This window comes from Lemur catta, chromosome 16 (genome assembly GCF_020740605.2).
Source record: "Lemur catta isolate mLemCat1 chromosome 16, mLemCat1.pri, whole genome shotgun sequence".
Classification (NCBI taxonomy): domain Eukaryota; kingdom Metazoa; phylum Chordata; class Mammalia; order Primates; family Lemuridae; genus Lemur; species Lemur catta.
In genome coordinates, this window is record NC_059143.1 from 43,154,062 (window position 1) to 43,225,283 (window position 71,222).

A 71,222-nucleotide genomic window follows, 5' to 3' on the forward strand; every position below is an offset into this window, starting at 1 on the left:
ACTGCCCCCCAGCATAGCCCAGCCCCAAAGCATCCACCCTCGGAGCTCAGAGCTCGCCCCTCTCCACCCGCCGAGATCCGGCGGCCCGGGCGCCGCTGCCCCTGGCGGAAGGGGAAGGCAGCTGACGCCGGAGGTCCCTGGTGAGGCTTGGAGAGGGAGGACTTCCCCGAATTGTGTTGGAGCGAAGGCGTCGAGGAGGGAAGGAATTCATCTGATGTGGGGAAGGCCGACGGGACTGCGAGGGGAAGGGAGAGGGGCAGCGTACGCTCGCTCAGCCTTTTCATCTCTAGGCGGGGAGATGGACGGTTTTCCAGGCCGGGCGTCCCAGCGCCCCGGCTCGCCATAGGGAGACGTCAGAGCGCTCCCGTCCGCGGTGGAAGACCCCCCCGCCCCCCCCGCCCGGGCTTCCGTATAAAGTCGGGGCCCGGGCGGAGGCTGCAGCAGTGGCACCGGCGGCGGCGGCGGCGGCGGCGGAGCTCCTCCGAGGTCCCGATCCTCCCGTCGCCCCTCCGTGGGGGGAGCGCACTCCTTGCCCAGCCTCGCCGCGGCGCTCCCAGGGCTTCCCGCCGGGACCATGCGCGGCCGCGAGCTCCCGCTCATTCTGCTGGCGCTGGTCCTCTGCCAGGCGCCCCGGGGGCCAGCGGTCCCCGTGCCGGTGGGAGGAGGGACCATGCTGGCCAAGATGTACCCGCGCGGCAACCACTGGGCGGTGGGTGAGTGTCCTCAGCGGGATGTGCCACCCAGAGGGGACCTGTCTCCGCATCTCAGCGTTTCCCGGGCCCGGCTTTGGGGGCTGGGTTTGTTCCGACCTTTCTACTGAAATACCTTCCCCGTTCTCCTAAAACTCCACCCTACCATTCCCTATCCTGGGGAGCCCATCAGTCGCTTACTGGCCACAGGCTGGTCCCTTGATCCTTTCCCTCTCGCTTCCAGCCCATGTGTCTCCCCCTCTACCCCGGCGCCCGAGCCAGCGCTCAGCTCTCCAAAAACCCATCCAATGCGCAGATCACCTTCGCTCCGCACCTACCCAACACCTCCTTTTGTCCGCCTAATCTCAACCCTGTCTGGCCCGGTACTCTCCTTGGACAACTTTGGGCAGAGGGACCCCTAAGTTCATCTCCGAGCCGTGGTCCAGCTCGGTGGCCTCGACTCCGACCGGCGTGGGCTGGAATCCAGGCTGCGCCTTTGCGCCCCGCAAAGCCACAGGTGTGGGCATCTGGGGCGCAGCGCTCCTGCCCTGGGTTTCAAGTCTGTTCAGCGAGCAGTGCCTGAATCCCGCCTCTGTTCGTGGCTCTCTTGAGTTTTCTCCGTCTTTCTCTTCCCTTTGCAGCGATATTCTTTTCCCGGCCCTTTGGCCCAACCCGTCTTCCTTCCAGCCGGCAGGCTCGGCGCCTCGGGGGTCGCGCCTGCTTTCCCTGCTCACCGCGGTCTCTCTGCCTCTCTAGACCCGCGACTTCGCCCTTTCCCCAGCTCCTTTCCCTCTCCCTCTGCCAACAGGTCCTGCTCTCCACGCACCGGCTTGGCTCGGATGTTCCCTCGTCCCCGCCGTCCCTCTCCCCAGTCCCGGAACCCCCGGCGGAAAGGACGGCCGCGGGCGGGTGCGGAGGGCGCCTGCGGGGTCCGGGGTCCCCCAGCGCCGCTCCAGCCTTCGCGCGACTGGGAGGGAGGTAGCGGCCGCGGCCTCGGGCTGGCTCACCCCGGGCTCTCAGCCTCGCCAAGCAGAGCCTCTGGCGAATACAAAGTGTCCGACTTTCTCACAACTGTCTCCCCTTATATAGACAACTGGGACAACCCCAACATTCCCTAGGAAGCTGGTGGATCCCTAAAGAGATTTAAGGCGCGTGTGTGTCTGTGTGTGTATTTCCTTAGTCATCGACTTAGGAGCCAGGTCCGGGTGTGGGAAAGGTATTTGATAATGCAAATATCAATTGATTCACAGATCTCGGTGCGAAGACAAGGAAGAATTTTGGGGAAGGGGAACTGTCTCCTTGTCCTCAGCTCCTCTGGGCTGCTTGTGCTTTAGTCAGAGAAATCAAGAGCGCTGGGGTTGCAACAGAGCAGTTTTTGCTGTTGCTAAAAGAATCATTTGCCAAGTCTTGACAGTCTCGGGATGAGAGGGTTTGTGATCCTGAGGAACAGGAGAAACCCAGGAGTCTGGTGTGGAGAGGAGAGGTTGGGTGGGGGATGCTGAGAAACCCTGTGTTTCAGGAATGAAGGATATTTAGAAGGTGCTGAAGAATCCAAACTTAGAACTGACACTTCTTAAAAAGGGTTTCTGGGAGCTTAGATCAAGTGGCCTTTGTCTGGCCCAGCCACCAGCCTGGAAAGGTGGAATGAAACATGCAGATTTCCAACCTTTTTTGCTTGTCCCTATTTTGTACTAAAAATGATTATTAAGTAATCCTTGCAGGCCCAAAGGAGGACTAGGGGGTTACCTGGGAAGCCAGCAACATTTATTTCTACTGGAAGCCAAGCCAACCCCACTTTTCTGTAGTCCCGGAGCCCATCTGCCCTCAGGTATTTAGGGTGTCTGGCATTTAATCACCCTGCACAGTGGTCCTTGGGCATTCCTAACCCATAGTTATGCCAACCAGTGGCAACCTCAAATACCATTTCTTATTTATTCTCAAATACACTCTTTTTTCCCCCTTTTTTCTCCCTTTGATGGCTGTGCAGAGTATAGGAAGAGCTTGGGAATGAGGGAGGTGAAGTAGGAAATCACATTTCAGCCTAAAATTACATTGTGGTTGAGAAAAAGTTTGCTTTGGGTAGACATGCCTTCTGTTGGAATATGAGCACTGACAAGGATGAATGATAGTGTTAAAATTTAAATTTAGTTTTCAATTATCCCAAGAAAATGCCTATCCTCCATAGTCACCAAAAACACGTAGTTTAGTTTTAATTATGTAAAACTAAAGCTACATAATGCTGTCCACAAGGAAGCCGTCAGCACACATTTGCAAGCTTGTTAAGTGACTTGCTTCTTCCAGCTGAGAGAAGCATGGTGCAGCAATGGAAAACAGGTTGACCGCTTAAAAACTTAACAAATTTTTGTCTGGCTTGACGTTCATGGAAATGTTTTGTTTGTGCGATAAAAATATATGTCAACACTAACACTGGTGACCATTCCCTGTCCTTCCATGAAATGCTCCTAATTGTGGATCTAACTTTGATGTAAGGTGTATCCCAGAAAGTTAAAGTCGGAAACACCAGTATTCAGCTGCAGAATGGCTTGTCATTGTATGTAGTGCAGTCTCAGAAACTGGGAGTTTAAGTGTGGCTCCAGAAAGACAAGTTCTTAGAAGTACTCAGCACTTTAACCTATGACTTATTCATTTATGTTTCAAACCTGCCCTTTAGTGGTATCTTTAAGTGATTAAAAAGGACAAAAGGATTTTTTTCCTTTGAGCAAGGTTTTATTTTTATTTTTTCAAGTGCCTGTCTTTTGTCTATGCTGAGACCTCCATTATTATGATATGGACCCATGACAAATAATGCTGTGAGAAGAGGCAGAAGTGGGCATATCATCCCTGTTGCTATGGAGACAATGATATGGTTGACAGTAGCCAGTTCAAAAGTAAAATAGGACCCAGGGAATGTGTGCTTCCCTGGGATGTTTTAGATGGTGTGTTTTCCTTAACCGACAGTCTGTGAACTAGGGTGGGAAACTGAACACATTCACCATATATGCAAGTATTGAAATTCAGTACAATCACAGATTGGAGGGTGACTTTCTCCTCCCATGTTAGAAAAGTCCACTAAATTTTTCAGGCATGACAAAAATGAAATTCTTATTTGTAAAAATATCTCCATTATCCCTCTACTTCATTGGCAATAACGCTTTTCTCATTTCCAGCCTCCTAACTAGATGACAGGCAATTAGGAAGGCAAGAGTGACCGAGGTCATTACTGGGAGCATCAGGGTTCTAATCCTGCCTTCCAATCATCATGATCCAATTTTCTCCATGTAAATAAAGCCAAAGGCATCACTACTTCCTGGGAAGTTGTACAGCATAATCACTGCTATGGCTGAATGCAAGGTTATTGAGTGGATCTCTGGGCACCACATTGACCAAGCAGATAAGTGAGAAGCCAATGGTTCAGGATTCCAAACCTTCACTTGGGACAGTATCCCCAGTAAGGTTTTAAAATTGTATGAAGTGCCATGTTACAGGCAATTTGGCAAGTGCTCACACTGCAATGCAGTAAAACTTCATTTTAAGGCTCCCCAATAGTCACTGAATTAATTTTCTGAGTCACATAATGAGTGATGATATACCAATATATAGTCTCTATTCCTTTCTGTAACATTAGAAAGCCTTTTGTAGACCTTATCCTTATTTCCAGACCCCAGAATGATTTTTAGCTACCTTATATTCTTAGGAAGTTAAAGGACACTACGAGGCAGTACAATACAGTCTGGACTGTGAGCTGATTTTAATCCTAGAACCTTTGCTTACATCCGTATGATCTCTGGCAAGTCTCATTCTCACCAAACCTATCACAGTATGGATCAAATGAAATAATGCATTTAAACATCCTATAAACTGTACATTGCAGTGCACGTGAGAGCAATGAAGTTAGGGTGAGGGCTTCCCTGTTGGTGGATACAGCTGCTGGGAAGGGGCCTCTTTCAATTTTAAGAGACCACAGATCTTTCAAATATTCTTCCTAGGACGTTTGCCATAAATACTTCTAATGCCAGTCAACATTGGAACCATGAAGACCTTTTTCCTTGTGTGCTTTAAATCAAAAGCACCATAGTTTTATTGCTGTCGGAAATTCCAAAATGCTATAAAGCCCAATCACAGAGAGATGGGGAAAGCCAACGAAGAAAGTAGATAACACGAGTATATTTAAGCAAGGAGCTAAAATGTTAAGTATGCAGACCTTGAATTCTCTGCTCACCTCTGAGTCTATGTTATCTTCTCTTGCATGCATGAACATGTTTTTATTTATTTACATGGCAGACACACATTCCTGGAGCCACTGATAGACTTTCAGTGACCATTTCAGATACCCAAGAGTAAATTCTGATTTATGTGGCTAGGAAGTGTTACTCAGAACTTGTTTTCAACTTGTTTTTTATGACATGCTTAACAAACTGTAATTTCTAGGTAAAATTTCCTAGATTCAATATCAGCTAAAATTCTGCAAAAGTTTAAATGAAAAATTCCTTTGGTACTTTTGTATTACAGACAAAAGGAGAGCAACATTTTTTTTTGTCAACACAAAGAAAAGCAGCAAGACTTTTATTGTCAGCAGCAATTCAAAATTGACTGGGGAAGGCATTTAAACTCCATCTTCCAGTTGGGAATAGAATTCAGTGTACACAGAATTGATGATAGAATTTTAGAAATGGAAGCTTCCTTAGATTAATCTAGTCCACGCTGTTCAGTTTATAGTTGAGAAAATTGAAGACTGGGCATGCTAAATGACTTGGCAGAGGTCAACTAACTAGTTAGTAGAGGTGCTGGAACCAAACCCAGGGCTCTTGGGTTGCAGTTCTTAATTCTATCCAGCTCATTGCACATTTTGAACAGAGAGCAAAATCTGTCACTTATAAACTAACTCCCAATAATAAAATGCTATTTCTTCTGCACATAGGAGGAAGCCACATGAACATAATTGGTGTCCTTTAAATTTCTCTTTCATTCATTTCCTTTGGTACAATTTGTGGCATTCTGGGTTTTCTTTTTGTTCTGGTTTTTACAGGGCACTTAATGGGAAAAAAGAGCACAGGAGAGTCACCACCTATTTCTGAGGGAGGGAGCCTGAAGCAGCGGCTGAGAGAGTACATTCGGTGGGAAGATGCTGCAAGGAATTTGCTGGGTCTCCTAGAAGAAAAGGAGAACAGACGCCTCCAGCCACCTCCCCGGGAGCCCCTGGGCAATGGCCAGCCTACTTGGGATTCAGCAGCTTCAAAGATGTAGGTTCAAGATGCAAAGGTAAACAAACACACTAGAGAAGTGGGGTGGGAGGTATTTGGAGGGAATGCAAGGAAAGAAAGTTTAATCAGGGAAGAAGAAAATGGCTTTAAGCCTTTACAGCCACTATATTAGGCCAACACCAATACATGCTAAGCAAATCAGCAGACAATTTCCATGCTACCTTTTCTCTTTGACATCATAGTTTATTTTTCCTGTGAGTCCATGGAGAGGGTATTGATTTGAAACTCCAATTTAGGAATTTTATTAGCAATCGTGTTTAGTTTTATTCCTAATTGTGCATTGATGGCATTTTTTTTAAACTGCCTATGTCCTACCAGAATGTTTTGATAGTGAGTTCATAGACTATTTGTGTAAATCTTTCTGGGCTTACAGACTTGCTTATTTTTGATGAACACTAGTGGAAGAGCCAATGCATGGACATTTTTAGAAGAGAGCATTCTTGTTGGCTACTTTATATGCAAAGTAATACTTCTTCATATTTGTTCTAAGATTACCTAGTTCAGGTTTCATCCTAATATTTCAAAACTTTGGTAAACCTATCCGAGGTCAACTGATTCATCATGTATATGATTTTAGAGAGGGGAGGGAAAAATAATGACACCACATTGGCAATGTTTAGATACAAAGACAGTGAACAGGATAAAGGAGAGAAGAAAATTTATAAGAAGAAAGCAAGGCAACTGAAAATGGGGTGATTATCACTAACTTTTATAAGGTTTTCATGGTATATAATAAAAGACAAAAATAATAATTCCAATAACAATAATAATGGCTAATTTTATTGAATATTTACTATAATCCAAGTATTAAGCTAAAGCAATTTACCTCGATTTTTCTCAGTTTATGCTCACAGCAGTCTTAGAAGGAAGATTCTATTATTCTGTCCATTTTGGAGGTGAGGAAACTGAAACTGGTCACATAAGTTTTCATTGATGAAAGCAGGACAAGAGCCCGTGCTCAGTCTGTCTTGTACAGCCTGTACCTTGCGAGACACCTTCCAGGGAATGGTCCTCATTGATCTTAAATATGGAGGATGCAGGATGTAATAGCAGGCCTTATTTCTCGTGTTTCTGACAATAAATAATACTGCTTTTTACTCACAGAGCCTGGAGAACTCCCTCCTTCAGTATTCCACGGTGATTAGTTTTTTTGATTGATGGCCCGTTTACAAAGGCTCAGGGACGACCATTGCCAAGCCTCAGCTGGCTTCTCTGGAGGAGGGCTGGTGTTTCACTGCCCTTTGGGTTTACCATGGATTTTCTATGCTAAATGCAAACTAAAAGTTCATCTGCTGCACTAAGCACCCAGAGAGAAGTCTTTAGTAGCTTTTACTCAGAAAGAAAAATCTGGATTAAATCAATCAATATAGAAATAAGTACCAACCCTGTGCAAAGACCTGAGAGGTTCTCTAGTCCACACCTGTGTTATGGGTGTTACGTGATCAGCCTCTGTGGGCCCTGTGAACTTGTGTTTGCCTTCTCAGCTCCTAGCTGACCATGGCTTTTCATTTTTTTCCTTTTTATTATTTATTTATTTATTTGTTTGTTTATTTATTTATTTATTTATTTATTTTTGAGACAGAGTCTCACTCTGTTGCCCGGGCTAGAGTGAGTGCCGTGGTGTCAGCCTAGCTCACAGCAACCTCAAACTCCTGGGCTCAAGCGATCCTCCTGCCTCAGCCTCTCAAGTAGCTGGGACTATAGGCATGCGCCACCATGCCCAGCTAATTTTTTCTGTACATATTTTTAGTTGCCCATATAATTTCTTTCTCTTTTTAGTAGAGACAGGGTCTCGCTCTTGCTCAGGCTGGTCTCGAACTCCTGAGCTCAAAGATCCACCTGCCCCTGCCTCCCAGAGTACTAGGATTACAGGTGTGAACCACCGAGCCTGGCCTGACCATGCCTTTTCTTGGTCAAGTGCTTTGCTGGAGTTCCAGGGGATGGATAACCAACAGCAGTACCCTTCTCATTTGTCTGAAGAGTAACAAAAATCACCACCACAAAACCCTCAAAAATAACTTTTACAGCCCTCATAGCTTATTCATAAAATACTCCCCCCCTCACCAACACTCACAATCATATTATTAACCTATAATGCCTCATTTTTGAACCAAACAGCAATGTTTGGTTTGAATTGCTTTGTTTCCTAAACCTGATTCTGCATATCTTTGGAATCTTTTGAAAAATTCAACTTCTTCCTTAAGGATCAAATATGTCCCACTATATTCAGAAGAATATTCTGTGAGCTTCAAAGGCAATTACAAAAACATAGCTTTAAAAAGGTCTCTGAATGGCAGGATTACAGGATGGATTGTGTGGGCAGCCATGAAGACTAACTGCTTACAGGGAACAATACTTATCCCATGTGAGCTGGAAAAGGTCATCTTTTTATAATCAGGTCTTGCTTTTCTACTCTTTCTATTCATTGTTTTTATTTGTGCAAGTTTAGAAAGCCCATCCCATTTCATTCCACCTGAAGTTGAATCATTAGCTACTGCACACATTGGTACTATTCGTTTGGATATATTTCCCAGTAATGTGAAAAACAAATTCCACAGTTAGTTTAGTCTTTTTGCAGAGACCAAAACATTTTATCACTCCTCTTGCACTGGAAATTCCACCTCAATCAAAGTATGTCATTATGAAAATTGAAAATATCTTATAATTATCTTATTCAAAAAGAGGGAGTGCCAAGAGAATAGTTCTGTTAGAAACCCATGTATCTCCCAGTGTTAGAGAGAAGCTTAATGACCTCGCTGAGCACTGCCAGAATTAGCAGCAGGAGTTTTCAGAGGCTGCAGGACTTCTCTTAAAATTAAAAACTATCCACATATGTTCTCCTCTCTTATTTTAGTAATAAAACACCAAGTTCTGTTGCCAACTCTCCCAGAGCTGTAGTTAGAAACTCAGAGCCTTTCTTATGTTTTTATGACAAAGATATTTACTTAATTCATAAAATATTTGTGTAACATGCAGTCTAGACTACTATCCCATGGCAAGTAGGCTCCAGAACTTGCATGGCAATTATGGCCAATCACATTCAAGGTGAACCTTAACCTGTCTTTGAACTGTGCCCTTCTCACAAATGATTTAATTCTATTCTGCAACTAATGGAGGTTTTACCCCACGGTTTCTGTGACATGAAACAGTGTTCAGGTTAGCTCTGGGGCCTCACCCGTAATCCTGGATATGGCTGTACATTGTTCTGAGTTTCAGTGGAGGTGTCAGTTGGCCTTTGGGTTCCCTTTGTAATTTGGACCCAGTCCACTGTTCCCTGCAGCCTTAGGTTTTTCCTTTTATTTTGTGGACATGAAGATGGAAGCTGGAAATGAGCTCCAGAGGCTGTTATGGAAAGGAAGTAAATGTGTCAGTTGGTCCTCCTTTTTAAGGGACTGCTCTCAGGGTCCCATCCAATAAGTACAGGAAATAGGCAGGTTTTGTTTATTAATATTTGAAATGCTCCAAAGGAAGCTCCAAATATAGAGGAAGCAACATACAATCAAGAATGACTAATAACGCTCTGATTAGCCCGACAGTTTCTGGGAAGGGGCAGAGTTAACCCGGCCCCCACCTCACGTACAGTTCCTTCCCATACCTTGCACAGGGACCCTTCGCCTCCCAGGTCCTTGGTCTTCCTAGGCTCCATGGCTCTCCTTTTCCTTTTAGCTTTACTTCCATTCCCTTGAGCTGAACCTCTCATGTTCAATATTTTGAGCCAATGGGGGAACTTCTGTGGATGTTTTCCCACATGTCAGCTGGCCCCTTGTATGACCAGTGGTTCATAAGGCAAGACAGGTGGTGGCATCTTCAGGCAGGCTGGCCACCCTTAACAGTGCAGCCTGGGCTCGGGAGGAAAGCAAAGCTAACTGGCATGTGTGGGAGTGGAACCCCAGGTCCTGGGCTCATTAGCACTTGGTCAAAACAGTTGAGCGCGAGGTCAAAACAGAGCAGACAATTTTCTTGAGAATATCAGTACTTCCCTTATGAGAAAGAAATGGCTGGTCTGGAAGTTGGGGAATCCGAATTGCTAGAGAATTGTAAGAAGAGTAATAAGTTCTAGTCTGGTTTCAAAGTGTTTCCTCCTCTAGGGGAATAAAGGGTATTATATGGGAGCAAAGAAGTGTTTTAAAATCATAACTACTCTTTCTCTCTTCAGTCTTAGTTAATTTGAGCAGAAGCCACAACAAGCAAACCACAATAAATTTAGCATTGGCAGAAACCCAAATTAACTCCTTTTCCCAAGTTGCCCACACCACTACTATTTACAGTTGTAGGTTTGTAATGAGTAATTGTGTAATTCACAGACTGGCTTTGATTGGTGTCATGAGGCATTGTCAATGTAAGCAAATTCAAAATTCAAATTCACATTCTCTGAGTCCCCTTTCTCAGCTCTACTTGAGAAATAAATTCCTATGGATAACACATTTAATTTCTGACACTGGTTAAAATATACCTGAGTAATCAGGGTTTAAGCTAGGCTGGCATAACCAAAAGACCCCAAAATGCAGTAGCTAAAAAAAAGAAAAGTGGAAGATAATTTCTCCCTCTTGGCACAATTGTGGTTCTCAAATTCTCCATGTTCAGAATCACCTGTAGGGTTTGTGAACGCAAATCGCTGGGCTCCACCCCCAGAGTTTCTGATTCAGTAGGTCTGGGGTTGACCAAAGAATTTGCCTTTGTAACTTCCGAAATGGCCCTGATGGTGTTTTGGGAATGGATTTACTTCTGGTATTAGACTTCAGCATCCCTATGTTTGCTTAACTCTTTCTAATATTTTTTAAGTTGGTAGATTCTCTGCTCCAGGTTCTCAACAAGAAGGAAGGAACCCCCAGCTGAATGAACAATGGCAATGACCATCTCTCTGAAAGGAGAAAGCAAAGCCCTTAAGAGATTGCATTCTGCAAACATCAATTCTACTGGACCATCAAGATTTCCTCTGTGCAAAATACTTAACTATTCTTGTATCTTTCAACCTTGACTAAATTCATGATCTTCAAGCAGCATCTTCTGGTTTGAACTTGTTTGCTGTGAACAATTGTTCAAAAAGAGTCTTCCAATTAATGCTTTTTACATCTAGGCTATTTGTTGATTAGATTGAAGGCCCCAAGCTGTTACCATTCACAATAAAAGCTTAAACACATTGTCCAAAGGGCAGGCTGTTGTTTTATTTCAATGGCAGATGAGAGGACAGTGTGGCAGAGATCAACACACAGCTTGATAATGTACTTATGTGCTCACTGATTAAGTCAGGATGAATTTTTAGCTCTCCTTTCTGAAGGCCACTTACTGAATCCTTGTTGTGACTTACTTGAGGCTACCGCTGGGAGCTTATACTCACTTTATGGTGACTGTCAGATGGGCCAGGTTGACGATGGAGGCTGGCCCGTCCATCACTTAAGAATTCCTTTATCTTCAGCCCCTACCATGACCAGGTATTTTGCTGATATTATTGATATACTCCTCATACTAATCCTTTAAGCTGAGAATTATCATTCCCATTGAGTAGATGAGGAAACAGAGAATTAGAGTGGTCAGGTGACTTGCTCAAAGTCACATAGTAGACGGAACTGGGATCCAAACATCACGGGCACCAGATTTCCAGCATTACCTCATTTTAAACCTCCCTTTCAGTATATTTAAACCTAGCAAGTAGCACTTTTTCTTAAAAATTTCACTGCCAGTCTGGGAGAAGTAGTCCCCAGTGCCAGATTTAGTTAGCTCCACAGCGAAAGGATAAGAGGAATTCAAGAGATTTCCTTCCATTTTCAGAGAACGTGGCCTGGCAGTTCGTTAACACTCACCAGTTCCATTTTTATCATGACATTTGCACATTAACAGATTTTAAAGCTTCTTGCCATATGTTTAGATTTTCTTCATTTAGGAAAATCACATTTGAAACCTTAAAGAGATGTATTTATCTTGCTCTTGTTTTGATTATGTATGAACCCCACAAGAGGTGATGTGTTCTTTCTAATGCCTTTTAAAACCATGTTGATTCACAACAGAGCCAGACCTGGGGAAATCTGTGCAATTTCAGGAATACTAGATTCCTCTTCAGGAACCCTGTGTTCTATCATGGGGCCTTCTTGGGCCTCTTTCTTAAGAACTTAGTGCTCTGTTAACTAAAGCCCCCACGCAGCTCATGATGAAGGTGTAAGCCCTCTTAGAAGGATTTGCCTTCCAATAGGACACTCATTGTGATGAAGAAAATATGCCAGACCCAGGGGAAGCTCTCTAATTGTGGAACTTCACGCAGAGAGAAGGTTCCTGGACATGAGGCAATGCTCCTAGAATAACTCCATCTAGACTATTACTTGTTTGATTGTCTCACAAAAGTAAATGTACATGATCCTGTGTTTTAGCAGCAATTTTTTTTTTTTAATGCTGCAATGAACCTGGGAGGAATCACTTTTTTCCTGAGTTCTGGCTGAGAGGTAAGAACAGCTCACTCAAACCTCCTGACCTTTGCAGGCCTCCTCCACACCAAGCCCAGGTCAAGATTAGACTCTTTTTATTTGAGAGATATAGCCTTCCTTACAAGCAGAGCTTTCTAGAACTTATTTGCAAGTGGGTTATGTCACATATCCGTGTGTGCCTATTGGGTCAGATAATTTTTAGCTGAAGATAAAAGGATCCACCTTGGATAGTTGAAGTAGAAAAGGAGAAATTTATGAGTGGGTATTAGAAAGAGAAGACCAGAGAAATGGGCTCAAGCCTAAACTTACAGGTTCAGTGCCCAAAGCCATGCCACTGATGGGGTTGATGAGAGGGCTCCCCTAGAAACACTCTGCAGAACTGCCCGAGTCTGCATTTTCTTCTACTTCCTCTGCCACAGCCTGTGCCCATGGCGCGGTGCCCAAAAGCCTCTTCCACCAGGGGCTCGCTCCCAAATCAGAGTCTTGAATGAGTATGTCTGACTGGTTGGAATCTAGACCGCACGCCTAGCCCTTGCAGCTAGGAAATGTAGTTTTTAGGATTCTACTTTGGGAACATGGGACTAAAATAGTGGGACCCTATCAAAATGGAGAGAGGGTGTTCAAAGATGTGATCAACCACAAATAACAGATATCTCCTTCCCTTCCCCCCAAAGAATTTCCCCTTTGATACCTGCCCATTCCTACTCCATGGGACAGTTAGTCTCCAGCCTGGGACTCTGGGAGAGCAGGAACCGGGGGGCTGTTCTCCACAGCATGCAGGCTAGCTGTGTACAGAGTACAGCAAGATGAGAAGATTGCTTTTAAGAGGGGCAATATTTAGAAATCTTTGCAGTAAAGTATAATCAGAAGCGAGAATCCAAAAGGGAAGAGAGCCATAGTAGCCTTAAAATTTGTTCTTTTCAAAACAGTCTTTTTTTTTTTTTTTTTAAGTGCTAGAAGGTGGATTGCTCTGGGTAATTTAGCAATCTTTACTTACGATGAGAGGTTTGGTAATACACTAAACAGGCGTTTCAAGCAGCACAGTACAATTTCTAGCCTCAAAATGCCCACTTTTCAGTTCCTACTGGGGAGCATCACAGAGCATTCTAACTGAGCTTAGATGTGTGAGGAATAATTCATGCAGAATGTGGGAATTGCATTATTCATTTCCTCGCCAGGGCTGCGAGGAAATTGTCTGCTTTGTTCAGACAATGTGAAATAACTCTTCAAGGGAGACGCACAACATTTCCAAAGCAAAAGAATGGTGTTCATCGTGTGCACTGAAAAGACTCCCAGCCTCACCTCTCAGGGCTTTGTGTCTTCCAATTAATCACTTTAAATGAGACCCAGATAAGTCAGAGAAACTTCCATCCCCCTCTTTCTTCCACTCTACTTGGTCCACATATGTTACATAACATAAGGCCTGATGGACAGAGGAGATAGATCATGACCATGGTGAACTGACAGGGCCACCTGATCAATGCTTGAGGACGTATCAAAAACCCAAGCCAACTCTAATAGCCCCAAGGAAGAGGATGAGAGTATTTTTAGTCCTTCTACTCTCTGACACTGTAATTATACCCTATCTGTCCAAGAGTATCATCTGGATTCTTTAGCTCATCTTGGAAGAGGTATTTTAATATTAAAAGTATACTTTGGGAATGATAAAAACATGATTACTCATATTTTAAAAAATTCTCTTTCGCCTCCTAATTTATTTAGCTCTGAGAGCTTTTTATTTTAAACTAATATAAAATATAAAAATCTACTCTGATATTAATTATTTTAGTTTATTATTTCCAAATAAGGGATTTCCCCTACTGACTTATACTGATAATTGACAACCTAGAGCCATCTCCTTTAGGAGCATGTGGCACTTTGGCTGTCAGTTGTATTTATATTGATTAGAAATTGCCTTTGGATACATGTTACAAAACCAAACCAAACCAAATATCCATGGCTTAAAGAAGATAGAAGTTTAATTTCCTCTCATTTCATAATAAGTTTAGGGGACAGCAGTGCAGGCCAGTGCAGTGATCCAAGGATTCATAGCTAAGATCTTTGTGGTTTTCTTAAATTTCCCTTGATCATCAATCATAAGATGGCTGCTGCAGCCCCAGCCAACACATCCCGGCTTCATTCAGAAAACAGAGAGGGAAGAGAAAAGGGTGGGCTCTATATCAAGGAAGCAGTTTTCTCAGAAATCTTTAGCCTTTGTGTTTTGGTCAGAACTGTGTCACATGACCACTTCTAGCAGCAAAAAAACCTGAGAAATGTCATTTTTCAGCTGGGGAAGCTGCTACCCCATCACTCCTTCCCTACAAAAAAACCAAAACAACAAAACATGTTTCTCTTAATAAGAAAAAGAAGAGCATGGATGTTGGACAGGCAACTAGCAGTGTTTGCCATGTCGGCTATTACAAGTTTAAATCCTAGGAAAGAACCAAGCTGGAACTGGTGGCTCTTAGGCCTGACACAACTGAAAGACTCCTAGACAATAGGTCTCCACGTTTAATATGAAATTGTCCTGCCCCATGTCTCATTCTGAATGCTGAGTGCCAGAAAACCACGGTTTACAGACAGTATGCCTTCTTCATGGCCTCTTCCATTCTCCATCTCTGAAAACAAGAGGCTGCGATAGAGATCATGTTTTGTAGACTGGATGTCATCTTTAATTTCTAAAATTAAACTCAAGGTATGATATTTTCCAAGTATCTACTTACACAGAAAAAACCCACTCCATGGTATATCACACCTATGTTTATGCGTGTGTTTATGTATATGTACATATGGGAGATGTATTTGCACTCCTCCATCAGAAATAAGGTGTCTTAGTCCATTTGTATTGCTATAAGGGAATACCTGAGGCTGCGTAATTTATAAAGAAAAGAGGTTTATTTGGCTCACAGTTCTGCAGGCTGTACAAGAAGCATGGTGCCAACATCTGCTTCTGGGGAGGGCTTTAGGCTGCCTCCATTCATGGCAAAAAGCAAAGCAGAGCTGGTGCGTGCAGAGATCACATGGCAAGAGAGGAAGAGAGAGGGAGAGAGAAAGAGAAAAAGAGAGAGAGAGAGGGAGGGGAGGGAGGGAGGGAGGAGGTGCCAGGTTGTTTTTTTTTAAACAACTAGCTTTCAAGGGAACTAATAGAACAAGAACTCCCCCACCCCCATCCCCAGGAAGGGCATTAATCTATCCATGAGGGATCCACCCCCATAACCCAAACACCTCTCATTAGGCCCCCACCTCCAACATTGGGGATCACATTTCAACATGAAATTTTGAGGGTTCAGAGAAACCAAATTATGGCACAAGCGGTTTTGGCAAGCAAACTGGACCCAGGTAAGCACTCTGGACTCTGGCAGAAGGGAACCTATGGCACTGTTTTTGGTTTCTCTGTGCTTGGACACCAATTAAACTAATCAACAGATGGTGAATGAATGATTCCACAGGACTCTAGATGGAAAGAGATTATTTCTGTAGACCTTTAGGAATGAACATTGTACATCAGTTGGGATACCTTTGGCTATTAGTAACAGAAAGCCCTCAACTTGAATTGGCATTAAAGATAAAAAGATTTATTATCTCACATACAAGAACTCCAGAGGAGGGAGAAACTCAGGTTTGTTTAGTTGCATTTATTAATAACTCAGTGACTCAAATATATCTTCAGGGATGACAGCCTTTCTGTCTTCCTCCTCTGCCACTAGCATGTCAGATTTGTCCTTACACTGACTTCTCTCACGGTCACAAGACGGCTGCTGGAGTTCCAGGTGTCACATCCAGCCAGGACAACAGTCAGAGGAAGAAGACAGACCATCTCTTTTTATGCTTCACCTAATCAATAGTGATACATCCTTTCCCAGATGCCTCTATGTCCCTTACATCTCTGTAAACAGCTGGGTTACATGTTTGCCCTGAACCCAGCGCTAATGAAGGGTGTGCAAAGCTCAAGAATGTATCATCGCCCAAAAGAAAGGACCACTATGACTGGCCTCACCCAGTTAGGATTTACCAACTGGAAGGAGGGGCAAGTACCCAAACAAAATCAAGACTCTCTCAGTAAGAAAGGAGGGTGGCATTGGTTTGGGATGGGCACCCAACAGCATCTGCTGTAATACAGGTATGGAATTCATTGCTTGTGACCTTACACAATTCTGGTTCCATCAGTAGAACAATTTCAAAAATTAGTCACTGCCATTAAGTGGAAACATTCTAGGTTTTGTTGCATTCGCAGATGTTCATGTAAAGTTCTCTGGATAGTTTGAAAGCTATGAGTCTTCAGGAGCAAGAACTAGTCCATTTCCCTTGCTCAAAGCACTAACCTGGTGATTACAGTTGACAGGCTCGTCCTCTCCTTCGTCAGGGCCTCTCTCTTTCTACTCCTTTCTTTGCCTTGCAGCAGAAGAGGCCGTTACTGAACAACATAATTGCTGTTCTGACTCCACGGCTGACATAAACAGCAATGAAAAGGAAATGGAGAGCTTCAAATTGCCTTCTCCACCTGGCAGTTTCCCAAGATGCCTCGACTAGAGACAGCCTAAATGGACAGGCTGAGGGTTCAACTTGAATTAAAAAATGAAAACCAAAACACAATTTAACTTTGTAGACAGGGACAGGCAGCCTGCTGATCAGATGCTGTCTGTAGATGTGCTGTTTGCCTGGACGGTGTCTTAGAAATTAGAATTAGTCACAAACACTTAAATACCAAAGGATTTCATACAAAAATACAGGTTGAAGCTGGGTATGGTGGCTCGAGCCTATAATCCCAGCACTTTGGAAGCTTGAGGTGGGAGGATTGGTTGAGGCCAGGAATTCATGACCAGCCAGGGCAACATAGTGAGACCCTCTCTACAAAATTATTTAAACAATTAGCTGGGTGTGGTGTGTACCTGTAGTCCCAGCTACTTGGGAGGCTGAGGAGGGAGGATCACTTGAGCCCAGGAGTTCGAGGCTGCAGTGAGCTACGATGAGGACACTGTACTCCAGCCTGGGTGAACAGAGCAAGATCCTGTCTCTTAAAAAAAAAAAAAAAAAAAAAATCCAAGTTGCAAGCAATTGGAAGACCTGCTACTGTGCCTGCTTTCTCAGAAGACAATCAGTGCTGGTACTGTGCCTAGGTATGAGGAACACATTCTCCACTTTGCCACACTCCCCACCACACCCAAGTGCATATCCCTGCCTGCTTCATTTGCTTATATCACCTGCCTGCCCATTCTAGGCATTCGAATTTATGATCATAGCTTAATGTTATCTATGTAGGGGGTAAGAAGACTGCTCCATGGTTTGTTCAATAATAGTGTTTCAACTCCTGTTTGTGCTTATGATTCTCTAGTTGTGTGCAACACTTCAGAAGGTGGTTTGCCCACGTGATATTTGCTCCACTGGCTGATTCTGAAGATTCATTCCTTCTCAGGCTGGTCACCAGAATAAGGCAGGAAGCCTGTTAAAAAAAAGAGGCCAGATTGCTAGGCAATGCAATTCACTCTGAAGTGGTACTGGTGAGCCATTCTCAATAAGCGAACAGAGCCTGGATAGAACCTACTGGAGTGTTTGGGATCAGACCATCTGTTTCCAGAGTTCCATTTGCTGAGAGTTCTCACTGTATCTTGAAACAAACCAAAAAGTAAGCCTTACACAGAATCTCACTGAGCTCCCGAGTCTGCATGGCCCAAACCCCGGTTTGATCTCTCTCTGCTCTGTTTCACTTAATTTTGTGGCATTTTACGAGTTTGCAAGATAACTGAAGGCATAGTTCTCATAGAACAAACAATCGTTACGTAGAGATTTTAACTTCACAAATAGAAATTTGTGAAGAATAGTGATTCTCTGGATAATCAGATTAAGAGAGAGACTGAACTTGCAGGCAGACTTCAAGAAATTCTATATGTTGTTTTTTTGTTTTGTTTTGTTTTTTTGAGAGATGGGGTCTCGCTATGTTGCCCAGGCTGGAGTGCATTAACTATTCACAGTTGCCATAACAGTGTGGTGCAACCTCAAACTCCTGTGCTCAAGTGATCCTCCTGTCTTCCTGCCTCTGCCTCCCCAGTAGCTGGGACTATGGTTCTATATGATTTTAATAGGTGAAATGTTAAAAAAAAAAGAGTCACATAAAGTGAGAATCTCTTTGTCAAGTTTTGAAGATATCAATAAATGTCTGTGTCCAATCTTGGTCCTGGTAGGGCCGGGGGCCCGGGGCTTTCCTCCACCTCTCCTAACTCTGGTTTACTTGCTGAGGGGCTGGGTCCTGAGCTTCATGGTTGATTTATTTCCTGTCTTCCAGGCCACGTGGACTGACTTTCTTCACTTAAATTTGGCTAAAAGCAAAACATGCAATCCCAACCAGCTGCCACCTAAACAAGAAGCCACGTATTACTTCAAACTAAAAGGACATTTGTTACTGGCGTACTAGCAAGTCAGGTGACAATAAGATTCCCGCTGTGGCTCTCACGGATTGTCAGAATAACCCCGAGGCCTCTCCGCCATGGTTGGCAGTGCTGGATAAGCACGTGGTTTCCAGAGTATAACCCAAAGAAAGGAAACCCAAGGTGGTTACCCAGGTGGTGAGGTGACATTGATTTCGTTTCTTGTAGACCTCAACCAGGATTTTCAACTGTTTTCCCAGTTTCTGCTGAGCCAAAGGCTGACACTCAAAACAAGTCCTTTATTGATTGATTGGTAAGTCCAACCCTGAGATATAATATTGTTTTGCTTGTGCCTCTGAGTCCAAAATGAACCTCAATCACCTGAATCTCTTTCTAGCAGGATGTTGAAATACTTCCACCACACTGCCACAGAGCCTAAAAGGCCTCTCTGTGTACCTTCTTGCAGCCTTCCAGCCCATTTCCCATATGCCCAAAGTCCACAGATCATATAATTCTCCAGCTTCAACCTTCTGCATCCTCCCTTTATTCACAGGCAAAAGGGAAAATCTTTACAACGGCCCATTGTCCTGCCTGACCTGGCTGCTGCCTCCGGCCTCACCTGACACCACTCTCTGCTTCGCTTACAAGACTCCACTCTCATCAGACTCCGTTTAGTGAAATGGACTCATCACGCTACCTGCTACTTTGGGCCTTGGCACATTCCGCTGCCCCCTCTGCCTTCACATCTTGGCTTATTATGTCACTTCTTCAAAGAAGCTTCTGTTTTATCACTACCTTTCCCCCAAATAAGTTAAGCTCTCTCTTTTTTAATTGAAAATTTTGAGATAATTGTAGATTCACATGCAGTCATAAGAAATGATACAGAGAGATCTCTTTTACACCTTGCCCAGTCTCCTCCAATGGTAACATTTTGCAAAATTATACTATAGTATACCAACCAGGATGTTGACATTGATACAACACACTACTTGTATTCAGATTTCCCCAGTTATACCTGTACTTGGGTGTGTGTAAAGCTCTATATGTTTTTACCATCTGCGTAGGCTCATGCATCCACCGCCACAGTCAAGATACTGACAGCTTCGACTTCCCTGTGACCTTTAAGTATCACTAGCACCTCAGTCACATGTGTGCTAATTGGAGGGAGGTCAAACAAAGTCACCCAACTGTAAGGCGTCTCGCCACCAGATTTCTTACACACCTAAAATTCTACTATTAAAAAGTTATTCTCTTAAGTTGGTCATTGTACCCCCAGAAAGTTATTCTTAAAATGTAAATATTTGTAGATGAGTGAAATATTAGGATACTTACATCATTAATACCTTAGTATTAAATGCCAGATTTTAGAGACTATCCTGGGTGGAAATCCTATACAACGTCTAATGGCAGGTCTAGACATATTACCTATTTGTTGTGATTTGAAGATGCCAGAAAGAGGACACGATGCATTAATTATTTTTCTACTGCACAAGCATCTCAGATTCTACCTTGAGTAGAATTTTTTTTAATTGATTAGATTTGAATTCAGAATTGCCCTACTCGAGGGCTCATTTTATTTAGAAAAGTAGATATTTTCTCATGAGAAGTTTAAGAGGTTAAGTTAATCACACTTTGAAGAAATTAACTTAGAACCAATTTCTTCCTAACAAGAATCACGGAGCGGTGTGAAAACATGAAAGTATCAGCCAACTTGGCCCCTGCATTTCTCTGAGGGTGGCCTTAATGATCTAAAAATCCTTGTGGTCGGGTTGACTTCGCCTGGGTGGGAATCTGAATGGAAAAGGAGGGGCTTTCCATCTAAGGGAAGCCATGAAGTTCAAGAATTTGGGGGGAACTCAGACGGGAAGGTCGTTATTTGGCCGGGGAATGGCCCTTTTCTTTACTGGTGATTCCCGGAGGCTGGCATGCTGTTAGAAACCTCTAATGCATAATCAGCAGGTGAAGTTCTCAAAGTAGCCATCAGATGGCACTGTTGGTCAATTTACTGAAGTAAATTTGTTTGCAGGATGAGAACTTTGCAGCTGGGAGGATATTAGAGGTCCTGTAGTCTAGCCCTTCTATTTCACAGCCGAGGAATTTCAGCCAGAGTGAAGTCTAAAGTCTTGCCGAAAGCCACATATCAAGTTAGTAGCAGAACTTGGATTCCTGCAATCTCCTGACATGAAATTCTATGAAATCTCTATGATAGCAATCTGAAAGAAGTGTCCCCTCACCCAAAAAAGAAACAAAATAAGGCATAGAAAACACGAAAAGAGTTGCCATTGAGTACTCAAACGGCTGTTTGAGAGTACAAAGTCTTCCAGGCTAAAACTTGAGCCTTGAGCAGATTTTTGGTCAACTATCAGGCAGTCACATTTACCATGGGCCATTTGCTCTAAAAAAGAGCAGAGTTGGGGGTGGAAGAGGGATGGGGTGGAGCAGGGGTGGGGAAAACCAAACGGAGACCCCGAGAGGAGGAGAGCTTTGATTGAGGAATAGGAAGATGCAAAAACTAGCTCATCACTTCAGCAGGGCTGGCCCTCTGGGCAGCCTAGATCCCTCGCATGTTTATAGTCGGGTTCCTGCTCCTATGAGAATCTAATGCCGCCACAGATCTGACAGGAGGCGGAGCTCGGGCAGTGATGTGAAAGATGGAGGGTGGCTGTAAATACAGACGAAGCTTTGCTGCTTGGTGGCTGGCTTGCCTGCTGCTCACCTCCTGCTGTGCAGCCTGGTCCCTAACAGGCCACGGACTGGTACAGTCTGCAGCCCAGGGGTTGAGGGTGCAGCCTTAGCTGATATATGATTTGCAAATATTTTCTTCCATCCCATGCATTGTCCTTTACTTTCCTGATGGTGTCCTTTGAAGCACACAAGTATGAAATTTTGATGAAGTCCCATTTATCAATGGTTTCGTTGCTTATTCATTTGGTATCCTATCTAAGATGCTTTTGCCAAATCCGTGGTCATGAAGATTTACACCTATGTCTTTTTCTAAGAGTTTTACAGTTTTTCCTCTTACATTTAGGCAAGTTGATCTATTTTAATTTTTGTACGTGGTACGAGGTAAGGGTCCAGCTTCCTTCTTTTGCGTGTGTAAATCCAGTTGTTCTGGCACCACTGGTTGAAAGGACTATTTATTCTTTCCCCATTGAATGATCTTGGCGCCCTTTTTGAAAATCAGTGGACCACAGATGTATGGACTTATTTCTAGACTCTGTCCTATTCAATCGATCTATATGTCTTATACCAGCACTACACTATTTTGATTACTGTTGCTTTGTAGTAAGTTCTGAAATCAGGCAGTGTAAGTCCTCTTTATTCTTTTTCAACATTGTTTTTGGCTGTTCTAGGTGCCTTGAAATTCCATATGGATTTTAGAATCAGGTTGTTAATTTGTACAAGGAAGTCAGCAGGATCCCGATAGGGATCATGTGGAATCTGTAGATCAGTTGGGAACTATTGCTCTCTTAACAATGTCAAGTCTTCTAATCTGTGCACATGGGATGTTGGTCTATTTATTTAGATCTTTCATTTCTTTCAACAATGTTTATAGTTTTCAGAGTATAAGTTTCACACTTTCAAAAACTTTACTGCTAAGTATTTTATTCTTTTTGGTGGTGCTGGGGATAGAATTGTTCCCTAATTTCATTTTTGGATTGTTCATTACAAATATATAGAAATACAGTTGATTTGTGCATATCGGTCTTATATCCTGCAGCCTTGCTGGACTCATTTATTAGTCTAAAGTTCAAAGCCTTGAAATGAAAAAGCACATGGCAGTACAGAAAAATGAAGAGTGCACTGGTGTCACTTGAACAAAGAGTGAAGAGGGAAAGAGGGTGGAGAGAGGGACACCAGACATAAGCCTGGAAAGATGAGTGGCATCAGATTCAGAAGAACCTCAGATGCTATACTCAGTGGCTTGGCTTTTGCCTCAGAGGCCATAAGGAATTGTTTTTAAGCATAGGAATTGCTTGGGACATCTAATTCTGGCTATAGTGTGAAAGATAGATGGAAAAGATTGAGGGACAAGGATACTAACATGGAGGTTGTGTCTTTATAGAGCTTAGCAAAAAGAGAAAGAGAGAGAGAGAGAAGTCAATGAATGTTTGTAAATGAATCATTGAAGAAATAACCATAAAATGGGCCCATACATAACAAAGACCATAACAGAAGCACTGCATACCATGGGAGGCCACTGGCATGAGTAAGAGATGAACTAGGAAACTGGCAGGGAGAGGAAAGACAGGGCATGCAAATTTAAGGGACACTCTGAAGTAAAATCAATGGGGCTATGCACTTAATTACATACAGGGGTTGAAGGGAAAGGAATGAGTAAATTAGGCTTAGGTTTGGCTGACAGTGACTTCTAATATTAGACCTAAAATATTCTAGGTAGCCGTCCAGAGCTAGTATGTCAGGGACCTAGGTTCCTTCTATTCTGCTTCTCGACATCCTCAACACATGGCTTTGTGATATGGCCCAAGATGGCTGCTCCAGTGCCTGTGTCACACCTGCGTCATATTCAACAGACTGCAGGAGAGGGGCAAGAGAAGGGTTTTCCCTTACATAACCTTGGTCATTATTTAATCACATCTACTGGAAAGGAAGGCTGGGAGATGTGTTTGTTCTGGGCATCCAACTGATCAGCTAAAATTTGGAAGAGCTGGCACAGTGGCACATGCCTCTAATCCCAGCTACTCAGAAGGCTGAGGCTGGAGGATCACTTGAGTCCAGACTGGGCAACATAGCAAGACCCCATCTCTGGAGGAAAAAAATAAAATTTGGTAGATGTATGGCTAAGAAATAAGGTAGAAAGGAAACCGGGATATAACTCACCTCTATGGGGTCAAGAATTCTCAAAAAAAAAAAAAAGAAGAAGAAGAAGAAAGAAAGAAAAAAGAAAGAGAGAGAGAGAGAGAGAGGAATGGCTCTCATCATATCTGTTGGGTGGATATGAATGCAGAAAGAGGGAGGAGGGTTTAAGGAGCTTTCAGGAGGCCACAGAGTAAAGAATAATAAGATTTGATGTAAACACATGCATTCTGGGGTACCCTACAGGATGCTGATGTGGAGGACACCCGTAGGCATTTGGAAATATATGTACAGTTGGGTCCTTCCCCTCCTTAGGCCATGCTCCTTGAGTGTGGAGACTGTCCTTTATTTATCATTTCAGGCCCATCATGTTTTGTAAAGGTCTCCAGATTGGATAAATACAGAAGGGGAAATTACGGTTGGGGGGAAACTTAGAGACCAATTTTTAAAAAAATACCAAAGGGAAGGCTATAGCACCCAGCCACTGTTCAGATTGGAAAAAGCATTTCACAGACAATTTTGGACAGGAAGGCATCCTTTATACAACTCACTCAGAACCCACTAACATATTAATAAATACACATATCAAGTACAGAGCAGAGGAAAGTGGTGCTAAAGTGAGCTATTATATTTTAGGTGTCCAGGGCGAGGTGATGAGGGAAGAGAGGAGATCTAGAGGTTTATCGCTCCAGTGAGGTTTGTTGAAGGTGCCCTGCTTAAGGTCACACCACCAGGCAATGCCAGAGCCAGGGCTGGACCACAGCTCTCCCAACTCCCAGGCTGAGGAGCCACCTCTGCATGTCCCATTAAGCAGCCGGCCTGCTCAAGGGGTTGTGGGAACCGGGTAGTCTCCACGTCCTCCCCGGCTGTGTGAGTTGCCGCCAAGGATCTACACGATTTAATCCAGTTTTACGAAAGGGGGTTTACAGTGAGTAATTAAGGCGCGGTAAAGGAATTAATCACTAATGAGTCATTAACTCTGCCCACTATGGTTCAGTTAACAAGCTGAGACCAGATTATTAGAGCTGGTCCTCAACAAAAGGGACGCCATGGCCACAGAGCGCACAGTCGGCCTGCGCAAGGGTCCGGGGCGCCTGCCTAGCGCTGCGGGGCCTCACCTTTCCCGGGCGGGTTAGAACCCACCTGAGCAGCAGGAAATGCTGGCTTTTAATTACGTACTATTATCTTCCTTGAAAGTCCCTGCCCGCCTCTTGGAGGCTTGGATTTCTCATAATATAATAAGATTCTGTTGGTGAAGCCGGGCGTGGTGGCTCACGCCTGTAATCCCAGCACTTTGGGAGGCCGAGGGGGGCAGGATCGCCGGAGTCCAAGCGTTGGGGGCTGCAGTGAGCTATGGTCACATCAGTGCGCTCTAACCCAGGCAACACAGCGAGACTCTGTCTCAACAAATAAAATAAAATAAAAATCTATAAAATCGATTGGTGAAAAAGAGCCCTTAGAAGAGAGCTGGAGAAGCGGACTGAGAGGCAGGGAGTGGGGTCAGGGGTCTGTGGTGGGAGGGGGCGCTGAGGCGGGGGTGGATGGGGAGAGCATCACATCAAATGTTAAAGCCGCCAGGGCTCCCGGTCTGCACCTCGGATGTCGTCACTGTACGCTGCCCGCTGGAAGAACGAGGGCTCGAGGGAAGCTCAGTCGCGGGTCCCGGGCTGTCCCCCGACCCCCGCCTCCTGCACGGTAGGCTCGGTCGGTCTCCGTAGAGACTTTCGATTTACCCATGAATTTGACCGACAGAGGGAGGGATTGGCACTCCCTCTGCCCGCTTGCCACACTCCCGATTAACTGGTGGGGCACCCGCAGGGATTGTCTTCCCAAGTTTGACATTTCCCACCGCCCCAAACATTCAATACATGTTCAAGACAAATAAATACCGCAGAGTGGTCCCAGTGCAGTTGCTGATCACCGGTCGAAGCCTGCCCCTCCCGAGGGGTCTCTCCCAGTCCCCTCATTCTGTCCCACCCACACCAGCCCCAATCACCCTCCTGGGCACCGCAGGTGGGAGCTCGGACTCGCGGGGGACAGAACTGGGTTCAGAAAGAGGGAAACCCACGAGGGATGGACCGGCCCGGGGCCGCGGCGCGGAACCCGGGACACGCAGCGAGGGGGCCTCCGCGGTGCCGCCGCAGCTGTCTGGACCCTGCGGCTCTGCAGACAGGCACAGGGAGAGCCCAGGCCCGCGGTCCCCGGCATCCTCGCGGGAGGGAAACTGGGCAGCGGGTATCGCCGACAGAAGCTGGGAGCCGAGGCCCGCAGTGTGGACACGCTGCCCTCGCGCGCGGAAAGAGATTCTTCCAGAAAGAGAAAAAACGAAAAACTTAAACCACCCCAACTACGGTAGAGGGGGCTGATGGCGGCCAGGGTAGCAGGGGAGGTGCGCTCCGCGTGGGCTCCGGCGCTCTGGGTCAGCGGAGTGTGCGGGCTGCGCACCCGGCAGGCAGCGCCCCAGCACCCCCGCGCCCGCGCCGGCCGGACTCCGCCCTCCTCTCGGCGCGGTCCGCACCGACGCGTCCTTTCCCGCCCCGCCCACGCGATCGGAGAGCCCCGCCCAGGCCCCGCCTAACCCGGGTCCCGAGAGCCGGAGGGGATCAGATCTACAGATCCGCCTGCTTGGCTCCGAGAGCTGGCCAGAGCGGACGTCACCTGGGGGGTGGGGGCAGGGAGGAAGGGTCTCCTAGGCCTCCCTCTTAGATTGACTGGAGCTAAGTCGGCCGGAATCAAGGCCTGCCTCGATCTAGGCCTCTCTGTTTGGAACAGCACGGTCCCTTTCCTTCCCGAACCTCGTAAGAGCCAAGTGGTTTCCTGTTTCCCTTTGGTGGACATTGCTGGCGTTGCCTGAACCAAACCTCAGCCTCATTATGGAAGATTCAAGAACGACTGAAAGTGATTCTTGGGAAAGTGATGCAGGCTTACCTTTTCCTCGGGGTCCCTGAAAGCCTCAAACACGCCTTAAACCGAGCCAGCAGTCTAGTTTTCCGGAGCCCGTGCCCCCACCTTGGCTTGCGCCTCTGCAGAGGGTTTTCTGTAGCCACGAGCTTGAGCAGCGGCCCCAGGTGTTTCAGGGTCTTCCGAGACTTAATGATCTTTATCACAAGATGCTTTCACCTCCAGCCTGAGTTAAGTCCTGGATCCCAGCCCCACCTGCGCCCCTACTCCCTTACAGCTGCCTGTGGGGGAGGGGGAGGGGATCTCTGGGGCTGGGGCTGGGTCCAGACCTCCCCAAGAGGCCCAGGGCAGCTGCACCCACCCTTCAGGATCTCAGTTACCAATATAGCCTAATGAGCTGTTCTTTGGGGTTGAAATAAGGAGCACTTACTCAGCAAGGTTCCCTGAACATGCACTATTACGGTGAAACTGACTGGCATTTCTGGTTATTTCAGCTCCAACACTTAGAATAAGTATAAACTGGGGTAACCTCTCTTTCCTGTTTTTGCATTTATAAAATGGGGCTAATTGTATCTTCTTGGTGGAGTTGTTGTCAGGCTTAACTGAGTCAGTAGATGTAAAACCTTAGAAGAGTGCTGGTACGTAGCAAGCCGTCAATGATCATAGGCTATTAGTATTTTTATGATCATTTTCCAAGGACTTGTTTTTGAAACTTGGGTGTGACTCACTCTGTTGATGCCTAGAGAGATGGTTTAGAAGAACACCCATTCTCAGACTAAACTAAATAGTAGAAGAGGAAGGGAGAGTGGCAGGAAAACTGCATAAGGAAAGAAGAATAGAAAAACAATAGAGAGGAGAGAAAATGAATAATCGTGGCAATGATCTAAGGGAAGTGAAGAAGATTCTGATGGTGAAGGATGGTGACAAGCAGGAGGGCACAGCAAGAGTGGTACTCACTCCAGGTCAGTGAAGTTGGGAGTTCCCCGAATAAATCATCCCTATTAAAACAAGGGCTTTAAAGGATGAAATGGAAAGTAGGCCAAATGGAAAGAAATGTACATAAACATTGGTCCAGTGTTTGCTTATTTTTGTCTGGCCAGGAGGTGATATCACTTGGGCTACTCCATCCATTTCTCAACGGAGACATCCTCGTGAGGGAAGGTGCAGATGTTACTCCCTACTTCTTGGGGAAAATAACCTACTTACTAAATTCTTACTGACAAGTCTACTGTGTGCAAGGAACCGGATGGAGGACTAGAGGTACACAGCCCTGGTTGAAGCCATGGCCTCAGGACCCGCGGGGCCAGGACTGGGTCCTGCCATGACTTCCTGTACCCTGAGCCCTGGATAAGTCGTGCTTTACCCAAGTAAGTTTCCGGAGAGCAGCCCGGCAATGTTTCACAGAGGAACTGTGATTACAATGCGTATTGCCTCACGCCAGGTCGTTGATAGCTTACAGAAAGCCTTTACAGATTGTCTTACTCCATTTTTCCCACCGTCGAGCAAAGTAGGGTTCATTTCGATGAGGAAAGGGGACTGAGGAGCTTCACTAATATGCTAAGGACCGACAGACAGTAGCTGGCTGACGCTAAGGCTCTGGGCGCGTAGGAAGCCCCTCCCACCCCCAGGACCTGTGCGGCGGGAATCCAGGTTGTGCTTGGGGTGGCTCAGCTCCCAGGGTCAGCGGTGAGCACCGCGGCCGCTCGGGCGGGGGTCCTGGATTCTCCTTCACCCGGGACTCCGCGAGACCCCGCGAGCTTCTGAAGCCGTCAGAGGCTTCGGGATTCTTTCCTCGCCCTAGAAGCGGCATCAAAGAACTGACAATACTGTCCACGACGCGCGGGTGAGGATGGGCCGCGCACAGCCCTCCAGGACACTGTCCCCGAGCGGGGCCGCTAACCCGACGCACGCTGAACAAACTCTGGGTTGGGGAGTGCGGAGTGAATTGGGGAGGCGCGCGAGAGGGGGGGAGAGAGAGAGCGTTGAAGCTAAAGAAAAGAGTCTGTCTCGGTTGTTGTAGGACTAATGTCATCAGCCCTGGGCGGCAGGGACTGGCACCGAGTCCTTGGGCCGCCGCGGGCTGGAAAGAGGGGAGCGGGGACACTCCACTCTCACCCTGTGGAAGGTGGTGTGGATGCTTCCCACTGGGGTCAATACTTCAAAATATCACCCCCCACTGGACTATCAGGGCACCGGAACTGGGAAGGCGCCAGCAGTGGAGCCTTAGGCCCCGCACATCCCGGATCCCCCGCCCGCGCCCGCCCGCGCCAGGGAAGGGCGCCTCTGGTCCGGGGGCTGCAGCGTCCGGCATGGGGACGATTCTCTGCCGCAGCAAAGTGTCCCCAGAATTTGCACGAGGGAGCCCCGAGTTTGCTCAGTCCTCCGCTTTTCCTGAGCCACCCAGTCTATCACCGCACCCTCCTCCCGCGCCCCACGCGCCCCCACATTCACTTCCCGCTCCCCGTCCTAGACGCCGCTTAAACAGGGTCAAAAACAAACAAATCTTTAATTCTCCTTTCAAATACTTTGAAACTACTTATACAAAAGTTTCTCAAATTCTATTTTTCTGCCTCTCCTTCCGCCTTGTTATTGTTAGCTGGGGTCTCCAAGCCGCCTGGGAATGGTCAAGTTCAGGAGCTTTGGCCCCTTCGGCCCCAGCGCCCGCGGGGATGGGAGCGGCGCGGCCCGCGGGGCCCGGAAGCCGCCTCCCCGCCCGCTGCGGGGCTGGGGGCCAAGAAGAGCGTGGGGTGGCCAGGGGCCTCCGCAGGCCTGAGGGTTGGCCTTCCCCCTCGTGCGACAGGAACAGGTGCACGTCCCTGACGGAAGCCTGGCCGTGGCTTGCAGGCGGGACGGGAGAACAGTGGCTGCGTGGGGGGCCCCGGGAGAGCGGGTGAGGGTACGGCGCGCGCGGCTCGGTCGCCTCCCAAGATGCTCCCCAGCGCCCCTAGAGGGCCTGCCACGGCTTCCCGATGGCCTGGATGTGCTCCTTGGCTTTCAGGCGCAGCGCCGCGATGCTGCTATTGCGCGGGTCCGCCTCGTCCAGCGGGAACTTGTCCCCGAAGCCGGGCCCGCACGGGTAGGCGGGCGGCGGCGGCCCGAGAGGCTGCAGGCCGGGGCCCAGCGGCGGGGAGTTGAGGAAGGGCGGCGGCGGCGGCGTGTAGCTGGCGGGCAGGCCCTGCGCCGGCGGCCCGAAGCCCGGCAGGCTCTGCAGCGCGGTGGCGCCCCCGCCCGGCAGCGGCGGCCCGAGCCACGACTCCAGCGGCAGCGCACCCCCCGCCGGCCCGCCGCCACTGCCCGGGCCAGCCCCGAGGGGCGCCAGAGTCGTCGAGGGTGGGGAGCAGCTGAAGGAAAGGAGGGGCGAGTCCTGTAGCTTCATGGAGGACACTTCCAGCTTCTCCTGCCGCCGCCACTTGGCCCGTCGGTTCTGGAACCAAACCTGCAGGAGGGAGCAGAACGGCCGTCGGGCAGCAGCGGGAGGCTTGGGCAACGTCACCGTCCCTGCTTCAGTGCAGCACGCCTAGCTTGAGTCCCCCACCCCCAAATAAAATTGCAGCTTGACACCCCTACCCACAAATAAAAACTAAGGCTCGACTATCCTGCACCTACCGAGGAGGGGCTGCCAATGTTCCACCCCTAAATTCTTTTCCATCCTGTTTTTCCTTTTTGTCTCTTCCGTCCTTTTTTCTTGCCTCCCCTGAATCTCTTTGTCCCATCCTAGTCCTCCGTGGCGTTCTCACCCTTTTCTCTGTTTATCTCACCCTTGGCTGTGGTTGTATCTGTTTCCAACTCCTGGTACAGAGCAGGTGCTCAGAAAAAAAGTGAATTTAACTCTGCAATCGGACTGCTGGACTTCGCAACCAGATCTCACCAAATTTCTGTGACCTGCTAGTTGGCAGCCCTTCTGACACTGTTTAGACTTTGCTTCCTGTCTGCCTGGTACAGCTCGTGATGGCTGCTTTGGGTCTCAGACTTTATGTGCTTTACCTAGCCTTTATCTCTATTATAAGCACAGGTATAAATAAATACTATTAAGTAGAGTAACTTGCAGACTTGGATGTTAAAATACAGCTATTTACACGGATTACTGGTTATGATAGCTAGGTAGAGCAAGTGGGTTTATTTTACCCCAAGCTTATTTGATTGCTCCTTTAATAAGATTTTTATTTAGTTGGTATCTGTTTAGTATTTCCAATATTTCTTATAAATGACTTTCAAAGATTACAATTGTTCAAGTTTATTGGATCTACTTTTACTTTACAGAGTTAGTTTTGACATTACCCTAGGATGTTAGCTCAATGACAAGTTTTTTTCTTCTTCTTCTTTACATATAGAAAGTCCTTGCCAAGAGTTAAGTCTGATCTCTTCCAATGAACCCTCATTATTGATTTGATAAAAGCACCAGAAAGGGTGTGATTAATGTTTCACCACTAAGTGCCACCCTCACAAGCAGAACAGAGAGAACCAATTTTGTTTGGTGGAGAATACAAAAGAACTTTGGCGACACTGGTGGCATCAGTGCTATATTATGAAGGGAAGTGGGGAAAACAGTTGCAAACTCAGAGGGGAGAAAGCAGTTTGAGTCAATAATGGAGGCGGGGCAGGGGGAGGGCTCCTAGGGAAAACAGCATCCTAGCACCTGAGCAGACCAGGGCAAGTGTGTGAGGGGCCAGAATTTGGGAGAAAAAGAGAAACAACGAAAATGTAAGCACCCCTGTCCCTTCACATGATACGTTCATCTGCATATCAAAGGCCCTGGGTCTCCCATAAATATTAGATATTTGCCAACAATAGAGAAAAGAGCAACACTGGCGTGGGAAGGGCTCTGGTCCTACTGCCTCCTTGGCTTCCCTGCCGTCGTACTCCAACTGTGTGCTCCCTCTCCCCATCAGCTATAGCCTTCAGATCTAGTATCCAGTGTCACAGACCCAAGGATTGGGACACTCTGCTATTACAGGGCTCTACTGCTGCCCTCAACATGGGAGGAGGCCCTGCCTCACACCCCCCATCATCTGATTACATCATAGTCATGCATTAAAAACAGCCATATGCTGGGTGCTGTGCTGGCCCTGTGGTCACAGAGAAGTCACAGACACTGTTTTCAAGAACCTCACAACTTAGAGGAGAAGCCAAAGCCCCTTAACAAATAAAGAGGGTGGGTTCGGTAAGAAGGGTGTTTGCTTTGGCTGGATTCTGTAGGGCACTGGGAGGCTTTGCCTCTCCTCTTTCTTTATCTTTCTCTTGTATTCTTTCCCTCTCCCTACTGCACCTTTCCTCCCTTGAATGCAGGTGCTAAAATTTCCACACCTTCAATGAAATCATTGCAGCTTTATTGCCCCAAATTAGGAGAAATTGAACTGACCTTGCTAGTTCCTGAGTCAAATTAGGCAACTGTTTTTCAAAATCATAACTCTTACTCGTTACTTTCAACGCCGAAACTAGACAGAAAAGATAAAAGGCAGGAGCTTGTCCCCTTTTACTTTTAAGACATGCCTAGAAGCCCCCAAACACCTGAGTATCCTCATTTTCTGGAAATCTAATCTATCACACACACACAAAAATCCCATCTTAGTTCCACTGCCTTTCACATGCAGTGAAATTTGTTCCCAATGTCTCTCTTTCAGGCCTCTGTAAACTCTCCCAATTTGGAAATCCTCCCAGATTTTTCACAGATGACTAGCAAATATTTAAGGCTTTCAAATATTTTAATGATCAGGGATTAAAGATAATTCAGCTTTAATTAAAGCGAAAACCCCTTTACGATAAAAAGAAAAGGCCTTTGCAGCGCGAAGTTTGGTTGGATGTGCCCCAGAGAAGGAAAAGTCAGTCTCTTAAACAAATCCCCCGAAAGTTTCAACTGCGAGGTACCCAGGCCCCTCACAAGGAGACAGGGTTTTCCTCTTGAACGCAGTGTGTGCAGCTAGTGGCGAGGGTGGCATTTGGGGCGGCCCCAATCCTGTTACCCCCCAGCCGCTGCCTACGTCCCCTTTCCACTCAGCACCCTCCCCCAAGCCCCATCCTGGCCCCATCTTAGGAACTGTCACCCTGTTCATCTTGCCATTCCCAATTCCGCGTTTTAGTTTAGAAGAGGGAGACCCCCAAAGGGCAGATAATACTGCACACTGGAACAAACTGCCTGAGGGGTGGTGCATGGGGGACATCGAAGATCTGTGACACGCTCCTGTGCGGCTCTGAGCGTGCCAAGTGGAGGAAGTACCATAATAAATGCGTGGACGCCCAGGAATTCAGGGGAGCATTGGCTGCAGTTTGGGCCTCAGGCCCTCCCGGTTCCCCGTCCCTCAGCTGGGCGCTTTACCTGGACCCGGACCTCCGGTAGGTTGACCTTGCCCGCCAGCTCCTCGCGGCTGTACACGTCGGGGTAGTGGGACTTCTCGAACGCGCGCTCCAGCTCGTGCAGCTGGTACGTGGTGAAAGTCGTGCGGTTCCGCCGGTGTTTTTTCTTGGGCTGCTCCTCCTCCGACAGCTTCGCGTCCCCGGTGGCTGGCCCAACCGGCAGCCCTGGGCTCGGCCGTGCTTCCCCGGGCTCCTTGGAGCAGTAGGGGCGAGGGGCTGTGGCGACAAGGCCCGGGAGGGTCAGAGACACTCCCCGCAGCATCCTCCGGCCTAATCCGCCTTCGCGTGGGCGCTGGCCAGCGTGCTCCGAGGGGGCCCGGGGCGGGGAAGAGGCGGGGCTGGGGTGAGGGCTGCGATGGGTCCCTAAGTTTTTTCTAAATGCAAGTTGGAAGCTCCCGCCATAGACGGCCCCCAAACCCACGCCCAGGTGCCTTAAGAAAAGTTAAGCAAGGGGCGCTCTCTTGCAGAGCTCCTAAACTTGGGCGTCCAGAAGGGCGGGCGGCAGCCCAGCGCGCACTCACCTTCGTACTCCGGGGCGGGCGCCGGGGCCGGCGGCGGGGAGGGCTCGGCCCCTCCACCGGGCGCCTTGGGGCAGGCGGGCCGCGCGCCCAGCCTCCTATCTCGCTCCTTCGCGCCCCGGGCGCCCGGCTCCGCCGGAAAGGTACCTAGGATCCCGTCGTCCTTGGTGAACCCCAGGATGGCTTCGATGCTGTGCAGCCGCGAGGTGCTCCCGCCCGGGCTGCGGAGCATGTGGCCGGCGAGCGAGAAGCTCCCGTCGGCCATGGCGGGCGCGCAGCCCGGCAGGTGCATGGGGAGCGCCGGGAGGCGGGAGGACGCTTTGGAGACCGAGAGAAGGGGCTCAAAGCGGGCTCTTTCCGAGTGCGGCCGCGCACCCGACGGGGCCCGACCCTAGGTCAAGCTCGCAGGCGACGCCTGACCGGGCTGCGCACGCTGAAGGTGGGCAAGCGCTCCGCTCGCGCTCGCGGCCGTCCGGGTCCCTGGAGGAGTCGGCGGTTCGGACTCGGGTGGCTGGGGCTCGGGGCCCTAAAGGCGGGGAGCCCGCTCGCCCCCGGCTCCTCCCCTCTCGCGGAGGACCCAGCCCTGCTCCGAGCCCCTCCTCCCGCAGAGGGGCGGGGTCTTTCTCCGGCCAGCCTAGGGGTCCTCGCCCTGCCACCCCAGGGCGGCACTCGGAACATTCTCCTCCCACTTCTGGATCCGTTTTAACCACTACCAGCACGCTTTAGGGACCCGGGGCCTCGATCGGCGCCCCCTCCCCCCAGTGCTGCCTCACTGGGGTCGACGCTTTAGGGCTCACCTCTCCCCGTGGGCTTGCCTGCCCCCCTAGCGGTTCCCCCTAACTCGGACTCGCCTGCCTCCTGGCGCTCGCCTCCGGCCACCGGCTCTTTCCCCACGGCCCGCACACACACCCCCGCCCGCCCTCGGCTCACCTCCCCGCCGGGCTGCCCCCTGGCCTGGCGCCCCTGGAGGCGCCCAGGTCCCCCGGAAGGCTCCCCAGCTCTAGCGCGTTGGAAGTCAGTCCTCGCTCCTCCCAGTTTGAATTTTCCCCTCTCTTCCAGCCGCCCGGCACTCCGCTCTCGCCTCTGTGGTCTGAGGTTCCAGACGTCGCGTTCAGTTTGTCGGTATATACCTGTTTTAACGACTACTCTTGTCCCCTCCGACTTGAGGCCAGCCTCCCTCACTCCTGTGCCCGCCCCTGAAGGCGAGGAGACATTTGTGCCCGCAGGTCCGGTGACCTCCGGTGCCCGATCGCACTGCAGGAGGCTGGGATGCCCCGAGTCGGACCCGCTGCTCAAGCCCCGCAGGAGACCCGCCTGGAGTTCCTGTCTCCGTGTCACTGTCCCGGGAAGGACAGGGTCCTTTACTGATGCGCGGCGGCGCCTCGCTCCCCACCCCCGAACTTCTCCGGGCGGCGGCGAAGACCCACAGCTGACGACTGGGGACTGACCTTCGCCCGGGGAGGAGGCCTCGCGCTTCCCGGAGAGTAATCCGCCTGCGTTTCTTTCCCTTTGGGGCCCCCGGAGGCTTCCGTGGCCCAGAGCGACTTACAGGCTTGTGGAAAGATGATTTGTGAGGGTGAGTGTGTTTCACGTCCCGCAGTGCTGATGACACGGGGCCTGTGAACACTGCACCCCTCAAATCCGAGCCAAGACCCCGGCGGATGCCCAGCCCTCGCTGAACTGTTAGCCAGGAACATGAATTAAAACGCTTTCCTAAGAGCCTGAGGACCTAGAGGACCACATTCCTAAAATTTCAGTGGCGCTCTGATCTCCAAGGCAGCGGCGTCTTTACCTCCACCTTTCGTTTCTTGCGTTCGCATTCAAACGGGCGTTCGCTGCGTCCCCTCCGAGGGCCCAGCGCGGTTGAGGGCGACGTCGTGGGCGTCAGACAACAAAGGGAGCTTAACGTCCAGTCTGGGAGACAAGTCGAGGGAATAAACAAGGGAAAACACACATTCTTGGATTTTCCACCTTTAAATTGGTGCTGGAGTGACATTTACAAAGGACAAGTGAACACATTAAGGGTGGTTATATGGTTAATTCTCCGTGATGGAGGGGTTCATTACACTTTTAATAAAATTATGAAAAGATAAACTGAAATAGTAAGCACGTGCGTTTGCAATAGAGATTGAACTGATTCAAGTCAGAAATTATTTTTTATTTTAAGGAAAAGCTAAATTAATGAAAAGTAATAGCACTTCACAGTTTTCAGAATCCCTTCCCATTCTTCATATCGTCTGATTCTAACAACCCTGTGAGGTGATCAGCACAGATCTATTGGTCCCCATTTTGCAGAAGAGGAAACTGAGGCTCAGAGTGGTACAGCTATTGAGTGAAGGGGTCAGAGCTAGAACTCAGATCAGCTGACAAGTTGCCCAGTGTTTTCTGCCTGCAGCTCATTGGTAATTTTATTGTGGAGTGTGATCTTTTTGAAAAGAATCAAAGCACATCTTAGCTCGCAGTCTGGCTGTAATCCTTCCCCGAGACTGAGTCGTGCATCTAAGGGGCTGAGGTCCAGGCAGTTTAGCTCCCTGAAGAAATGAAGTCAGAGCCTGCAGAGGGGGCCTTGGCGTCCAGGGTGACTGAAGCCCTCAGGTGGTTCCCGACAGACCAGGCAAAGCCGCTTCCAGCCCCTCCTCTGGCTTTCTAGGCTGCCAAAGGCACTGCCCCCAAAAAGCAGCCTGGCAGTACCCCGACAAGTCCTGTTGGGCCAATTGCACACACCATGTGGCTGAGGTGCAGAGGTGTTGGTGACCAGAGGGCAGCTGTACGGATAATTAATTGGTATTTGTTGTTTCCCCTCTGACTGAGAATGCTTTTTATGTTAACTTCCCTAATATTAAATTGATCTCTATAATCACCGCCGAACAAGGATTGGCAGCATTTTTCTTAAGCTCCTGCCCACACGCTGTTAAGGGGTTTATGGCCTTGTTTTCCAAAGTTAATTCCCTCTGGGACTGCCCAGAGTCCTCCTAATAGGTCCAGGTGAGGTTAGCTTTTATTTACTGTTTATTTCAGAGTCTCGGGAGAAAAGCAGAAAAGACTTCAACAGCCACTGGTGAGGGCCCCGGGGAAACAGGGCAAAGCAGGACAAGGGGAGGCTGGGGCTTCCTTTGTGTGGGACATAAAGAGCTAGTCAGGACTATTGTGGGCACGGAGGAGGGTACTCCAAGCAATCAGCTGGGGGTCATTGTTAGGGGCTAATCTACATGTGTATTTCCCAAGAACTCGATTAGGGAAGATGAATGGACTCGGCCATGTCCCTAATTCTTCTAGCAAGAAACTGCATTTTTCCAGCAGTTATGGCCCGCACATAACAGCCCTGCTTCAGCAATAGCAAGGAGCCTGGCTTCTGAACTCCACCTCTGTTTAATTCATTGATTCATTGGATGGATCAAAGAAAACTCCCTCCTCCCATCCCCCACCCGCAGGCTGACCTTAGACTCAGGAAAGCCCCACTAAACTTGGAATGGTTCAGAGAAACACATTTCCAGAAGTGAGGAAGTTGTGCAGCTCCTTTATCTTGGATGCATGCAGAAGGTCCCATTGCTGGAAGCGTTCTAGGTGGACTGTTTCACTTCCAACACTCTCAGGAGAAATGGACAGCTATAGAGTGGGTCCCTGTGCATTAGCTGGGGAAAGGAGGGGATCCCAGTGACTTAAGGCCATTTGGCCACAGCCTCTAGTAATTTCACCTCTCTGCAGTGATTTATGTTTGGGTGAAAAATGTCTATTGAAGCGCCTATAGGAAATCACTTCATAAAGTGTATAAAATCAACTTGATTGTTGGCATGTAGGTTATCTCCTTAGCAGATATATTTTAATCCTGGAACAACTCCACCTGTGGCATACCATACTTGAGGACCACGTCCTCCCACTAGCTGATACATGTGCAAGGAAGGCGATTTATCTTTAGTTTTAGCCAGAACAAAACACAACTTATATAATCATTACACATATACACACACACAAATACACACACAGGGACATTCAAATTAAACTCTCAAGAGTTAAGGATATACATGATAAGAGCTATTATTTATTGAATACTACCTAAATGCCAGCAGGTATATGCCATAGTCTTTTGAGTACTTTACATGAATTATGTAATTTAGTTCATACAATAACCATATGAGGTAGACATTATTATTATCCCCACTTTACAAATGAGGAAACTGAGACACAGAGAGGTTAAGCCACTTGTCCAAGGTCACACAGCTGATTTCAGGTGGAGCCAGGATTTGAAACCAGATGTTTTATTCAGGAATGCATCCATCTAACCACCACGTGTGTTCCATTATGGTGTGTGTATACACATATGCACTGTTGATTCTCCAGAGGCTATAAGAGAACTAGCAGATAAATTAAAGCAAGAAAATTTAGGAGTCAAAGATAACAGGAACAATATAGTTCAGAGTGATGTGGCAGTGGGAAAGTTATGATGGATAGCTTATAATTTATTAACTCAGTTAAAATGATGACCAATCTACTTACAAAATAAATTAAGTACACCATTCAACTTTCCAAGGCTGTCTCATAAAGTTTAGGGAATTCTTTCTGTTCCCAGAGTTCCAAATCACTCTCAGTAGTTCATGAACGATATATTTTTAAACATCTAAAATACGTGTTTAAGTGTCCACCTATGATGCTATGAATTCTCCCCTATATTCCATTATGTATTACATGTCATGAGCAAGTTGCTGACAATAGTTGCAAAAAAAAAAAATCAGTAGCTAAGCTCTCTCTTTAATACTGTAGTGTGTTGTCCAGAGATAAAATGCTTGTTCATCTCTCCCTATCAATTTTCCTAATTTATGAAATACTTTCCTACTTGAAGCACCATGGAAGGTATATCAGATGTTTATAAGAAACCCCATTTTTACAAGTAGGCAACTAATAATGACTATCTTTGGCCACTTTCATAAATATATGACCTTGGCATGGAGGATAAATGCACTTCCTATACATCAGTTGACTACTCAGTATGACAATCTGAGTATTCTCTAGTATTTTCAGCCTAAATTGAAACAAATGTTAATATAAGGATACTATAATGAATAATAACCCCATCTCATAATTGTGACTAAAATACCATAAACCAATGAAGAGATGGGCTTCATATAGGCATTTCTGGCTCAGTTGAGAGCTCGCTCAGATGAGCACATTGGAAGTAAACATTGCATCTCATCATGAGATGAAACGAAGGGCAGTTGGGAGCTGTTGTTTCCCAGCAATAATATCCTGTTTGAAAGGCTTCCTTTTATGTAAGAATAGAGACCACAGCTCTCTGCCCACCATTCAGCAATTAGCAAGAAGTCTGTCCTCCTTTGGCAGTCTCGTTGGTTCCCAATTACGATATTTTTGGAAACAATAACACTTCACACTCATCTCCCATTTAGTCTCCTGTTATTTCAGAGGGTCATATGTTGAAGATTTAGAAGGGGAACCTTGGTGATTATCTGTTCTATTCTCCCATTTCTAGCCCCCACTTTTACTTGTTAGATGTGAAAATGTGTGGGCCCAGGGAAAGTAAGTGATTTGTCCAAGGGGAGACAGAGTGTTTGTATTAGGGCTTGGACTCGAGGCCAGGCCCGGACTCCCAGGCTGTCCACTGGGCCATTCTGGCTTTACCACCACCATGCTGAGCTCTCAGGCTCATACACTCAGATGTACCATGCTTGTAGTTAGAGCGAGTGTGCCTGAATTCTGGAGGAATGTATTTGTTGTATAAACACAGTGGAGTTAGTCCCCCATCATTTACCAACCCAATTATCTGAGTCCTGAGTTTGCTTTTACAACTGATAAAAGTCCAAGTAGCTTCTATGTAAGAGAAAAAATTCCCTGGGCAATAGATTTTTGGGGAGTTTTGGCAAATGACGGATATTCCTATCCGTTGGTGTACTATTAATAGAAGCAGCTCCCATTGGCTTGTGAGAGCCATTGGTTAGCATCTGTTCCCAGCGCTGAGTTCAGTATTTCACATCAGCAGCTTGAAATCAGTCATGGTGGGAGTACTTTCACAAGAGAAATTAGCAAATACTAAAATTCAGGGCATCTCCCTCTCCACTAATTGTTTCTAAACATTTACTAGCACACCACTGCTCCTACCTCATTAAAGAATGAACACATCTGAAGGTGATTATTTATTATTATTATTATTATTATTATTAAAATTAAGCTGGGCATGGTGGCTCACACCTGTAATCCCAGCACTTTGGGAGGCCAAGGCAGGAGGATTGCTTGAGGTCAGGAATTTGAGACCAGCTTGAGAAAGAGCAAGACCCTGTCTCTACAAAAAACAGAAAAATTAGTTGGGCATGGTGGAGCATGCCTGTAGTTCGAGCTACTCGGGAGGCTGAGGCAGGAGGATGACTTGAGCCCATGAGCTTCAGGTTACAGTGAGCTATGATGGTGTCACTGCATTCTAGCGAGGGTGACAGAACAATACCTATCTCAAAAAAAAAAAGTCTAAAGAAAAACATGATCTATGGAGTAAGGTAAGTCCACTTTTTTGCTAAAAAATAGAAATTTACATCATCGTCTCAGAATATGTAAATAAAAGAGGGAAACTTGGATTACTACCAAAGAAATGAATTCTTTTTTGAGTTGTTAGGAGCAAAGCTATATTAAGATAATTCCTCTTTACTTGTTTTCTAATTAAACTAATTGAATTCAGAGTGTCTGGGGGAAGCACTAAAGACATTTATCTTGAGGGGATGATGGTCTTGAAGCTCACCAATCCTCTTAGAGCGCTAAGAACTAAGAACGCAAAGCCCGGGAGGACCATTTGCAGCAGCCTCAGCCCAACCCCCACTGGCGTTTAGTGAGCTCCAGTATTCTTCTCCTCTTCTTGAAAGGAGAGTTATTAGGAAGTCTATTCCATTTACAAGCATATATTGATCACCTGCATGCACACAGCAAGTCAGTGTTCTATTCTACTAAAAATCTTTTGGCTTCCAGTTGTCCACAACCTCTGGTTTTCTTTCTAGCTCACTGACTGTTCCTTCTCAGTATCCGCCCTTGTGTCCTTGACCTTTCAAAGCTGGACTGCCCCTACCCAGCCCTGGTCCTGCTCCCCGTCTGTGCCCACTGCCTTGACACCTCTTCTGCCTCACATGATTAAGATGTCTCCGCTTGCATGAACGCCTCCAATTTGACAAGCTGGGAACAGAACTTCTGGAGAGAATTTCCCTCCTGAACCTGTTCCACCTTCATTTTCCTCATATCTATAAACAGCTATTTCATCCCTTGTGTTTCTCAGGCCAAAAACCCATACATTTCTCTTTCTCTCATCCAGCCTGTCGGAAAATCTAGTTGGCTCCAGCCTCCAAATATAAACAGGTTCTGATGACTTTTCACCACCCCAGCCACCATTATATCTCCACAGGGTGACTTGTTTCCCTTTGGTCTCTTCTCATTTGAAACACATTAGACCATGTTAACCATCGTGATAACCCTCCTCGCCCAAGCCTTTGCCGTGGCCCCTGTTTCCCTGAAGTCCTTTCGGTTGCTCTCAAGGCCCTTCAAGATCTGGTTACCCCGGACCTCGCCTCATCCTGCTCTCTTTCTTGCTTGATCAGTTCACGCCACAAGGCCCTTCTTGTTGCTCCTGGAACATACCTCAGGGGCTATGCGCTGGCTGTTTTTTCTGCCTGGAATGCACTTCTCCCAGGTTTCTGCGTGGCTAACCACCTCACCTCCTTTTAAGCCTTTGTTCAAGTGTTGACTTCATAGGGACCAAGGCCCTTGGCCTCCTAAAGTTTCACTGAAAATCACTGACATAAGGCAGATTGATTAATAAAAGAAAAGGCATACAAATTTATTTAACGTGTATACACGAGAGCCTTCAGAATGAAGACCCAAACATACAGAGGAATGTGCCCATTTTTATGCTTAGGTTCAACAGCTAGGCCTGTCTGTCTAGATTCTTCTTGGCCTCCGTGAGCATGCATTCCTTCCTTCTGGGTGTGGGGCAGGACCCTCGCTGGAATGGGGGTCTTATGACTTACAGTCAGACAAGGTAGGTCAGATAATTTCTTTATGGCCAGTTTTTACATAGAATAATTTTAGGTTTTATGACTGGCTTTCGGGGAAAAGGGGGTTCTGACTTTTATGACCTGCCTTGGGGAAGAGGGATTCCAGTTTCTGTGACTAGCCTCAGGGGAGAATGGGACTGAGAGGCAGGAAGACAGGAGAATTCAGAGAAGAACTTTTGCTCCTGAGGCCTTCATTTTGGGGGACTATTTTCTGAGCCCCACAACTCTCAGTGAGGTCTACCCTGATAACCCTATTAACAACTGCACCCGGCTCCACCTGCTCAGAGTCCAGATCTCTTTTCTTTACTCTCTGCCTTTAAAAAAAAAATAGTTCTTATCACTTTCTAATATGCTATACTATTTATTCATTTCTTGGATTTGTTGTTTATTGTCTTATACTCCACTAGATTGTAAGCTCCATAAGAGCAGGGATTTTGTCTATTTCATTTTTTGTTTTGTTCCATGCATATAAGCCAGAACAGAAGGGCTCTCATTCCCCTAGTGGCCAAGAGTGTTGGTGGCTGACTGCTCTCTGCAGAGTCCCTTCCAGGAATTGCCCTGAGTTGAAAGAGTTGTCCCATCCATGGTCACCTCTTCTCCTGTGGTGGCCCATATCCAATGACTGGTCATTGCAGAAGGATAGGGCCTGGCTATATTCCCTTGATTTGGGGCTCTGGAGGGCTATTCCAGCTCCAGAGCTCCTTGAGATGGGCTGAGGCCTCTGTTGTGACTGCATCATAGCTCAGCTTCCTCTACTCAACCCCGCTTCCTTCTCTCCCGCATAATAAGCCTCCTCCACAGAAGCTGAGAATCAAAATTTGTTTCCTGAGGAGTCTGATCTATGACAACTTCTCTTTCAATCCTTTGTTAAGTAAAAGAGAAAGCCATTCTGTTAATGGTCAGTTTCTAACGCTTTACTAAACATCCTTTTTTAACAAGAGTGAGGCTCAGACTCAGCCATCAGCCTGCAACAATAACCTGCTAGAGTTGAAAGAAGATTGTTTTGTGTCCATCATATTCAGGTTTAGAATTACCATCTCATCAGGACATACTGGTTTTCCTTTTATCCTAAAAGTCACATACATTTCATTTAGAAAAGAGATTTGATTCAAAGGGGAATATTAACTGTTCTAGAAGACTTACCCCTTTCCCACTTCCTAAACCTCCTCTTTTAACACCCCTGACCACTCTCCCATCCTCCCCAACTTGCTCACTGAGCTGCAGCCACATTGGCTTTTTTTCTCCTCTTGAAATCCTCCAAGCTCCTTCCTGCCCCAGGACCTTTGCACTTACTATTCTCTCTGCCTGAAATGCCCTCCCTCACATATTCACATGACCTTTCTTGTCATTGTATTTGACACCTACTACTCTCCAAACCTACCTTCTTTGTTAGTCATTTGTTTACTGCCTGTCTCCCTCATTAGAATCTAAGCTACATGAGAATGGGGACCTTATCTGCTGGATCCTCAGCACTGAGAACATGTGTTACACAGAGTGGTGGTTGATTTAATGAATAACTACAAGGAACTCTTATTTTTCACATGAGGAAACAGCTAAGTAACTTGTCCAATTTCACACAGCCATTAATTGGCACGAGGATACATTTTTTCATATTCTTATACTCAGACATCTGGAGTTTTTCTAAAATATTAATTATTTCCCATGTGTTTGGAAAATGTCAGAAATGTCAAACTGCTTTGCTTCCCTTCCCAAGTAGTCCGCAGAAATCATTTGATCACTTTCAAAAGGGATTTCAGTCCACTCCAGTCTTGTTAGCATCAGCGTTGGCTGGGGCTTCCTCCACTGCCTTTGAAGTGCGCGTTCATTACACAAGGAGGCAGGGGTTCCCATGCAGCCCGTTGTCTTGCGCAGAGCTCACACCATCTTAGGGAATGTCCTTCTTTTTCCAAAGTGGCTCCTGCAACTCTACTGTGGACGATTAGCTTCGGTATACTTTTACGGTTTACTGTGATTTTATGAACATTTGTTTGTTGATTTTTATTGTGCTTTTTCTTCTGACTCCTTAAGCTCTAAAAATGCTGACCCTGTAAGTCCTGACAAATTGAATTAGTCTCTTTTAGCCACCAGATACCTTCAATAGGGTTTTCAAGATGCTCCCCAGAACTATCTTCATTCACAGGTCAGGAGCTTACCATGCTTACTGCAGGGTGTGTGCATTGTTAAGTTCAATGAATGAGCTTTAAAGGAATACAACTTGAAGATCTTTAAGGGTTTCTGAAATGAGTTAAGAAAATATGCAAACATCATTTTGTACATATGTTATCTTTCTATAGTTCCAGAAATGAGACACCATCTAAGAATGATGTCTTTAGTTTACAGATGAAACTGTGAAAATATATGTAATAGTTTTCCAAGAATAGCAGCACTTTAGAGTTGGGTAAAGAAGCTAAACTTCGGAACATGTAAATTTATTATACTGGTCTTTCTACTTTTGGTTAGGTTTGAAATTTTTCCATAATAAAAACTTTTTTAAAAGGCACAAAAATACAAGATTTCTAAATTTGAATTTAATTTGTATGATTTCAAATTTTATTATTGCATTCTCCAAGCGTAAGTTTTGTGGCTCTCAAAACTGCTCTTCCTAATGTAGAAAAAATCCTAAGAATGGTTTAGTAATTCTACTTTCTGCACTTTCTGGGTATAGACCCAAAATAATTGAAAGCAAGGACTTGAGCAGATATTGGTACATCTGTGTTCATAGCGGCATTGTTCTCGATAGCCACAAGCAAACCAAGTGTCTATCAATGGACAATGGATAAGCAAAACATGCCATGTACATAGAGTATTATTTGGCCTTAATAAGGAAGGAAATTCTGACACATGCTACAACACAGATAAACTTTGGAGACATTATGGTAAGTGAAATAAGCCAGGTACAAAAGGACAAATACTGTATGATTCCATTCATATGAGGTACTTTTAGAGTAGTCAAATTCATAGAGGCAGAAAGTATGATGGTAGCTGCCAGGGACTGAGGGTGAAGGAGTAGTGGACAGTTTAATGGGTAACAGAGTTTCAGTTTGGGAAAACAAAAAAGTTCTTGAGATGGACGATGATGATGGTTGCACAACAATGTGACTATACTTAATGCCACTGAAGCGTACACTTAAAACAGATGGTTAAAATGGTGGATTTTATGTTGTGTATATTTTGCCACAATTAAAAAATAGTAACAGAACTTCTTAAAAGGCAAAAATTAGAAAAACCGAAAAACCTAGGGAGAGTCTGAGTTCCACTGCAGTGAGTCTTCAACGTCTGTTTACATTCTTTTTCTTTTTTTTCTTCTTCTTCTTCTTTTTTTTTTTTTAGACAGAGTCTTACTCTGTTGCCCTGTGTAGAGTGCCGTGGCATCAGCCTAGCTCACAGCAACCTCAAACTCCTGGGCTGAAGCAATCCTACTGCCTCAGCCTCCCGAGTAGCTAGGACTATAGTACACACCACGACACCAGCTAATTTTTCTATTTTTAGTAGAGACAGGATCTTGCTTTTGTTCAGGCTGGTCTCAAACTCCTGAGCTCAAGCGATCCTCCCACCTCTGCCTCCCAGAGTGCTAGGATTACAGGCTTGAGCCACCATGCCCTTCCTCCTTTCCTTCCTTTCTCTCTTCCTCCCTCTTTTTTTTTTGTTACATTATGGCCTTGGGGAAGGAATTTCTTGTTGTGGTTTTCTGGGGATTTATGTTGTGATTGTATGGGAATACATTTTATATCTCTAACATCTTCACGGAGACATTTGGATGTAACACCTGGTGATAGTGATTCTGATCAAAGCATGGATTGGCCATGGACGTGAATAGGAGGAACACAGGAGCCTCCAGTAGCCCCATCTCCATGCCAGTGGAGCATCTGGGTTTAGCATGCACTGCATCTGAAAGTCCACACAAAGCACTCTTCTTGACTTGAACACTTGGGAGCACTAATCTTTTAAAACACTACAAGGATAACAGGATATAAATTCTCTCTCCAGAATTCCTTTGGTTAGACAGTATACTTATCTCATTTTAACTTTCATATTTTTACTTGCATTAAGAAATATGAAATTCTTATAGAAATTTGCATTTTTGTGGGAATGATATTTATATATAGTTCAATGCTTCAAACTTCTAAACATGAACATTAAAATATGAAACATATCTATCCATTATCTGAACTATTGGGCAGAGGAGAAAATGAAAGCTTAAAATGCATAGATAATCTGATACTTCATTCCATCCTTTTGTTTCAGCCTCCCCTTTGATCATACCTTTTTCACCAGAGCTGCTGACAGTTCATTTCACTCTCATCATTTAATTAAAAAATATAAAACACTAATTGAGAAAAATTGAAAACATGTAGTAGAGTTGAAAGGATTATAAACACCATGGACTCCCCCCCCAGATTCTAAAATGAATATTTTTCTATATTGTTTGATCACATCTACTTATTCATCAATCCATCTCTCTATTCATTGACCTATTGTATTTTTTTGTGCTTTTTAAAATAAGTTGCAGACTTCAGTGCTTTTCACCTCCAAATGCATATCATTAGCTAGAGTTCAATATTTTTAAAGCATTCTAGCTTAGTATGTAAGTTTTATATGAAACTGCCAGAACTTTTCCCAACAATGTACAAGAATTTCAATTGTTCTGTATCCTCACCAACACTTGGTGTTGTCAGGCTTCTAAATTTTAACCATTCTAGTGGGTCTGTGGTGATATGTCATTCTGTGGTTGGTTTTAATTTTCATTTCCTGACGATTACATTGAACACTTTTTCATATTCTTGGCCATTTGCATATCTTCATTTGTTAAATGTTTGCTTAAATTTTTTTCCCTTCTTTTTAAAACTTGTCTTGTAAAATTTTATTACTAAGTTGTAAGAGTTTTTTTAAAAATACGTATGAGATCCCAGTCCTTTGACAGATACACATTTGCAAATATTTTCTCCCAGTCTGTAGTTTGTATGTGGCTTGGCTATTTTCTTAATGGTGCCTTTTGATAAGCAGGAGTTTTAAATTTTGATAAAGCCTAATTTATCAATTTTTAAATTTTTCTGTGCTTTAAGAAAGCTTTGCTTCTTCCAAGATTATAAGAATTTTCTCCTGTGTTTCTTTCTAGAAGCTTTACAATTTTAGCTTTATGCTTAAGTATAGGATGTTGGATTTTGACAAATGTCTTCTCTGTTGAAATAAATGAGCATATGGGGTTTCTCTTTTATTGTGTTAAAATGGTGAATTTTATATATGAGTTTCGAATGCTAAACCAACCTTGAATTTATGAGCTAAACCTCACTTGTTCATGTTATTTATCCTTTTTCTGTATTGCTAAATTTTATTTCCTGTTAATTGTTAATGATGCTTTATCTATATCCAACAGGGATACTGACCGGCAATTCCTTTTTTTATGATTTTTGTCAGGTTTTGGTGTCAGGGTTATACTTGCCTTCTAAAATGACTTAGGAACAAGTCATCAGGCTAATTAACTTCAAACATTGCACCAATATTCTCCCAGGAACTTTCAAGAAGAGCTAAACTTTGCCAAGAACCATAGATTCTGGACCTCTAATAATTTATTTGCACATTTTCATAACATGAAACTTCTTGTACAACACATTTGGGAGCTCTGGATATAGAACACGTTAGCCCCTAACTTTTTGGTCTAAATTCCTTTTTCCTCTGATAGAGCAGTCCTTCTGGACAAAATTTGCCTTTAAGCATTATTCATTCTATGAACAGACTCATTAAAAAGCCAGTATTTTGTCTTGGTTTGGTTGACCCTGGCTAAATAGAGGTAAATGTTCTAAGTCTTCTGAATAAGTCCCTTTGCAAGAGCAGACATTTGGAAAAAGAAATCAGTGTCTATCCTGGAAGCTTGTGGCACCGAATGACAGTGTGATTTATTAGAAGGTAGTCCAAGACAGAGAGAGACTGATTTAACTTCTTAATGCTATTTGTCTACCTGCTTTGTTCCTGCTGCTGTTACCAAGTTCAAACAAGGGGAGTTAAGCTCAACTCGCAAATAATAATAGCCTCCCTCATTGTCCCTCTGCCTCTAATTTTGCCTCCTCCAAGTCCACTCTTCACGTGGCCCCATGATCTCCAACGCAAAGGGCTGCTGAAGTCTATTCTCTGCCTCCATTTCTCATCCTTTACCAAATCCCTGCTGCTGCCACTTGGCTAAGAAGTGTCCAAGTGCCAAACTTGATGAGAAGCATGGACGAGGTCAAGGCGCGGGGGGTGACAGGTGGAGTGACCTTTGTTGCCCTGGAGCCTGCAGCCTTGGCCCCGGCGGGCACCCTGACTCTCCACATCTTTCTCTGAAGGGACCCGACATCACAGTAATGGCTGGGCAGGGTGAGACCTGCCCTCTAAGGAAGAAAACTGGAGAGCAAACGCCATTTTGCTTTTGCTTCTTCTCGGCTGTCCTCAAGATCCTTAAGCAGGTATGAGTTCGGCGTCATTATTTATAGCTGAAATTTCATAGTCATACTTATAACTAAAAGGAAAGTATAACTGCAAGGTGCTAGCTAAATGCTCTGCCAGAAACATTTAGAACATCAAATTGTTGTCTATGTGTTTGCAGAGAGCTTTATCACCGTGGTTTTCCTAGCTGTGTTCACTACGTTACAATATACAAGGCTCGAAATGCTCCACGGGAGAGTGGCCTCTTCTGCCCATGGCCTGGTTCCCTCTCTCGCCCTCTGTGCCCCTCACATCACAGAACACTTCTGCTCCGCCGTCTGCTTGATTTCCGTGAAGGTGGCCTGGGCCTTTTCTTTTATGGTATCCAAGTCCATATTCTGGAGATTCTGTAACTGCCCCAGAATAGAATCCTTGTCTTCCTCCTCTTCTTGGTCTTCATCTACCATTTTCCTGAGATCCTCCGGCACGTCCACATCATCTCCACCCAGCTGGATTTGAGTCTCGTCCATTTCACTCTATGTGAAAAACAAGCACAGAGATAGACAATAACTCCGAAATGAACCAGCCAGCCAACTAGATCAATAAATAAAATCTTAAAAGCAGCAGGGAAACAAAGGTCTGTCAAGAAGGAATGACGTGCGTGGCATGCTTGGTTGGTCTGGTGGCCGTCGAAGAGGCCAGAGCTCCTGTTGGGAGGCCCCTCCTTCTTTGCCCTTTGGGTGGATCAGAACCTTCTAGCGCAGTGGTCCTCCAGGCGTGGCCCCTGGACAAGCAGCATTAGCATCATCTAGGAGCCTGTCAGAAATACAGATTCTCCGGCCCCACCCCATACCTACTGAATTAAACTCCAGGGCTGGGCCCAGCCATCTGGGTTTTAAGACGTACTCCCTGTGACGCTGATGCACGAGAAAGCTGGAGCACCGCACCCCAGCTCCGCCTCAGAGCAGCTCTGCAAGTTTTGCAGAGTCTCTCAGCTCTGTGTCAAGACCCAGTGGCCGGGCCAGCCCCACCCTGGAGGGTGGTGTTTGGGTTGCAGTGACTAGACAGTCACTCATCACACTTTAGTGGCAACTTCTGCTTGGCCATTGCTTTTCTTCTCCCTTCCGCTAGACGGGGAGCCCCGTGTAGGCACAGAACTATGTCAAATTCAAACTTCCACCCTTAGCACCTGCAGTGGAGTCTGGCACATGATGCATGTTTATTAAGGGAGTCACCGACAACACGGCCCCTACTTGGCGCACTGACAGCCCAGCCTTCTGTGTTGCTGATGCTGTCACCACAGGCTGGCTTACACGTTTTATTTTGTGATTCCAGGCATGGCTGTCCCAGGATTTCTTAATGCATGCTACCTGGTCTCTCAGATTCCTTTACCACTAGGCATAGAGCCTTTTGTTTCATAAGGAGGGAGAAGATTCTAAAGAAAAACGTTCTCCAGGAAAGGTTAACAGTAGCTCACATTCCCAGAGGGCTGCTATCAGATAATTTCCGGAGTTCAGATTGTCACATGAGGTGAACTGGGTTTCCGGGGTACAGAAGACTAAAAAGAGGGTCAGAAAGGCTGATGTTGGAAACAATCTGTTAGGGCCACCTGAATCTGTTGGGACCAGCCTTGAATTTGTTACCAAAGCTCATGAAAAATCACAGAAGGATAAAATGATCACCTTAGTTTTCATCAGACCACCTTGATTTAAGAAAGATTTGTGCACACGCTGACTTCACAGGTGACGTCAAAGACAACACACCTAAAGGAAGACCTGAATTCCCCTCGCTGGGTAGAAACGATCAGAAAGAAACAGTTGTCTCTGGGTTCCAGGGTAACATGTAAACTTTATTCTCCGTCTGTAAAGTGGGTTGGAGGGATCGGATGGGTGAGGTCTTTCTAATACTAATGCTCTTGGCCCCCATCCTTCGAGAGACTGGAGCCCACCTGTCTTTCCCCAGAACTCTCGTCTTTGATTCCGTTCCCCAGACAGAGTGACAGATTTCTGAGGCAAAGGAGATCAGTGCCTTTGGGAGGGACAGTCCTCTCCTGGGCCCTTCCTGGAGACCGCAGGGAGGAGAGCCACTCTCAGCGGCTCTCCCTGCATTTGGCCAGGGCCTTGGACCCTTCAAGTACTTAATGGATTAATTAGTTCCTCGTCAAACTGTTGTGGGATTAATTAGTTAGTTAATCCCCGGGGGCTCCCAGCCAACTGTGCATTTGCACAACTCCAGCCAGCCCATTCTCGATTCCCGAAAATGCAGGGCGTCTGCCCTCTCTTATGCACCCTGAAATCATATGTAAATGATTTGAACAGACGTTCCTGGGTATTCCAGCACCTCCCCTTTGGTTGGTAGTAAGATCCCTGCATATGTCACCAGGCTCAAACCTGGACAGAGTCACCGCTGTGGGTTTGGAGAGACAGGCAGCTAGAGGGGCCACAGGGCAGTGAGCCAGCTAGCCGGTGCTAAGAAAGACCCGACCCACTCACAAGGGCTCCGGGGTGGTGCTCTCCTGCCACCTGTTTGCAGGAAAACTTCAGCAAGGCCACCCTCTATGGCCCTGCCACCTTTGAAGAAGCTTTGGAATAATTTCCTCCTTCAGGGTGACTTGGGTGTTCACTTTATCCTCATGCCACTTGCCCAGGGAAAGGAAAGCAGTGCGATTCCACTTCGCATCAGAGAGGGGATCTTGGTCGGTCTGACTTCTACCAAAGCAGTTCTCACAGTAGGTTCTCTGGGCTAACGGCAGCAGCATCTCCCGGGACCTCACTGGAAATGCACATTCTCAGGCCCTACTCAGACCTACCCATCCAGAAACTCAGGGGTGGGCCCAGCAATCTGTGCTCCAACCAGCCCTCCTGGTGATTCCGGTGCTTGCTAACGCTCGAGAACCACTGTTAAACGTTTCTTGAACGCAGGCTCTGTAACTTACTCATGTCTCAGAGCCCAGCAGGGCTTCTGGGATGTGGATGCAAGGAATAAATATTTATTGAATGATTCAAGGAGCCTATTTTCAGGGACTGTAACAGCCTTATTAACACTTAAATTTGTAAGTCCTCTTTGTTGTAAAGAGCTCCTTTTTCATAGCTACCGACTTCTCGCTACACTCCTGTTGGGCGGCACAGCCTAGCCGTGAAGGGCATTGGTTTGAGTCAAATTGCCAAGGGACAGCGTGAGCTCCACCACCTACCCGACCTGTGGCCTGGGCGCCTTCCACAACTTCTCTGCGCTTTAGTTCCTTATCCATACATTGGGAATTGGATTATTTTCAGTTAGAGCTGTGGCAGATTAATTAGGTGATAACTGAATTATTTAGAATCTATTAGGCACGCCCCCCTCACCCCGTGGTAGCTATTCGCAGAAATAATAACCTTCAAAGGTGGGCGGAGGAATTGGCTCTGGGCAACCCTGCACGTGGGGCTCAGCCCCGTCCAGAGGTTTTGCTCGCTTTGCACCTCACCTCTGACCTAGCAATGATTCCTCCACGGGCCCGGTTTTCCTAATACGCCGGGCTTAGTCATTCCCTCTTGGCACTAGGCCCTCAGTTCTGGGAGAAATCTACCTGGCCGGCCCAAGCTGCCCTCACCTCTGGTCAGGCGCCCCTGATATCTGTGGGTGGCAGAGGATGAGTACCGACAGAGGTCCCCGGCTCACTCATGGCCTGGCCCTCTTGTTTCCCAGTCCCTGGCTCCAGCCCTCACTGGTAGGGGCCTTAGACCTGTGCGGCCCATCCCCCACTCCTCAGGCCTCCCTGCCTGGCCAGCAGCTCAGCCCCTCTCGGGAGCACAGGCCTGCACGGAAGGCCCGGGCAGCTCCGGATGCTTTAGGCAGGGGATTTGGGGGCCTGAGCAGCCACAGCATGGCCTAAGAGAGGGGTGTGGGCTCCGGGTAGACATGTCCCTTGGCCCTGCAGATTCCTGCCCCCATGGGAGACTGTGGCTGGAGGAGGGATAACAAGAGCCCTCTTAGGCGTGGGGCCCAGGGAAGGTGGCCTCAGCTGTCCAGGTCTAAAGGCAGCATTGGGTGTGGCCGATGGCTGTGGTCAGAAAGTCCTACACTCATCGTTGTTCTAGAAGGTCAATGCTACTGAGCCTCTGTCAGCAGCACGGTTGCTTCAGGCGGATTCTAGTCCTGGAATCAATTGCCCTGGGCTGCAGCCTGTGCCGGGGACACCTCACAACCAAGGGTAGGACAACCAGACAGGGCCACTAGGTGGCTAAAGCGCAAGATGAAGCCCTCTGGAACCAAACCTGGGCCTTTGGCCTCGTTCACACTGGGTCCCAACTAACGGCACTACCCCAGACCTAGAACTGGCCAAGTGTTCAAGCGTCTCATTTGTAAGAAGTTGTAGCCTTCCCGGACTGTTAGCCTGCAGAGGGAGCCTATGACAGCGAGAAGACTGTAGGATTTAGAGTTGGGAGACCTGGGTTCAAGTCAAGGCCCAGATCTGTCATTCACCCAATGCATGACCTTGGGCAAGTCACCTTATGTTTCCGAGGCCCAGTGGGAGGGCCGCTCAGAGGATTACTGAGCAGATTGAATGAGACATGTTGTGAAACAGCCTCGTAAGCTTCTCAGCCGTGGACAAATGGTGGCAGTGGTTATTAATATTTTAGAGGAAAAGGGCGGCTCAGTGTCAAGATCGCTGCTGCAAGGATCCCGGGGATAAAGAAAGCACGGACAGTGAAACAGACAGTGGGAGAGTGTCTGCCCTTAAGAGAAAGACCCGGGACAGAGCAGGCAATTAAGGAGCATAAATGGGATTTATACAGTGGACACTGGGCAGCCTTGTTTCCTCCTTTGCTAATGAACCGCCCTGCTGACAGAACCTTGTCTACAATTCAAACAATGAACATCTTGTCCAGACTTTCTGCTGCCCATTGACAAATCTTAGATTGGGGAGACCAGGAATATTTGGACACAGTTCACACTTCAAGGAAAGGCAGTAATGCCTCATTACAACCCCCAAGTACAAGCGCAGCTCCAGCCAATGTGAATCAGCATTAGCACAGCCGGAAGCAGCTGGGGAGGGGAGGGGAGGCTCTGGGCTGAGAACAGTGGCGAGAATGAATGAATGAGTGAGCAGACGGAGCCAGCACCTAATTAGGGTACTTATAGGCTACACTTTGTTCTTAGAGGTTCCGTTTCAGAGGTCTCATTTCTAGAAATCTTATCAATTTGGGATATTGTTTAATGCAGTTAAGAGCTAATTATTTTTATGCCGGCTGACCAGAATCTATTTTAATCTCTTGTTTTTAACCAGACTTACTATCTTCATTGCCAGAGCTGAAGGCCCCATTATTTAAATAGCCCCATATCCTGCCTTTGCCATTCCCTGTGACTGATGCCTGACCTCTCACCAGAGGGCAGGCATGACCCTGGATTTCAGACTTGCTACTCCCTAAACCTTGAGAAACTGGGCTTCATCTTTTACCAAACTTGAGATGCAATGATAAATGATCTCAGACGGTTTTACCTTCAAAAAGCTGAGTGTTCACCACTTGTTAGAATCTAGTCAATCAAGCTTGGTGTATGAACAAATGCCAGGGTGACTAGTACTAGGTAGATTTGATTCTAGTTTTGGTTTATTTATTTTTTTGTCCACAGGATTCCAGACGGCTAGACGAATGGACTTCTTTCACTTTGACGAGTTGTCCTAACATGCGATGTCGATGCATTTGTGAGGGTCATGGACTTTTAGAAGTCAGGCACTTCTGCTTATGAGCAAGGCTGCTGCCCTAAAAAGCTTCCGAGGTGACTCTACTGTGTGGCTGGTGTGAAGATCCTGGTGTGGCTTTTCATGCTACCTTCTGCTGCTGTTCTTCACTCTTTAGCTACTTAAAGAGCCCTCAGCACACCCGGAGTAGGACAGATGGTATGGATTTATCTTCTCAAGTAACAGGCGTCAGTTTCTAATGTTGACGGAGAGTGTGCATGCATTGGGCTCTACGTGGAACCAGAATGTCTAGATACCAGCTGTGCACACTTCTTTCCTTTATGAAGACATTCCACAGAGATTCAAGAAGCTCCTAAAGGTCACTTATCCAAGCCTCTCATTTACAGATGAGGAAACCGAGGCCCTGAGAGGCGAAGATACTTGCAACAATGTCTTTCTGCTTATTAGGGGACGAGAACCCAGCAAAGCTGCCAGAGGGTCTAGTAGGAAAACATGGCCCCTGGGGTCAGATCTGCTTGGAGTCGAATCTTGCTCTGCCATCTACTGGCTGTGTGGCCTTGGGAAGTTGCTTTCCCTCTCTGAGCCAGTGTTCTCATCTGCGAAGGGGAAGTGATATCCACCTACCTTCTGGGCAGTTGTGAGGATTGGGTGAGAAAACTGGAGTGGCCAAGTATTGAAGTCCTGCTTCACCAGTGTCCAGCGACTTTCTTCCCATCCTCACTTCCCTGCGGACACTCAGTCCACTGCTCTTTCAAGAACGTGAGTGGGAGGAGCAGCCAGAACTGGGGCAGGGTGGGAGGGAAGGAAGATATGGTGGCTTCTGGGGCCTCTGATGGCCTCCCTGCCGCCCAGCCACCAGACACAGCTGCTCAGAAGCAGGAGGTTTTGGTGTCTCGGACCCTGCTGGGCAGTCCCAGGAGCTCCTAATCTGAAGGAGGCTGGCAAAGAGGTTCACAGAATCATCTTTATTGTTTTTTAAGAGGCAAATTTTAAATTCAATTCTAATAGAGCATTCCATGTGATATGTTTAAAGACAACTCTCTTGATAGGGTTTTTTTCTATATTCATCTTTTAAAAAAATGAATGATGTCCCTAATACAGCAGACAAACACCAGGTGTACCTAAATCATATAGCTCAGCAGGGGGCACGACATTATTTTTCAATGACTAACCTAGATTGACAATTCTGTTAATAGGATTAGGGTTCATTGTGGAACTGTTTTATTAATTTGGCTTGACTTACATATACATTTTAAATTGGCTAGGGAGAGGGGCACATTTGGTTCTAGAAAGAATCTTGTGGCTTTATTTAAAACGTATTACTTCCTCTATTTGAAGATATGTGACATTTTAATTGTAATACAAAGAAACCTTTGTGTTTTATACAAAATTATAATGTCAAATCCAGACTTGTTCTTTTTATGAAAATTTATTCTAATATTACATATGGCAGATAAATTCTTTCTGCTGTTTTTCATACTTTTATTCTTTGGGCATGTTTGGGTTTTTTTTGTTTGTTTGTTTCCTTTTTCCCAATAACATTCATTCATTCAGCAAACATTGTGTGTGTGTGTGTGTGTGTGTGTGTGTGTGTGTGTGTTTTGTGTGTATGCAACTTTTGTATGTCAGGCACCACACTACACATTGAGGACAAAGATTAAAAAGTCAGCCCCTTTTGTTAAAGAGCACGTAGTAGGTGCCAATATTCAGGGTTAAAAGATGATGTAGGGGACATGCACTCAAGGTGTTATGGGAATGTGGAAGAGGGTGACCTAATCCAGAATTAGTCAGGAGAGGGAGGTCATAGAGGGTTCTAGACCAAAGTCTTACAGAAAGGAAAGGGCCACCAGGAGCAGGGTGCAGGGGACAGAGTGGGAGGAAGGTCCAGTCTAGGCAGGGAGTGGCAAAGGTGAGGCCATGGAAAAGTGAAAAGATAGGAGCCAGGTGTTCAGGTCAAGGAGTTTGGAATTTATTCTAAAAAGTCATAGAAAGACAATTTTTTTTTGAAACAGGGAAGGAACAGGATCAGATTTGTACTTTGGACACCTCAGTTTTGAGGGGAAGTCGAAAAGCTATGCAAGAGCTGTTGCAGGAACAGTGGGGAGAGATGATGAGATTTGCCTTGGGGATGAGTTGAGAATTATTCAGGAGGTGAATCAGAGTGGCCTGGTGATTTCCTGGGTTTGAGGTTGGAATGGGGAGGGAAGGGTCAACGGTGAATTCTGGCTGCCCATCTGGGGGACAGGCTGGCCAGGGAAGCCACCTGTGGAGGGGAAGCCTGCAGGAGGGGCAGGTTCAGGGGGATAAGGAGTGAATGGGCTTTGGATATGAGCATGTTCTACCGGTGAGGTGTCTGAGTAAGGGTAGCTGCAGTTGAGAACTTTCGGGAGAAGGTGTGCACTGCAGGTACAGGTGTGAGAGTCATCAAAAAGTAGGTAGTGACAGAAAGCAACAGCAAGACCAGCCATCCAGGAAGAATGCACAGACTTGAGTGAGAAAAAGAGTTGAGCAAGGGAGCACCCTGGAATATCCCACAATTTAGGGGCAGACAGGGGAAGAGTAACTCATGAAAAGATGAAGAAGAAACAGTTCAAGGAGAACAACAGAATGGTGATGTCCAGAAGCTAAGGAGAAAGAGCGCTTCAAAGAGGAAGCAACCACCCGTGTTAAATGAAAATGACACAGCTCTCTACTGCGTTTATAGACAGATACCGACGGTCTGAAGGAAGGTGTCAGCAGAGCTGTGGGAACCAGAGCCATTTAAGGGAAGATACCTAGAAAGGCATGTCCACTCAGATACTGCCATTTGATAGTTGGGAGATTTGACTTCCTTTATAAAGGGAGGCTAGTAGGGCAGGAGAAATTGAAGATATGGGATTGGGAATAATTAGTGGAGTGTGATCCAAATCTAATGTGAGCACCGTGGATTACCTTGGGCACGTTAAGTCCTCTAATGAACTATAATTTGAGAACAAGAGGAAATCAACCCATAGGCTAATATGGGTCCATGAACATTATAATGACTGGTATAGATACACACATATCCACTGCAGATGACTGCAATTTGATTACTGCACTTTATCTGATTACTTAAGTAACAACGGTTATCAAAAGGCCTCAGTACAACAAATAGTATTGTCATTAACAATTAACAATGAAGTTGGGACCCGAGACCTCTGTTTGTCTAGGGGGTTAAGGCCTACGTTGTTCCTTTTCAGGGTCCAGATTTGCTTTCCCAGGCAGCAATAGAGTGAAACTCTTTTTTATAGGAAACACCAGCCAAATAATTTCTTCAGAAAATAGTGTTCTAATTCCAAAATGTGACACAGTTATCCTCATTAGACCTGACAGCTCCCGGGAAGACATGTTCTCAAATCTGCTCTCCGTTGGGCCCTGGGGAAGGGAAGGGTCCACAACGGAATCCTGCTGTTATGTAACCGCTGTGGTGGGGACCCTGGGGAATTGTGAATGGGGTGCCCAGGGGGTCATCCCTTGTTAGCTGGAGGACGTGTTAAATTCTTCCTGTTCTCCATGGACTGTTAATACTCTTACTACAACTGCTTACCCAATCTGGCTTTTATAGGATGGCACAGGGCTAGGTAGCTGGCAAACCTCCCAGGGAGGGGAGAGTTATTAGGAGCTCACTAAAGCCTGGTGACCCTTGCTTTCTGCCCAGTGCCATTTTCTTTGTTAAGACGGTATGTGCAGATTTCAAGTCTACCTTCATGAACAAGGCACAGTTTAGAGGGGCTATGGGGAGAATGGGGCACAAAAAACTACTGGATGAGAATAAGGAAGCTCAAGCCCCCATCTGTCACAGTAAGCTTTATGACCTTTGGCCCTCCCTGAATTTACATATGTTACCTTACCATTATGTGTTGGGTGCACAGCTATGGTGTGTGCTTTTCTGAATGTAGCAAATACGTCTAGTAAAAGAGAAACACCATTCAGACACTGGAGTCTAGCAGTCATCCAGGACCCCAGACCTGTCCTAGGGAGAGAACTTAGAGGAGGGGAGGGGAGCGATGGTTGGCATGTTCCTCAGATGACCCCAGATTCCAAGCCCCATGGAGGGAACCCATGTAATGACTTAGGAACCCAGGAGTCAGAAGCCTACAACTCAGATTCCCACTGTGGCGTGGTGGGATTCTAACAGTTCCGCTGTGAAGGCTTCCTCTGCATGATCCAAGAAAGACCTCAGAGCTGCCCGCAGGTCAGCAATGACCAGCAGCGCCAGCCACGCCGGGTAAGTCGGCAGAATTCAGTAGCACAATGACAGCGTGGCATCCAAGGCCTGGGAAATGATTATGCCCCATATGCTGCCTGTCGCCAGTCATCTCCTCTCAAGCCTGAATATTCCAATTCCTTCAACTCGTCCTCAATTGCTGTCCTTTCAAAATCTCTCACCAGCCTGGTTATTGTGGCGACAGCTAATACCGGGTCGTTTGCTAGCTCTCTCTCTCAGTACACCATGGGAGGTCCGAAATGCACAATCTGGTCTTTAATAGCAAAATAATGGACTTTTTTTTTTTCTTTAGGTCACTTCCAGAACCTTATTTCTGCCCCGCTCTGCTCCTACTGCAGCTCACAGCGCGGGTTCTGCCCGATCCGCCGGGACGCGGGTGGCCGCTGCGCCGGGGAACGCGAGGGGGCGCCCGGCGTCGGGGACCCGGGGACAGCGCAGGCGGTGGCCGCTGCGCCCTGGGCGCTCACGCCGCTCTGGCTGGGGCAGGCGGGCTGCTCTGCACCGAGGGAGGAGCCTGTCGCTGCCGGAAACCTGTCTGTCCCCCACAGCCTCTTTCTCGTCACGTGGACTGTCAAAGGCCCGCTGCACCCAGAGACTCCTTGGTGGGTGGGGATGGGGGGGGCGGAAAGTAACACATGACAGATGACAGATGACAGCGGAGGGGGCTGAGGAGGCCACGAAGGTGCGGCCGGACTGCAAGCGCACGGAGTGTGCAGCGATGGGAGGTTAGCCACATCTGGACTAAGTGGATTATGATCTGGCTGTTTTTTTATTGCATAGTCTCTGTTACCTGGTGTTTTTATGGAGAGCTACACCGGATTAGAATTTCCATGTGCTTTACAAAAAGCAAGCAATTGTATTTATTATTCGTAATTTTGGTATTTTTCACATCATAGGCAAATTCTTGAAACATTGTGGGTAGAATCAATTTTTATTTACAAAATGCAGCCAAATATAAAAATGCCTGGGGCGGGGGAGTCCCCATTTGAAAGTAAACTTTGAAATGAACAATGAAGTGTGGAATGCTTTCAAATGAAATTCTCATCTATCTATTTGAATTGTATTTGGAATTTAGGCAGCTGCTCACAGGTGTCGGGTCCAACCATCAGACAACATAGAAGGAAGAAGGTGCTCCCCCGGCTGCTGGGGGTGGGCCTCAGGGACACCTCCCTGAAAGAGTGAGGCAGTGCAGTTTGTCCAAAACGTCTTGGGGCAGTTTCAAGCCATGCAGAGTTCAAAACTGCCCTAAAGTCTTTTGGGACAGCTCAACTATTAGCAGTAGAAAGAGCAGGCCCCTTGAGGAGAGAGAGAACTGTGTTCAAATCCTTTTGTGAGTTAAGTGGCTCTTTTTCATGGTTGGGAGGCCTGAGTTGCAATCTTGGTTCTGTCGCTCAGTAGGTGTGGGTTATTGCAAAGCTACTAGCCCTCCCGGGCTACAGTTTCCTCGGGTCTAAAGTGAGGCAGTGGTAGAATGAGATCATTAGATGAACTCCAAGGTCTCTTTCAGTGTCCATGAAAAAAAATCAGGTGAGATTCTCAAAGGTATTATGTGCATTTGAAACAGCTACAGAAAAGGGGGGTACGTGAGCATCGAGGAGCCATGCAATGAAAGATACTGGGCTCTACTGTTAATTTATCGACTTTCTCTGTGTCTCCCCATCCCCCCAGCTGGCTTAGGGAGCAGTAGCCTAAGCAGATATAGTCACTATCATTCTCCAGGGAGGATGTGAATTTGCACATTTCATGGCTATAATTCTTTCCTCTGTCCATAGTTTCTGTCGGAAAGGCTCTTGCCCCAAAGGATGGCTTGGCACAGAGATTTGGGAATTATTTTTTCTCTGAAGAGCATCTAAACCTTGCTCATAAGCCTAAAAGTGTTCGCCCCTGAGGATCTGGAAATGAGCAAGACCACCCACTCATCATGAGAAAAGCGCCACAAATCTTTAAAAAATAAAAGCTCAGTCTTCAGGTTCAGGGACCTCAAGTTGTTGCGCTGATTACACACGTGTGTTTATGGTCCCCAAGACCTCTAGTTGTTATTAGTAAGAAATAAGACGTTTGTGCACAGAGATCATAACAGCAATAACAAGAGCTGTCATCTGTTGAGCTCTCATCATTCATCAGGCATTATACTAGGTCCTTTACATTGTATTATCTCAGACAAAGACCCCATGAAGTTAGGTACTGTTGCCCTCCTTTTATAGAGAGGAAACTGAGGCTCAGGTATTTCTGAAAGCCCTCTGAAGTTACACCATGTTACAAAGACAGAGTCATAATTGAAACCCAATTCTTCTTAGATCCCTATAAAAAATAAGAGTTGTCAAAAATAAATCCTTAAAAAGCCCAACCTTTATGGAAGATGCATGCCCAGCAAATCATGTATGTGTGTAGTGTGTGTGTGTGTGTGTGTGTGTGTGTGTGTGTGTGTGTGCGCATATTAAATTTCTGCTTCATCTGAAACAAGATCTGTGGTGCTTTAATCAGATGGAGCCATGAGGGTGGGGGGAAAGGGGCTTCAGTCCAGCCACACGAATCTGACTCAGGCTTCCTGCCTAGGGGGAGGCCACATTGCTAAAGAGAGCCAGGGTGTTTCAGGAAATTCACCAGACAATGAAAGTAGAAAGGATAGTGTTTAGAAGTGCTTCACTCTTCCAAAATGCAAGCACAGTGGGAAAAAGTATTAAACCTGAAAGGGGGGTAGAGTAGGAAAAGCAAGGCATTCTTTTCCAAATTCATTGTTTGCAAATGAAAGTGAGTCTGCCCTCTCCTCACTGAGAGCAGAACTGGGGTCCATGGGAGTCTTAGGGATCAACCTCTCCCACAGGTCAGGGATGTTTAACTCTTTGATGATTTCAGCAGTGACTTTGCATGGCCAGTGGTCTCTCCCTTGGTCAGTGCTTCTAGTTTCTGAAATCAGCTTTTTTTTGCAATCTGCAGAGGACTCATTGAACGAATTGGTTTAGCGGCACTTTCTAGACCACCCAGACTTGGAGGTGGCTCTCATACTCGGGAGAGGATCATGCGCTTTGGAGGGATCTTTTCTTTGGTGTCTCCAGATGGAAGATGTTCTCTAAGGCATGGTGCATCTTTAGCATATGAAGTTGACCAGCCAACCCAGAAGGGGAAGCTGGAGTCGGGTAGAGGATCTTGCAGTCCCCCGGGTGGTAGTGGGTAATGGGGACAGAAGAAATGAGCCAGAGTAGCAAAGTGCTGGGCCCTCTGTCACCACTGCATACAAGCCCTGGAACAGCACATCCGAGCCACATGCCATGACATGTCAACGCATCCTCCTCCCACTAGCAAACCACCTACCCCCTCGACCAGAGCCTACAGACAGTCCTCCTTTCAGCCATCACTCAGATGGACAAGGTGATGCTTGGTGACATCATCTCCCAAACTCAGCAATCAATCACTCCTTTCAAATAGAGGCAGAATATTCCAGAATTTAAGACCCTGGGCTGTGACTTTCCTGGCTGGCTGCCTCTGGCGTGCTTACTTTCTTTATGCCTGCTTCCTCTACAGTAACACGGAGGTGATGACGGAACCTAAATGAACTGCGTGCAAAGCACGTTGCTTGGCACCTGGAAGGAGCTCGACAAACTCGCCAGCTGTGATTATTATCCCCACTGTGAATTTATGTAGAGAAGTTCCATATTCATTAGATAAATTTACATAAAAATTTCATCTATAGGTATTATCTCCATTTCTGAGCAAAAATAGAAGTTTATAGAGATTAAGTTAAAAACTGGAATCAAATTTTTATGCACTCCAGGTTCAATGTTCTTTTTGCTATACCAAACACCTCAATTAAGATTAATACACACACACACACACACACACACACACACATATATCTATAAGCATGATTCTTTGCTGATAAACATGTTCTGTCTTGTATTAAATAAGAAACGATTAGATGTTTACTGTGTTCAGTAACAATCTTACCTTTGGGAGTCTGTACTTTTCTCTCAGATGAACTCTAAGGCACGCCCTCTCGGCTTTTTTTTGTGTAAATGCGGCATCTCTTTCCATCCTAAAAGTTAAAGGGTAAAATCAAGGATCAGAAGGACGTAGACAGCTAAGGACGTTCCAACCACTGCTTGCTCAGAGGGGACGGACACTGGGATATACCTTCTGAGTTCCCACTGCCAGCAGACAGACACCTAGCAAGTATGGGATTTTCCCCAAACGCCTGCCTCTCTGTCTATATCCAACGTCATAACTCAGTACAGACCCCTAAATTCCAAAGACAACTTGGTTCTGGGAACCTCTTTAGGATGCAAACCAGGAGAGGGGCAGGGTGATTATTCCTAAAGTAGAGCTGCCCGTGGCCTGTATGGGCGAGGCCCATTGCCTCAGTGTCACCTGGGTGCTCCCTGGGCCTGATCCCAGTCTTGCTGCATTAGAATCCCGCATGCAGGTGAGGAAAATCTACGTTTTTAACAAGCTCCCTGAGTGATTCTTATGCAAGCTGAAATAGGGCCATAGTTCCCAGGACCAGGAGGTGCTTTGGAGGCCCATGCTATTTGGGAATATTCTATAAAGCTGTCTCCCTTCATTGTCCCCCGCTCCACACCCCAGTTTAGACACAGGACTCCTCCCCCAGTTGGAAGGAGCTATCCCCAAACAAGGTAGGGTAGATTCCCATAATGCCAGACTGGGGTCCTGCTCTGTGGGTGACCTGATGGGATTCATGATGATGCTGGTTTGAAATGGACTTCCTTGCTCGATCCAGACAAAAGCAGACACCTTTGGGGATGTCCGCAAAACTTACAAGAACCACCTTCCTTCCCTGCTACCACAGAACTGCTTCACTGGTGCCTAAATGTATACACATGGCCCTGCCCTCTGGCTATAATAGGTTGGACCATGCTGGGTAAACGAAGTCGCTTCTTTGGGAATTTAGGATTAGGACTGAGAAAGACAGACACTTGCAGTGTGGCTGGAACTGTGACAGATGAACTTGGAGGCCATTGGCTGTCGTTTTCCACCAGCTCTGTGGTCTGAGTAACAGAGAGAGCAAGCTGGCTGCCGAGAAGGAACAAAGCAGCTCCAGCAAGAGATAGAGAAGAGCACTCAGGGCTTCTCAGCAGCCTTCTCCTTCCTATAATAGTTTAGGCCTGTGTAAGGCCTGGTGGGATTTCTGCTCATAGATTTAGTGAAGCATCTTCGCAGAAAACATTATTTGCATTAAAATAAAATCCCCTTTTATCATTTTCAGGTAACAACTGATTTCTTCTTTTTTTTTTATTTTGAGACAGGGTCTCACTCTGTCACCCGGGCTGGAGTGCAGTGGCTCCATCATAGCTCACTGCAGCCTCTGCTTCCTGGGCTCAGGTGATCCTCCTGCCTCAGCCTCCTGAATAGGTGGGACTACAGGTGCACACCACCACTCCTAGCTAATTTTAAAAAGTTTTTCATAGAGATGAGTGGGGTCTTGCTGTGATGCCCAGGCTGGTCTCGAACTCCTGGCTGCAAGCAATCCTCCTGCCTCGTCCATCCTAAAGTGCTGTGATTACAGGCATGAGCCACCAGGCCCGGCGATTTCTATTTCTTGACTACAAACTTCGAAATAATCTTAACCATTACACAAAAGGCTGAGAATAAGGAAGAGCTGGGGCCGAAACAAAGCATCAGATTAAACTACCGGTCTTGGGCTCCTGGGCTCAGGTGTTCTCTGAACTCATTTCCATTCACAGAATGTCAGGTCTGGAATAGGCGTGTGGGAGCATCGGGTTCAACCTTCTAGTTTGAGAGAAGTAGAATAAAGCGATCTGTCTATGAGATTAACAACCTGCGGCATGAGCAGGAAGCTGATCTTTATCTCCCCAAATTTTACTATGAAAACTTTCAAACATACAGAAAAGTTGAAAGAATTTTGCAGTGAAATCCATATACCCACCATCCAGATCCTACAATTTGCATCTCACTATACGTTTCATCACATATTTCTCCTTCTATCCATTCATTTATCCATTTTTATTTTTGATGCATTTCAAAGTTGCAGAAATTAGTACTTTCCCCCAAACACTTTAACATGTCTATCATTAACTAGTGCAACATGTTTGTTTACAGTTATTTTTTTCTTGTGAACCAAAATTTGCATGCAATTCAATGCACAAACCTTAAGCATACCATTTGGCGATCCCCCAAATGCACAGACCCAAACCCTTACCAAGCTAAAAACATTACTCTCACCTGGGGAAATTCCCTCGTCCTCATTCCCAATCAATGCCTGCCCCCACAGTCCTAGCCAGTCCTAGAAGCAACCAGCATTCTTTTTCTACCATAGTTTGGTTTACCATTGCTAGACATTCATAAATATAAAACCATACACTTTATCTTCTTTTGTGCAAGCCCTTTCACTCAGCATAAAAACTTTGAGATTCATCCATGTTGTTTTATCAGCAGTTTGTTCCTTTTTATTGCTGGGTAGTATTCTATTGTGTGTACAAATATATCACAGTTTTCCTAGTCATTCTCCTGTTGATGGATCCCTGAACTATTTCCTGCTTTGGGATATGGTGAATGAAGTTGCTATGAATATTGTTGCACTAGTTTCTTTCTGTGGACATAGATTTTCATTTCTTCTAGGTAAATATCTAGACATAGAATTGCTGAGTTCTAGGGTAACTTAGTTGAGTATGTTTAGTTTTGTAAGAAATGGGCAGATCTTTTTCCAAAGTGGCTATAGTATCTTATATCTGAACACCTGGAACAAGAGTTCTAGGGGTTTCACATTTTGGCCAACATTTGATATTTCTGGTCTTTTTAATTTTGGCTATCCTGGTGTGTATGTAGTGGTAACTTACTGTGATTTTAATTTTTTCCCTTTCCAAGACAATGACATTAAGCAGCTTTTTCATGTACTAATTGGCTATGTATATATCTTTCCAAAGTATTTGTTCAAATCTTTTGCCCATTTTTTTCTTTTATTATTGAATAGTAGTTCTTCATATATACTAGATCCCAGTCCTTTGTCAGATATATGTTTTACAAATATTTTCTGTGGCTTGCCTATGCATTTTCTTAATGGTGTCTTTTAACATACAAAAGTTTTTAATTTAGAGTCTAATTTATCATTTAAAAATTTTATGATGATTGTTTTCTTGGTCATGATAAAGAAACCTTTACCTATTTCCAAGTTGCAAAGATATTCTATGTTTTTTTCTAAAAGCTTTATAATTTTAGCTTTTATGTTTAGGTGTATGATGCATATCAAATTAATTTTTGTGTATAGAGGTAGGGGTCAAAGTTCAATTTTTTTAGTTGTTTCAGCATCATTTGTTGAAAAGACTTTCTTTTCCCTGATTATTTTGGCACCTCTGTGAAAAATCAAATAACTGTATAAACTCCATTGATCCACTTGGTGATCCTAATGCCACGCAGACTCAGCTTCCAGTCCTCCAGAGTCAGTCTACAAATCTCTCAGAAAAACTGGTTTCTCTGTTTATAATCACATGTAGCTCATCTCCCCAAAGCAAAGGGTAAATTCCTGCAGAAGAAAACCCATGTTTTCCATTTCAGTACATTCCTTGCAATGCCAGGCACATAGTGGGGGTCCAAACAATTATTGAATAAAGCAAAGATCAGAGTCAAGTTACAAATGGTACCGCAGCAGTTACTGAACCATAACTAAGGCAAAGGGGTGTTATAATAAGGAAAAATGGAGGGATAAACAGACTATCATTTTATTTCCTTTCCAAATATTCTATTTAGGTATAGACTTCTTTCAGTGCTCATGGTACAAGTAGTAAAAAAAAAATTTTGAACACAGAAGGAAAATAAAAATGAATGTGCGGTAGAGTACATCGTTAAGTAGCTTTTTGTGTATAATTAGTAGAGTCAAATCCCTTACTTTTCTAAAATGATGAGGACAGGTTTAGGAGGCTTTTATTTGCTAATATTCATTTTAATTACTATATATACTATACTATCTATCTGTAACTCTCTCTGCATTTAATTTGTGATGAACCATTTTTGATGCCTCCTTCATGTTGCATTCTAGGTGATGAAGCTCTTAAAAACTCAAGCAATGGACTGGAAGTCATCCCCCTTTGCCGTAGGGAAGCAGGCTGCCCCATTGTCCTGTTTTTAGTTCTTAAATTGGGTGATGACATAATTTATAATATTCTTACACACACACACACAAAGTTGAGTAGTTGGCAATGCAATCTACTGATTGACCATACCATTTAACCATTTTGAGCTTTGATCTGTCTAGATATAAAATTTTTAAAAATTAGGATATTAATCAGATGCCATATCTGTGATCAGATGTATTGCTTGGACATATTAAGTGGTATTTTGCAGGATTATGTATATAGTCTACATTTCTGACCATTTTCACTAGTCTGCGTGAGCTGAGAATGTTTGGTGTTATTATTCTACTTCTAGTTATTCACTATACGGTACTTATTTCTCTTTTACAGCTCTTTTTCTTTTACATGCCACAGGCAAAGCCAGCCAATATTCAAGGAATGCTGCTTCTTTTGCCCAAGTCTTAGCACCAACATCATTTTCGTAGCGGCATTTACTTTTTTTTTTAAGTGACTTTACTGCAGAGCCGAGCATAATACATTCTAGGTAGTTTATAAGCCACACTTTCTTTCAGAAAAATACAATAGACAAGGTTTCCAATAAACATAGGCTTTGTACTTTCTTAGTTTCCTTCAGGTTGTTAACCTTTTCACCTATAATCGTCTTAGCAATAGGACTTAGGCAACTATTATGTAATTGATCATTAGCAAAATAGCCGTGGTGGCAAAAAAGAAACACTTTTCTTTTGAGACATATGATGAACATTTAACCTCTGGATTGATGTTTCAATTCTTAGTTGATTATTAAAAGACTCAAGTTCATTCTACCTTAAACTTTTAAAAATTAGAAATAGATCACACTTATTTAAGAATCAGTCTGCAAGTAGTGAAAAATTGTTGGTGATATTCACATTCTACTATACTCAACTAAAATATTGCTAATATCTTATATATTCTTGTTATATTTTATGTAGCCAGGAGAATGCCCTTATTTTTTGGAGGTAGATGGCTAAAGTATTTAGGGGTGAAGTATCATGACAACTGTAATTTACTTTGAAAATTATTAGCTATCGTCTATTTAGTATATCAGCAAATATGGTAAAATGTTAACTGTTGACTTTATGTCATACATATATATGGGTATTTGTCATACTATTCTACTTTTCTGTATGTTTAGAATTTTCATAATAAACAGTCCACAAATCTATTCATACTCTTTGATAAGCCAAATGTTATGACATAGTTGTCAGGTTGTGCTTGCTGGTCTTTTTGCACACATAACATCAAGGAGAATACACTGTATGTTCTTTAGGGCCCCCTTCTAGGTATAAAGTCTGAATTCTTACAATTTGAGGACTTTCTACTTGCTAGGAGGGTAAATTTCAGAAAGGTCATAAAGCTAGTTAGACGCACCAGTTTTCATTTGAACAATTAAATTGAGGTCGATTAAAATGTGCCTAGACCAGAAAGTGTTAAACCGCTTTAAGAAGGACGTATAGATTCATTAATCGCTTTTCGTTTCCATCCATACATGTAGCACATAGAACAGAGAGGCCACTGATGCTAGAGGAGCGTTCACTTGAGTAAAACAGCCTTTTCTCAGGATACAGGTAAACAGTAAAAGGACAGGTGTCTTGAAAAGCAAAGAGAAATAAATCAGGGAACTGAAGAAGGCATGGCCAGAGTGAATTTCTTTTGCTTTTAAAGGGAAATGAAGTAGCATGTACTCACTTCTCCTCAATCATTTGCTTTTGATATTCCTCATACTCCTCTCTAGTCATCCCTTGAGCTGCGGCAGGATCAGATGTACCTCCTTCTTCTTTCTTTTCTTCAGACCCACCACCAAGTCCTAAATTCTTTATCTGGCTACTTATCATACTTTTCATAAAGAAAGCCATTGTCTCTGCCCCAGGAAAATAAAACCAAAACTCAAATAAAACCTCAAAAAACAAAGCAAACCCAGGAGAAAAACCTCCAAATATTCTCAACAGCAGCAACACGTTTAAGAGCAAAGGACTTTGCACAGCCTCATCCACTCAAGGGCATAATCATAGACAAGAGGGGTTTGTCGGCCCTAAGCTGGATTAAAGTGGTGAACTCCTTAGTATCTAGAGGCAGATGGTTCAGATTACTAAAGCATACAATCAGAGGCAACTGACTACCTTCTGAATTAATATACTCAGCTAATTTCACAGAGGGGGAAAAAACCCCCTCACATCATCTATCCCTTTCTCCCTACCCATTTCTAAATTTGTAATTATAAGCACAGCAGGGCTTCAAGAGTCCTGTTTCAATTAAATTAATCAGAGCTGACTGATTATATAGCTGTTGTGGAATTTCCAAATTCCAGCCCTTGAGTACAACATCCTGTTGAAAAACTGAGTCCAATGACACTTAAAACCCAGAATGCTTCATTAAGCAAAAATAATCCTTTTGATCCACCATTTTGTCTCATTGGAGTCTAAGTACTATGTAAGGATTTGCTTTTTGGTTTGCTTGAATTTCATATTGCTTCAACGGTTACTGCGTCTCACACGTAAATACACAACCAAAAGGCAAGTCCCAGGGGCGAGCTGGTGGGTCCTTCATTTATGTCTGGAAGATTATCTTAGCCTTCTCCTGCATGGAAATGTTACTCGTCTGCATGGAAATGATGTGCTTGATACTTCCGAGGCTCTGATCCAGAAGGGAAGACCCTATGCGGGTCAAATCATCAATATGTAACAGGTTACTTTTTCCTCTTAGGTACAGCCCCACTCCTGGGTGCTGTATTTGCATTCACTGGTATCTGTGGATGAAACTGACAATGTTTTCTAATGCAGAAGATTCTCTACCGCTGTGGTTTTCCTCAGGTCAAGGGAAGAATTGAGTATGGGTAAGACTTTAATCTATGCTAGTATCTTTCTAATTAAAGCACTCCAGGAGGGGGTGGGGCAGGAGGGAAGAGCTGTAACCCAGTTGTAACTGATGCTTGTTATTTTATCAGAAGGTGGGGCCCTCTCAGGACATAGGTGATTGTCCTCACACTGTATAGAATTACATAATCTGGATTTTTGCCCAAAATGCTTACTTTATATATTTTAAGGTCTGCCTTGTATATTTTAAGGTCTTCCCTTTCACTAACCTATTCTAAAATGCTGCTAAAGTAGTCTCAATACAAAAGACTAGCAGATAATTTGGGGTGAAATGTAAACTTAGTGCTGACAATGTCCATTAATACTTAGCTCCACTTTCGTTTTTCAATGGGTTGCTTGGAACTTAACACATTCAAACCATTATCTCTAAATTACCGTTTATAATAAACTATATCTCATCTCCATTGAGGAGTGTTACTAATTAATACTAATTTCGGACCATAAAATAAAAGCCAGAGCCTTATGTTTCTGCTGTTTCTTTGTTTTCCAGTTGAACAACAGAAATTCTCCTTTAGAAAATACTGGACAGGTGTTTCATGACATTAAAAAACACCTTTATTTCCCAAAGAAAAGAACAACCTGCTGTAAGCAGTTCCATTGTGCTGGAGAATAAATGGAACTGCTTACAGGTTCTCACCTAAACTACGCCATTTCTCAACTCCGAGCTTTTGTTGATGTTATTTCATCTGTCTGGAATAAATTCTCTTCCAGTCCCTCTTATTTGCATGCTAATCAATGCCCACACACAGTCAGCATATAGTTCAGATGACTCCTCCAATTCCCCACATCCCCCACCCCTTAAACTCAGGATTCCTCAAATATAAGTATCTGTGCATCAATTCTAAAAAATTCTCATGTTAGACCCTTGAACAGTTCATGATGCTCCTTATTCCTTCTAGAATTCCTGCTACAAGTATTAATACATTGAACTTTCTCACTGCCAATTTATTGCATTTTCCACCATTTTAATCTCTGTGCTGCGTTTTTGGTAATACTCTTAGATCTATCTTCTAATTCAATAATTTTTTCAGCCATGTCCAATCTGGTATCCAAATTTAATCCTTCCCCGCGTATCTGTTGTCTGGAGTGGTTCTTTGGAACTTCAACTCTTTGATGTTTCAGTATTCCATTCCTTCCTCATCCTTTCTAGTCTTTTATAAACTCTTCGGTCATTTTAAGTGTACGTATTTGTTATCTTTTCCAGACTGTTCCATTATCTCAGATTATTGGAGGTGCCAAGTTTCTTATTTTATTGTGCCTATTGTCACTTTCATAGTTTTCTGGTTTGGTTTGTAACTTTTAGAGCTCATTTCAGTTAGGACTGGCTGTTCTGGGGCTGTCTAATGTGCTTTTGTTGTGGAATTATTGCTAATGACAATTTTTGTTTTGCCTTTCTTCTGGGTTTTACCAGACCAGTACCAATTTATTGTTTTTGGCTTGGAGAATTCCACACCATTCAGGTAAAGCATAAGCCTGGGGCTTCAATTTCTTATAGGAAATGTGTCCCCCTGCCCAGAGCCCCAGGGAGAAGCTTCCCACACCTTCTTTTGATTTGGTGGGGTATGGGCAAGAGGCCCTTTTAGCCTATTTCCACTGAAGAAGCAGCGCTCTTCCAGGGTCCTTGCTTTTTCCAAGTGTCTCAGTTCAAGCACTCTGGGTTTTCCAGGCCCAAAGCCATGTCCTTATTGCCCCAAATGAAGATGGTAACTGCCAACAATAGTGTCTAGGCAGGGCCTATATATAGTCTAGTTTCCGCCATGCCTTGCCACCAGCAGACTCCCTGTTCAGGTTTCACATTGTTTCCTTTCAAACTACCTGTGTATTTAACTCTTTTATTTTGTCCAGTATTTCTGTGTCTACCAACTTAATCTACTGTTTTTCAAAACCTCTTTAAAGGACTCTCTTTTATGATGCTAACAACCACATGAGATAAGTATTATGAGGAAACTGCAGGTCACCTCTACTAAGTGGCAGAGCCAAGATTCAAATCCAGATTTGTCTTACTCCAAATCCCTAGTCTTTTCTTTTTATATCACATTAACTTTTAGAATTGGAATTATTTGGTTAAATGGTACTTGCCAAAACAATTAAAAGATTTTTTAAACTGCCAGTAATTAGTAACGACTAAGAGTTCCAGCTTAACGACCCTTTTGCCAGCATTTGGTTATTAAAGGTGAAAACATTAAATACATTATTTTAATTAATTTGTACTTTTCATTACCAGCAATGGTAAACATGTATCCAATAATATATCATTTCTATGTTCTCTTGTTATGCTTCCATGTACAGACTGCAGCAGGCAGCCACCTAGGGCAGAGAGCATGAAATCTGAGAAATGAAATACTATCACAGATCAGGGCCTACTTGGAAAATAGCTACTTATTACCTAAGATCAATGAAGGAAAAAGCAAATTTACTAAAATATTTCTTTATTTGAATAAGGTCAATGTCATTTCTTGAATTCCAGCTAGCATCAAATAACAATCAGAAAAAAAACTTGACAAAATGTTATCCAATTGAAATTGACAGTGGATAGAAAACCCTTTTAAACTTTAATATCACAAAAGAAATATATTAAACAGGCAACATAT

At 45.4% G+C, this 71,222-nt stretch overlaps 3 protein-coding genes across 3 annotated transcripts; 1 reads left to right on the forward strand and 2 right to left on the reverse strand.

The window, feature by feature from the left end:
- Nucleotides 1–574: 574 nt before the first annotated feature.
- LOC123621599 (gastrin releasing peptide) lies at nt 575–10,967 on the forward strand. The gene is given in 4 exon segments (XM_045527458.1): nt 575–713; nt 5,716–5,910; nt 5,913–5,948; nt 10,733–10,967. Coding segments are annotated over 4 exon segments (441 nt in total). The 3' UTR covers nt 10,804–10,967.
- Nucleotides 10,968–28,937: 17,970 nt separating this feature from the next.
- On the reverse strand, nt 28,938–33,771 carry RAX (retina and anterior neural fold homeobox). Its single transcript, XM_045527459.1, has 3 exons — nt 33,320–33,771; nt 32,761–33,014; nt 28,938–29,883 (listed from the first exon to the last, which is right to left on the reverse strand). Exons 1-3 carry the CDS (start codon nt 33,606–33,608, stop codon nt 29,392–29,394), a joined length of 1,035 nt encoding a protein of 344 aa, XP_045383415.1. The 5' UTR covers nt 33,609–33,771; the 3' UTR covers nt 28,938–29,391.
- A 14,091-nt stretch (nt 33,772–47,862) lies between these two features.
- On the reverse strand, nt 47,863–67,790 carry CPLX4 (complexin 4). Its single transcript, XM_045527460.1, has 3 exons — nt 67,448–67,790; nt 61,623–61,710; nt 47,863–48,287 (listed from the first exon to the last, which is right to left on the reverse strand). The coding sequence occupies exons 1-3, from the start codon at nt 67,612–67,614 to the stop codon at nt 48,060–48,062; spliced, it is 483 nt and encodes a 160-aa protein (XP_045383416.1). The 5' UTR covers nt 67,615–67,790; the 3' UTR covers nt 47,863–48,059.
- Between the last annotated feature and the right edge of the window lie 3,432 nt (nt 67,791–71,222).

Coding starts and splice junctions, on each gene's coding strand:
- RAX (XM_045527459.1), bottom strand. CDS start 33,608: ATGCACCTGCCGGGCTGCGCGCCCGCCATGGCCGACGGGAGCTTCTCG. Junction 33,015..33,319: donor GCCCGCCCCGGAGTACGAAG/GTGAGTGCGCGC, acceptor TTGTCGCCACAG/CCCCTCGCCCCTACTGCTCC. Junction 29,884..32,760: donor TACCGGAGGTCCGGGTCCAG/GTAAAGCGCCCA, acceptor TCCCTCCTGCAG/GTTTGGTTCCAGAACCGACG.
- CPLX4 (XM_045527460.1), bottom strand. CDS start 67,614: ATGGCTTTCTTTATGAAAAGTATGATAAGTAGCCAGATAAAGAATTTA. Junction 61,711..67,447: donor AAGCAAATGATTGAGGAGAA/GTGAGTACATGC, acceptor TTTAACTTTTAG/GATGGAAAGAGATGCCGCAT. Junction 48,288..61,622: donor AAAAGTACAGACTCCCAAAG/GTAAGATTGTTA, acceptor TTTTTCACATAG/AGTGAAATGGACGAGACTCA.